This window comes from Hordeum vulgare, chromosome 7H (genome assembly GCF_904849725.1).
Source record: "Hordeum vulgare subsp. vulgare chromosome 7H, MorexV3_pseudomolecules_assembly, whole genome shotgun sequence".
NCBI lineage: Eukaryota > Viridiplantae > Streptophyta > Magnoliopsida > Poales > Poaceae > Hordeum > Hordeum vulgare.
The window spans coordinates 239,475,042-239,547,130 of record NC_058524.1 but is presented as its reverse complement, the minus strand read 5'-3'; the positions used below and the strand labels follow the sequence as shown (position 1 = coordinate 239,547,130).

The 72,089-nt window shown below is 44.8% G+C and overlaps 2 protein-coding genes across 2 annotated transcripts; both read left to right on the top strand.

Moving 5' to 3' along the window:
- The first annotated feature begins 61,683 nt into the window (after positions 1–61,683).
- On the top strand, positions 61,684–64,177 carry LOC123410384 (protein DETOXIFICATION 33-like). Its single transcript, XM_045103324.1, has 6 exons — positions 61,684–62,694; positions 62,819–62,905; positions 63,020–63,076; positions 63,164–63,521; positions 63,629–63,715; positions 63,837–64,177. Exons 1-6 carry the CDS (start codon positions 61,850–61,852, stop codon positions 63,918–63,920), a joined length of 1,518 nt encoding a protein of 505 aa, XP_044959259.1. The 5' UTR covers positions 61,684–61,849; the 3' UTR covers positions 63,921–64,177.
- A 276-nt stretch (positions 64,178–64,453) lies between these two features.
- On the top strand, positions 64,454–66,712 carry LOC123412323. The gene has a single exon (XM_045105278.1). The coding sequence runs from the start codon at positions 65,174–65,176 to the stop codon at positions 66,422–66,424; it is 1,251 nt and encodes a 416-aa protein (XP_044961213.1). The 5' UTR covers positions 64,454–65,173; the 3' UTR covers positions 66,425–66,712.
- The last annotated feature ends 5,377 nt before the right edge of the window (positions 66,713–72,089 follow it).

The window sequence follows — 72,089 nt, the reverse complement described above, 5'->3', positions numbered from 1 at the left end:
TATAACTCAAATACGCATAAAACAACGTCGAACCTTAAGTGTGCAGACCCTGCGGGTTCGAGAACTATGTAGACATCACCCGAGGGACTCCTCGGTCAATATCCAATAGCGGGACCTGGATTCCCATATTGGATCCTACATATTCTACAAAGATCTTATCGTTTGAACCTGAGTGCCAAGGATTCATATAATCCCGTATGTCATTCCCTTTGTCCTTCGGTATGGTACTTGCCCGAGATTCGATCGTCAGTATCCGCATACCTATTTCAATCTCGTTTACCGGCAAGTCTCTTTACTCGTTCCGTAATACAAGATCCCGCAACTTACACTAAGTCACATTGCTTGCAAGGCTTCTGTGTGATGTTGTATTACCGAGTGGGCCCCGAGATACCTCTCCGTCACACGGAGTGACAAATCCCAGTCTCGATCCATACTAACTCAACAGACACCTTCGGAGATACATGTAGAGCATCTTTATAGCCACCCAGTTACGTTGTGACGTTTGATACACACAAAGTATTCCTCCGGTGTTAGTGAGTTATATGATCTCATGGTGATAGGAATAAATACTTGACACGCAGAAAACGGTAGCAACAAAATGACACGATCAACATGCTACGTCTATTAGTTTGGGCCTAGTCTATCACATGATTCTCCCAATGATGTGATCCAGTTATCAAGCAACAACACCTTGTACATAGTCAGAAGACCCTGACTATCCTTGATCAACTTGCTAGCCAACTAGAGGCTAGCTAGGGACAGTGTTTTGTCTATGTATCCACACATGTATCTAAGTCTTCATTCAATACAATTATAGCATGGATAATAAACGATTATCTTGATATAGGAATCATAATAATAACTTATTTATCATTGCCTCTAGGGCATAATTCCAACACGGCCAACTCACACTCATCATAGGTTCCAAGAATTGGGGCAATGAGGGAATAAGCAAGACTTGTCCTGTATGTCAAGAAAGATTCATGTGTCATCCATAACCGTGGACACGGCTATTCGAATAGTTTTATACTCTACAGAGGTTGCACACTTTACCCACACGACACAATCCTGACTTGTTGCCACTAGTCGTCGCTAGCATAGTACACCATTCGGTATACCAACATGGAGATTGTAACGAGGTCTTTGGACTAGATCCCCCAAAGATGTGACTTGCCCACCGGGTCTGGCGCACAGAACCGAGAGTTCGTCCTCAAATCGGTCCCCCTTCTGTGCCGAGGATACTCCTTGTAAGGCATCTATCCCATTTGCGGTACGGCGATATCGACACCTAAGGCTAACTAGTTTACTTGACCAAGCCAGTGCCCATATACCATGTGGTTGTATTGTTTACACAACCTTCAAATCCATGACTTATTAGGCCTCATGCGGCCCGGACGACTGATTGCTCCCTTCACCTTGGGCAGCCAATCGCTCCTTCAATCCTTGATTCAGCTGTCGCCCGCGCCAGTATTCAGATGGTAATTTTCACCCAGAGTAGAAGAGGATAGAGAAGGTCAACAAGGTCAACTGGCTAACTCAACTATAAGTTTCAAATGTCAATGACTCAAAGGTCATTCAACAACCACCTATAGGGTAATAAGCCTGGCTAAGCATTTCTACTCTACTGGATTACTATATGCTTCTACTCATGTGTCAAATGGATAGGCCACAAGCGAATCAAAGTAATGTGTCAATCGACACGCTAGCTACGAGATTAAAAACATGCATGTTGCAACCATAAAATTCAATGCAATGTATAAAATATAGGATAAGCATGATCAAAGAAGGAGGCATGCCTTTGTTGTCGAGTTCCCTATTTCCTTCTTCCTCGTAGTGCTCCTCTCCCGTACCGTCACCTCCTACTCGTAGTAACGGCGAAGCAATAATAAAAAATCAATATAAAAAAATCAATAAAATCCAATCATATGATTTACAATACACTCATAACATATATGTACTTGCTAAGTGAACACATAATGTAATCAATCATAATCAAACGAAAATGAAAAAAAAACTCACTCCTAGCATCGTTGAATATTCGCTCTATGGTGTAGATTTGGATTTGGGTCACCAATGATAGTCGGAGGTGAAAACGTTGATGCACCGAGTGCCGGTGTGCGTCGTTGTCGACGATCTCCGGTGATGAAAAGATAGTGCGTGATGCTTTTGGTGATAAGAGAGCACTGTGACACAGATGGATTCGATGAACGGTCAACAAATGACAGTGGCGTCGGTCCCGAACTGTGGCAGCAACATGGCGCAATTGCACTCGCGGAGAACGATGATAATCCGATAGGAAAAGGTGTCTAGGAGGTAGCCTGATATGAGAGGAGTCCAATAGTGGAAGGAATTTGGCTTGAGGTCTAACCCGAAGCGACGGCATGCGAAGAATAGTGCAGACGGTGCTATCTTGCGGGGTGGATTAGGGGAGCTACGAAATTAATTGAAGGGTGAGATGATAGGGCTTTAATAGAGGAGCTCCTGGCGCACACCTTGACGCGAACTTTGTGGAGAATGGTAGCCGGAAGAGGGAGATCAATGGACGAATGCTAATGGTCGGCCTTTAAGTTCGTCAGTTTTTTGTGCTCGATTAAGACCATCAAACAAGGAGCTATTAGCCTGAATGGATGTGTCGTGGGATGGCCTATAACTCTCATGTAAATGGCAAATGAAAACTGCGAACGAATTGATGAGAAATTTGCTGGGAAGGTGACGGTCCTGGCAGTTTTATTCTGTGCGTGTACGTGCTAGAAGAAGATGACCTCTTAGTTGACTGGCTCCGTGGGCCGTTTGCTGCTCCTCATGCTGGCTGGGCTTTGGACCAGGTTCAGTTTGGTGGCTGATTAGAGAATAGAAGGGGAAAAAAGAGAGGAGGAGATGCTACGTACATGTGTAGAGGTGAGACGAGGCTATAAATGGAAAAAACGTATTCATTGGTTCAAGGACCGATGCAAAGAGAAAATGAAAAGAAAAACAAGAAATGGAAAATCTATATAATATGATATTGTTTTTTATTAAGATTTTGCTATAATAAAATCAAAACAAAAGACTCAAAAGTCTTCAAAAATAATTAAAGAAATACCTGTGCGAAAATAAATAAGAACTTAAATGGATAAACAAAACTACGAGCAAGTAATTCAACTCGGAATATTACGGATTTTATTCATCCTGCATATGCTAAATTAATTCTAATGACTTGAAAATAATTTGAACAACTTCAAATAAAACACAAAATAATATAGTATTATGTTGCAACATTTTTTGCTTTTAAAAAAAACTTGGAAAAAAACAGGATGTTACAACATGGGATTTGGTCAGAGGTGGCGAAACTTGATTTCTCTGATTTTGTCGTCCTCCTCTTCAGGAGTGCTGCTCAATGGCTCGTCAGGGTCCCCGGTCTTGCATAAAACTGGGTCGCGGCAGGGGATCCCTTGGCGCCCTTGTTGTTTATCATCGCTATGGAGCCGCTCTAGCGTATGTTCTCCTTGGCCACTCAAATTGGAACAGTAGAAGAGGATGTTGCAACATAATAGTAATACTATATTATTTTGTGTTTTTCGGTCCAGTTTTTACGCCGATGACGCGGCCCTGTTCGTCAACCCCAAGCATTCTGACTTTGTTGCAGTTCAGGCGATTCTGAAGTTGTTTGCCGATGCATCGGTGATGCTAGCTTCTGGATAGACCGATGGCTGAACGGTGAGGCGCCAATGGTGGTGGCACCAGCCTTGTTCAAGCTGGCACGGTTCAAAAAGATCTAGGTGCGAGAGGGCTTGCATAATTGGAGGTGGATGAACGGGCTACACACAATGAACAATGAGGAGCAAATGAATCAACTTGTCAAGCTTTGGAATGGGTTGCAATTGACGAACTTGTCGTCACAAAAGGACACAATTGCTGGGAGGGTTAGGACAACTGCAACGGACTGTCCCAAACGGACGGCGATTTTGTTTATTTTTATCCGTTTAGATCGGCCTAACGAAAACGTATGTCCGCTTCGGCGTTTGGGTCGACGCATGCGCGCAACGCTGATCCGATCCATTTTTACCGTCACATGAAAAAAAAAATCAAGCATAATTAAACATTAAAAACCGACCACCAAAGCCGGTTACATTATAAATGAAAAAGAAAAAAACCCTTGGTGTCCTTGTCGTCGGCGAAAAGGTTGGGCTGCGTCGGAGCAGGGGCGGGCTGTGCCGGCGCGGGCAGTGCGGGTGTTGGCGATGGCGTAGCACGGGCGCGCTTGTTCGCCAGGCGCAGCGTCATCTTAGCATGGAGGTAGGCGGTCTCCTCCGGAAGCAGCGCGCGACGGTAGAGGACGGGGGTGTTGTGGGCGAAGTCGAGCGTAGCACAGGCGCGCTCGTGCGCCTCGCGCATCGCCCTCTTAGCCTACAGGTAGGCGACCTTCTCTGGGAGCATCGCACGGGCATAGACGACGAGGTTGTCGTCATTGTCCATGGCTGCTGGGTCGTCGACGATGAAACAGAGAGGTGGCGAGATGGGGACGAGGGAAGGGTTTTGAAAGCAGATGGCCAAACCCCACCGCACGCTCGGATTAAAAAAGACTGACCACGGTCGCTGACGCGTGGGCCCGAGGAAGGCGGCCGTCATAAATTATGTTGACTGCAATAGTCGGGGTGGATACCAAGGAGGCGCGTGCGCATCCGTGTTGACGCATTTGATCTTAAATTTGGGTCGAAAATGAATCGACGAGGACGCGGAGCGGACGCATTTTGAAAATGAATCGACGCGTTGGGACATCACTTTTGTTCGCACGTATTTAAACAAACGTCTAGAAATGAACGAAATAGATCGCCCCATTGCCTACTCTGACTCCCTGGGCATATGATGCCCAGTTTATCGCTCGGCTGGAAAGGCTGCAGCTGCCCGAGTGTGGACTATCAAGGTGGAAGGGAAGGTGAGGTTCTACATGTGGCTACTGCTACAGAACAGAAATTGTACTGTCGATAGATTACAGGCAAGAGGATGGCCTCACAATCTGCTCTGCAAGTTATGTGACCAAGAACCGGAAAGTGCCAAGCATATCGCGCTGCTCTGCTCATTTGCCAAGGAGGTTTTGTTTCAGTTCCGGCAGAATTACCCCGCCTTGTGTGATGTGGCCGACGAGGCTCAATCCGTTGATGAGTGGTGGATGAGATGTGCTCTGCCCGTGAACCGAAAGAAATGACCCTGGCTGTTTATATTGTCTGGCATTTATGAAAGGAGAGAAATCAGAGAGTATTCGGGCACAAAGAATTGACGGTCCATGCCGTTGCAGGGGTAATCATTATTCTCACCTTTGTGAGCAATCTTTATCACAAAATAAACTCCACATGAACTTATTTAACGATATGATCCTTTTTAGCAACGTCACAGCCTGTGGCATTTCTGTCCAACTTAGAAATGCCGGTCTAGACAGCGTTGTTGCTCCACTTGGAAACGCCGGTCTAGACAGCGTTGCTGCTCTATACAGAAACACCAAGAGCTTTGACGTTTCTACTCCATATAGTAACGACATTGAAGATGGCGTTTCTGTCCTATACGTGTTCTTCACCGCGGAGCAAATCGGATATGTTGACCACGTCTGGGTTCGCTTTGACAGGAGAGGAGAGCTACACGCGAGCGCACACATCTATAGCAAAGGATTTCATCAACTACATGCTCTTACACAATTTTTTTTGAAATGCAGCCTTGTACAATCACTAGTAGAAAAGAGGGGTTTGGTCCATTTGATGAAATCTCATTAGTCTCGGTTCACTCAAGAACCGGGACTTATGTGGGCATAGGTCCCGGTTTGTGAGGCCAGGGCGTCGGCCAGGTCTCGTGGGCCATTTGTCCCGGTTCGTTTGTCAACTTCGGTCCCAGTTCCAGACACGAACCGGGACCAATGTGCCTCGCTCCTGGCCCACAACCAGTAGTCCCGGTTTGTGGCTGGAACCAGGACCTCAGGTTGTCCTTTGGTCTCGGTTCCAGCCACAAACCGGGACCAAAAGTTGGCCTATATATACCCTCGCGAGCAGAGCAGTGCACTACTCTGTTTTTTTGGCCGGCCGTGGGAGAGCTTTGTGGTGCTCTAGCTCACCTCCTATGCACATGAGGTGTTCGATGAAATGTCCGAGCCACACTTAAGCTTTCTCTTTTAGAAGCTCTTTGTCCAAACCCATTTTCATCAAGATTTGTGTAGTTTTTAATACACTTTATTATATAACGCACGCAGATGAACCGTCAATGGATGTACGGTGACCGACGCACCTCTGAGTATAATAATGGCCTGCATAATTTTCTCGAAGCAGCTAAGGCAAACAAGCGTAATGGTTTTATGCATTGTCCATGTACTGTCTGTGGGAATACGAAGGAATTCTCCGACTATAAAACCCTTCACTTCCACCTGCTTCTGAAGGGTTTTATGCCACACTATAATGTTTGGACCAAGCACAAAGAAAGGGGTGTTATGATGGAAGACAACGTAGAAGAAGAGGATGATGACAACTACCCGCCCCTGAATACGGTGATGCTGCAATGGGGGAAGCTGAAGATCAAGAGGAACTAGACGATGGGCCCGATGATGATCTTCGTCGGGTCATTGTTGACGCACATAGAGAATGCGAAAGTGAAAGGGGGAAGTTGATGTTCGATCACATGTTAGAGGATCACAAAAAAGGGTTTATCCAAATTGCGAAGATGACAACACAAAGCTCGGTACCACACTGGAATTGCTGCAATGGAAGGCACATAATGGTGTATCTGACAAGGCATTTAGTTCGCTACTGAAATTAATGAAGAAGAAGCTCCCAAAGGATAATGAATTTCCCGGCAGTACGTACGAAGCGAAGAAGGTTCTATGCCCTCTAGGATTGGAGATGCAGAAGATACATGCATGCCCTAATGACTACATCCTCTACCGCGGTGCGTACGAGGATTTGAACCCATGCCCGGTATGCGGCACATTGCAGTATAAGGTCAGAAGAGATGACCCTGGTGATGTTGAGAGCCAGCGCACCGGGAAGATGGTTCCTGCCAAGGTGATGTGGTATGCTCCTATAATACCACGGTTGAAACGTCTGTTCAGAAACAAAAAGCATGCCGAGTTGATGCAATGTCACATAAAAGACCGTAAGAAAGACGGGAAGTTGAGAGCACCCGCTGACGGGTAGCAGTGAAGAAAGATCAAGAGAAAGTGGAGCGACTTTACACGTGACCCAAGGAACGTATGGTTTGGTTTCAGTGCAGATGGCGTTAATCCTTTTGGGGAGCAGAGCAGCAAGCATAGCACATGGCTTGTGACTCTATGTATGTATAACCTTCCTCCTTGGTTGTGCATGAAGCGGAAGTTCATTATGATGCCAGGGCTCATCCAAGGCCCTAGGCAACCCGGCAATGACATTGATGTGTACCTAAGGCCATTAGTTGATGAACTTTTACAGCTATGGAATGGAAATGGTTTACGTGTGTGGGATGAGAACGAACAGGAGGAATTTGAACTACATGCGTTGTTGTTTGTAACCATCAACGATTGGCCTGCTCTCAGTAACCTTTGAGGATAGACAAACAAGGGATACAACGCATACACACACTGTTTAGATGACACCGACAATATATATTTGGACAAATGCACGAAGAATGTGTACATGGGGCATCGTCGATTTCTTTCGACCAACCATCAATGTCGAAAGAAAGGAAAGCATTTCAAAGGTGAGGGAGATCATCGGAAGAAGCCCGACCTTCGTACTAGTGATCACATACTTGATACGGTCAATGAATTACAAGTAATTTTTGGAAAGGGTCCTGGCGGACTATCTGTTCCGAATGACGATGCGGGACACGCACCCATGTGGAAGAAGTAATCTATATTTTGGGACCTACCCTATTGGAAAGACCCCGAGGTCCGCTCCGCAATCGATGTGATGCACGTGACGAAGAATCTTTGCGTGAACCTGCTAGGCTTCTTGGGAGTGTATGGGAAGATGCTACAGCAACAGAAATCCTTCTGTCGTCTCTTGAGCTTGTGTTGGTTTTTCCCTTGAAGAGGAAAGGGCGATGCAGCACAGGAGCAGTAAGTATTTCCCTCAGTTTGAGAACTAAGGTATCAATCTAGTAGGAGAATCGCGTCAAGTCCAGAGTACCCGCGCAAACACAAAAAAGCTTGCACCCAACGTTATCAAGGGGTTGTCAATCCCTTCAAGATTGATTGCAAAGTGAGATCTGAAGGCGGAAAGTACAACGAAGTAAAATTGTAAGGCTGAAAATATGGTGTGAAGTAGAGCCGGGGGCCATAGTGTTCACTAGAGGCTTCTCTCAAAATAGCAAATAATACGGTGGGTGAACAAATTACTGTCGAGCAATTGATAGAACCGCGCAAAGTCATGACGATATCTCACGCAATGACCATACATATAGGCATCACGTCCGAGACAAGTAGACCGATACTTTCTGCATCTACTACTATTAATCCACACATCGACCGCTATCCAGCATGCATCTAGTGTATTGAGTTCATGACGAATAGAGTAGCGCTTTAAGCAAGATGACATGATGTAGAGGGATAAACTCAAACTAATGATGAAAACCCCATCTTTTTACCCTTGATGGCAGCAACACGATGCGTGCCCCGCTACCCCTTCTGTCACTGGGTGAGGTCACCGCATGGTATGAACCCAAAACCAAGCACTTCTCTCATTACAAGAATCATTGATCAAGTTGGCCAAACAAGACCCACAACTCGAAGAGAATTACAAGGATATGAAATCATGCATAAGAGAGATCAGAAGAAACTCAAATAAGATTCGTAGATAATCTGATCATAAATCCACAATTCATCGGATCTCGACAAACACACCGCAAAAGAAGATTACATCGGATAGATCTCAATCAAGATCATGGAGAACTTTGTATTGAAGATCCAAGAGAGAGAAGAAGCTATCTAGCTACTAGCTATGGACCGAAGGTCTATGGTGAACTACTCACGCATCATCGGGAGAGGTCATGGTGTTGATGAAGAAGCCCTCCGTATCCGAATCCCCCCTCCAGCAGGGCACCAGAACGTGCCCCGGATGGGATCTTGTGGATACAGAAGCTTGCGGCGGCGGAAAAGTATTTTCTTGGTTCTCTCGCGCAGTTTTTGATTTTTTGTGAATTTATAAGCGGAAGAGGCAGGGCAGACGAGCCACAAGGGGCCCACAAGCCGGCTAGGCGTGGCCCCCCTGGCCACGCCTAGGAGGCTTGTGGGGTCCCATGCTGGCCCCTGCCTTGGTTCTCAAGTCTGGCGCGTATCTTCTATTCCGGAAAAATCTTTTCGAAAGTTTTATTCCGCTTGGACACCGTCTAAAATCCTCCTCTGAAAAGGGTCAAAAACACGGAAAAAACAGGAACTATCACTTGGCACTGAGTTAATAAGTTAGACCCAGAAAAGATATAAAAAGCATACAAAACATACAAAGTTTGACAAGATAATAGCATGGAACCATAAAAAATTATAGATACGTTGGAGACGTATTAGAAGACAAAAGATACACCGGAGGCACGGGAGGAACATCAACATGTGCATGAAAAAGACGACATGCATCCAGAGTAGTATGAAGGTCGTGCCAGCTACGCTCTTACCAAAGAAGAGAAGGAAATCTTCTTTGAATGCCTGCTCGGTATGAAGGTCCCGTCTGGCTTCTCCTCGAATATAAAGGGAATAATAAATATGGCGGAGAAAAAGTTCCAGAACCTAAAGTCTCATGACTGCCACGTGATTATGACACAACTGCTTCCGGTTGCATTGAGGGGGCTTCTACCGAAAAATGTTCGAATAGCCATTGTGAAGCTATGTGCATTCCTCAATGCAATCTCTCATAAGGTGATCGATCCAGAAATCCTGCCAAGGTTAAGGAGTAATTTGGTGCAATGTCTTGTTAGTTTCGAGTTGGTGTTCCCACCATCCTTTTTCAATATCATGACGCACGTCCTAGTTCATCTAGTCGACGAGATTGTCATTCTGGGCCTTGAATTTCTACACAGTATGTTCCCCTTTGAGAGGTTCATGGAGTCTTAAAGAAATATATTCGTAACCGCACTAAGCCAGAAGGAAGCATCTCCATGGGTCATCAAACAGAGGATGTCATTGGATTTTTTGTTGACTTCATTCCTGACCTTAAGAAGATTGGTCTCCCTCAATCGCGGAATGAGGAGAGACTGACTGGAAAAGGCACACTAGGAGCGGAGTCAATAATGTGTACGGATGGGCATTCTTGGTCTCAAGCACACTACACAGTTCTACAAAATTCTACCTTGGTGACCCCGTATGTCGATGAACACAAGAATATTCTAAGCTCCATACACCCGGAGCAGTGTGATGACTGGATTACATTTGAACACATCAGAACTTTCACGAGTTGGTTGCAAAAACGTCTTATGTGTGACAACACTGTTTCTGATGAGTTGTACTCGTTGCCCAAGGGACCATCTTCGACTGTATTGACTTACCAAGGGTACGAGATAAATGGGAATACATTTTACACGATCACACAAGATCAAAAGAGCACCAACGAAAACAGCGGTGTCCGCTTTGATGCAGCAACCGAGAGGGGAAAGGACACATATTATGGTTACATAGTCGACATATGGGAACTTGACTATGGACATGATTTGAAGGTCCCTTTGTTTTATTGCAAATGGGTCAATCTGTCAGGAGGCGGGGTACAGATAGACCCACAGTACGAAATGACAACAATGGATCTGAACAATCTTGCGCACACAGAGGAACCATTCATCCTATCCAATGATGTGGCGCATGTTTTCTATATGAAGGACATATCTACCAAACCGAGTAAAAGAAAATATAAGGAAGCGAATACATCATACGATGAGCCAAAGCGCCACATAGTTCTTTCAGGAAAAAGAGACATCGTGGGATTGGAGGGCAAAAAAGACATGTCTGAAGATTATGAAAAGTTTCATGAAATTCCCTTCAAAGTCAAGGCTGACCCAAGCACCCTGTAAAACAATGAAGATTATCCATGGTTACGGTGCAATAAGCAAGGAACACAAGCGAATAAAAAGTGAAGAAATGAAATGCCCTTTGTAATAGATGAATTTTCGTATGAAATCCTCATACTTCTAAAGAGATTGTCCGTTTTGTACACGAAGTGCATCCAGTTTTTGCCGCAACCCTCTCAACTTTTTAGCACATGTTATATGGGTGAAATGATGATGCCATGCCAACTTTCAACCTTTTCAGAGTTCATTTGTAGTGCTTTTCAATTTAAGGGTCATTTAGCTAAAAAATAATCACTAAATACATGAAAAAATACGAAATGAAGTCAGAAATAGTTAAAAATTGATGATTTGTCTTTGAATGGTGCATTTTGAACACACAAAAAGTCTGGAGTTCAAATAAGTTTATTAAATCCCTTTGTAACAGATGAGTAGTCGTATGAAACCGTGATACTTCGAAAGAGAATGTCCGTTTTGTACACGAAGTGCATCCAGTTTTTGCCGCAACCCTCTCAACTTTTTAGCACATGCTATGTGGGTGAAATGATGATACCATGCCAACTTTCAACATTTTCAGAGTTCATTTGTAGTGCTTTTCAATTTAAGGGTCATTTAGCTCAAAACAAATCTGTAAATGCATGAAAAATACCAAATGAAGTAAGAAATAGTTGAAAATTGATGATGTGTCTTTGAATGGTGCATTTTGAACACACAAAAGTCTGGAGTTCAAATAAGTTCAAAAAAATGAAATCCCTCTGTAACACATGAGTTTTCGTATGAAACTCTAATACTTCTAAAGAGATTGTCTGTTTTCTAAACGATGTGCATCCAGTTTTTGCCACAACTCTCTCAACTTTTTAGCACATGTTATGTGCGTGAAATGATTATACCAAGCCAACTTTCAACATTTTTAGGGTTCATTTGTAGTTCTTTTGAATTTAAGGGTCATTTAGCTCAAAACAAAAATCAGTAAGTGTATGAAAAATAGCAAATGGGCCGACGGACCTTTTGTCCCGGTTTTAGCCACCAACCGGTACAAAAGTACTCTTCTTCCCGCCCTTTTGGGCCACCGGAAGTGTGGCTTTGGTCCCGGTTGGTGCCACAAACCGAAACAAAAGGTTTCACATATAGTGCGGGAGTTGTCGAAATTGACCTTGAGTCCCGGTTGGTGTAACAACCGAGGACTAAAGGTGTGCTTTGGTCCCGGTTTGGGCCACCAATCAGAACAAAGGTGTTCGTATATTGCGGGAGTTGTCGAAATTTCCACCAACTTCCATTTGCCCCCCCCCGGTTCTCTCTTCATCGCCATCGCACCTGAGCCCGTCGCCGCTGGCCCGTGCGTCCTCTACCAGCCCATCGTCACCGTCGCTCACGAGCCCGTCGTCGCACCGAGCCCATCGCCGTCGTCGTCGCTCCTGAGCCCGTCATCGTCGCCGTCGTCCCCGAGCCTATCGTCGTCGCCGTCGTCCCCGAGCCATCACCGGCGCCGTCGCGCCCGATCCCATCGCCGTCATCGTCGTCGCCCGTCGCCACCCGTCGTCGCCATCGCTCATCGCCTCCCATCGTTGCCATCACCCCCGAGCCCATCGCTGTTGCCGTCGCCCCCGAGCCCATCGCCGTCGTTGTCGTCGCCCGTCGCCCGTCGTCGTTCCGAAGCCCGCCGTCGTCGCCCGTCAACGCACTGGTAGCACGTCCATCGATCTCTCCATCTCCCTATTTGCGAATCCATGTGTGTGAGAAGACATAGTCTAATTGCGAATCCATGTGTGTGTATTACAGTCATATTAGAATATGTTGGGTACATTTTTGAACTCCCCAATGTGACATAAGTTATAAAAATTATAAAAATATTTAGATTAGATTCAGTTTCAATAGAAAATAAAGTTATAAAAAATATAAAAATATTTAGATTAGACTAAGTTACAAATTAAGTTTTTATGTTAATATTTGGGATTATGTATAAAGGGTTTCCCCCACTTTGAAATATTTGCAGAAACAATGGATATTTCAAGAGACATGGAAAAAGAAGAAATTTTGGGGGATATAATCCACGGCGACGGTAGTAATGTCGATTTTTTGCTCAGCGAACTCGGTGACTACCGAATCCCGAAGGAAGGACATTATCATGATGTCTTCGGTGATCGAACAATGGAGGAGGAAGGACATTGTCATGATGGCTTCGGTGACTATCGAATCCCGGAGGAAGGAGACCACGATGACGGCTCCGGTGATCGAACGGAGGAGGGAGCTATTGAAAAGTCCAAATCGAGCCAAACTTTGGTAACGAGACGTGGCCCGACGAGAAGGTTGTGCAAGGATCAAAAGTTCACGATCACACAACTGTCGGACGATGGCCAACCGATTGAACCCAAGTGGACCAGGGACGCATTTTCTGCTCAGTGCGGAGCTATTGTCAGGGACAACATCACGATCAGCATCAAGAAATGGAATAAGGCTAAGGGTGACAACGTCCCTGAAGGTGATTATGTCACCTATAGGCTGAAAGATGATCTTTGGACCGCGTTGAAGGAAAATTTCACCCTACCGCAAGAGGAGGATCCGAATAAGCCATTTATAGAGCCACTGGTCAAGGCATGTGCTCTTGAGAAGATGGTAGAACTATTGAGGAGGTGGAAGAAAGAGTTGAAATCAAAGTATGTCGACAAAGGGAAGACTCCAGAATTCGTCGGCCGATTTGAAAAGATTAGAGATCACTGGCCCGCATTTGTGGCCTACAAGTCATCTTACATGAGTAAGGAAATGTCGGAGAGAAACAAGAACAATGCTGCAAAGAAGCAGTATCACCATCACACGGGGTTAGGTGGCTACCTCAAAGGTCGTCTGTTGTGGGACAAAGCTGAGAAAGACCTGATTGCTAAAGGGGTCCAACCACAGACATGGAACTAGCCCGACCGTTCAAGGAATTGGTTCTTCGGAGTTGGGGGAACTGTGACATCCTCGACTTTTTGCTACAGTAAATATTGTAATTAAGCTACAGTGATCACCCGCAAATGATGCCACATCATCGAGAATTACCGTCGTTGACCCACATTGAATTTCTATCTGGATTCAGAAATTGAAAACAAAAGATAATTATAATTATAAATTCATATTAACTATTAAAGAAAGAAAGTATTAAAAATAATAATGATAAAAGAAAGAAAAGAAATTAAAAATAAATTAGAAAGAATAAATAATAGAAAAGGAAAACAAAGCAAAACAAAACAAAACAAAACAAAAAAGAAAAAGAGGAAACCCCCCCACCCCCTGGCCGACTCGGCCAAAGTGGCCCAGCCAAGCCAGCCCACCCCGCATCCCCCCCTCAAACCCTAGGGCGAGGGAGCCCCTCCCCTGCCTCGCTCCCTCCCTCCCACTTGCGCCGCCGCCAGGGCAGCAACCCCCCCCCACATCGCCACCAGACCCCCCTGACGATCTCCCCTCCCCCAGCGCTCCCCCCACGTGCCATCATCCCCTCGGGGGGGGGGGGCCTCCCCACCGACACCCCATGTCCCCCCCCCCCCGCTCGCTCCTCTACCGAGAGCCCCCAGAAATCCCTCCCCACGATCTCTCCCTCCCCACGCACCAGACCCCCATGCGAGAGCCTCCCATCGAGCCCCTCTCCTGCCTCCTCCCGCCGGCGAGCTCCCCCCACCGCCGGCCTCCTCCTCCCCTCGGCCTCACCTCTCCTCGCCTACCCCCGTTCACCAAACCCCGTCGGCCCCCAGACCCGTCCTCTCCCTCGGCTCCTCCTCCCACCTGAGGGACCGAGCCCCACCTCGCCTCCTAGTCCCCGAGGAGCCCCGCCGGCCGAGCTCTGCTGGTTCACCCCCGTCGGCCGACCGCCTCGACCCCCACCGCCCCTTCCTCCCGCTCGGTCCAAGAGGGACCGGGCAGGGAGACTCCTCCTCCTCGTCACGCCGGTTGGCCACCTCCGGGAGGCTTCTCCGGCGACCGTCCTCACCGGCATCACCACCACCGCGTCATCACCGCCGTCACCTCCGCCTTCCCGCGAACTCCGGCTTCTCCGGGCCGTCTCATCAACGTTGGTGAGCCCCTCCTCGGGCTCCTCCCACCATCGCGTTCCCCTCACCGTCCCGGTTCCGTTTCGGCAAACGGGGCTCCGATCCGTCGACGTTTGACTCCGGTAGGAGGAGTTGAAGTTGGCTCTCTCCTATGTTGAGTTAGCACAGAGAACTCTATGTTGTGTTCTCTGTTGTCTGTTAACACAGAGAGATGAGAGTGTGAGAGTTAAATAAAATAAAAACAAATGATGTATTCCGTATATATGAATGTATGTATGTATGAGATGCGATGTATGTATTGCGTATATAGGTATTTGGAGGAATACGATATTTGCATGTTTATACCTATGAATAAAATCGAGTATTTGGCCTAAGGTCACTTACCGGTGGGGCCAACCCACCCGCTGTCTATGACACGGAGGCCCCACGCGATAGTTAAAATATTTAATCTTAATTAAAACTGTCTATATCTGATTAATTAATATTTAATCTTAATTAAAATTGTGCCCATGACGCTCGGGACCCGCTGGTCAGTTGACCAGTCAACTGTTGATGTGAGCATGCCATCATGCTGATGTCATAATAGCTTTTTATTAAATTATTCAAATCTGTTTTTAATTCCTAATTATTGAATAAAACTTTAAAAAATAATATTAAATAATTCGTAAGTCAGATCGAAATATTTTCAACATGAAAGTTGATCAGCAGAACGAGACGAACCCGGATAGATGGCCCGTTCGTGTGTCACGCGTCCCTAGAATAGCAAACATGGAACATTTCCATCGTTTCCAGTATAACCGCTAGTAGCCCGAGACCCGGAAAATATCGTGAGATATTCTTCCGACCCGTCTATGACGGATGTAGCTGCGTTAGCTCATGTCTAGCCTGCATCTTGCCATGTCATACTTTGTGTTGCATCGGTGCTATTATTTATTGTTTCTTCCCCCTCTTCTTACCGGTAGACCCCGAGACTGATGCTGCTGCCGGGTACATCTACGACCCTGCCGATCAGTCCTTTGCCGCAGAGCAGCAAGGCAAGCAAACCCCCCTTGATCATTCCTATATCGCCTATGTCTTTCTTTCTACTGCTTGCATTAGTATTTTGCTACTGTTGTAGTTAGCTCCTATATCTGATGCATAGCCTATTTTTGATGAACTGCTACTTTCAGTCCTGTACCTTTAATATGCTTAGTATAGGTGGAGCAGTCATCCCCTCTGACCCCGTAGTCCAGTTGCCCCGCTTGTTTTCAAATCTCGATCCCTGATCGACGAGCCAGACCTGACACAGCACATACACCCCCCTTCGTTGTACGACGCTACAGAGATACTATCGGGTACCGAGGGTGACACCTCACTAAGTACTCCTGATGATATCTCTGTAGTATAGCTAGCCGGTCGTGGTTATCGAGGGTGATTCCTCTTTCACCATTCCCGATGACGCCTCTGTCGTGCAACCCCTCAAGTGTGGGACCCCCGAGGGTGATTCCTCTAAGCCCACCTTTCGCAACGAGGGTACATCGTTCGGAATCCAACGAGGGTGATACCTCGGATTCCCCCCGATGTTACAACCACACAGTTACTCGACCTTGTTACTGGGATCTTTGGTGATTAGTTGTAAGACGGGTGGATTCCCGTGAGACTGTGTTGATTGGCCTAATTAAAATGTTAATGGATTTGTGTATTTGATCTGGGTTGGTCGGAGACCTTTCCGCACTAACCGGCTACGCGGGAAGAATTATGGGTACTCGGCGTCGCGGTATCAGCCGAAGCTTTTCAGATGTCAGCAATCGTAGTGGCGCGCGCCTGAGTGGTCCCGAGATGCATTGCGCTTGTGATTAAGGGATGCTAGGACTGACGTCGGCCGCCCTCGCATCGTGTAGGAGCGCGGAGGGGAACCGGGCCCATGAACCCTTTGCGCTTAGGATTTAGACCGGCGGGCTGACCTCTCTGATTAGTCTTAGGTGGGGATGCGACGTGTCGATATTCCAAGGCCGGTCAGGACCCAGAAAAGTATGTCCGGCCAGAGTGTTATCGAGCGTGACGAGACATGTGGTGCACCCCTGCAGGGATGAAAATTAACTATTCGGATAGCCGTGTCCACGGTTATAGGACGACTTGGAGTTGTGCCCCGATCTTATACAACTACAATTGTTACTTAACTGGAATTAGTTTGCCTCGGGATTGCTTCCTTGCAGGGAGTCCAGGGAGGATCTTTAGGCGTGACCTCACTTGATTATTCCTACAACAATATGACTATTAATGTTTTACCCGTGTTCTACTCTCGTCTATTGCTGCAAGACCCTGAAGATGCTAGTCTTCGATAGGACTAGGCCTTCTCTCTCTATTCTTGCATTGCTGCAGTCAGTCCACATATAACCCCCCCCCTTCTTTGATACTGATGCATAATTAGAATAGTTCTGATGTAAGACTTGCGAGTACTTTGGATGAGTACTCACCGCTGCTTTGCTCCCCCTTGTCCCCTTGATCCGTTTGCTGTGACCAGATGATGGAGCCCAGGAGATGGAGGTCCCCGCCACCGACGACCGCTACCCCGACGGTGCCTACTACTATGTGGAGGCCGCTGATGATCAGGAGTAGTTAGGAGGTTCCCAGGCAGGAGGCCTCGCCTCGTTCGATCGTTGTATCTTTTGTGCTAGCCTTCTCTAAGGCACCCCATGTTTTAGGTCTGTACTCAGATATTTGTTGCTGCCGCTGACTCGTGTGTTTATCGAGATTTCGTATTCTAACCCTCGAGGCCCCTCGCTTGTAATATGAAGCTGATGTTATTTTATTTGTGTCTAGAGTTGTGTTGTGATATCTTCCCGTGAGTCCTTGGGTTTGATCGTACGCATTTGCGTGTATGATTAGCGACTAAACCGAGGGCGTCACAGGAACTTTGGACCCTGTAACAGGGGATTGTCGTTGGACGGATGAGCAACCTGCAACACCCATCAACAAGCTTCAGTAGTGCATCACCGCAGCTCGGGAAGGGGCGTTCTTTCCTGAAAGAGAGAATGACGAGCTGACTGAGGCCCTAGGGAATGCTGAGCACCCTGGACGAACACGAGGCACACCAGGCTCCGTTCTGTGGAAGGTTGGGTTCCCAGCGCAGCCGGTTACAGAAGCCAAGCGATAAAGAGGAAAGAAGAGCTGAGATACATGCAGAAGATCAATGGAAGACTACAAATTCTAGAGGAACTTTAGAACGAGCGAGCTGTCGACCAACCATCTAGCGACACTAAACTACCCCAGAATTTACCCCGCCATCTCAGCGTAGAAGCAGTGTGGCTTCCATGGAGCTCGTTCAGCCTGACTTCACGGCTCCTAGCTACCCCGTGGATACTATCACGGAGTCTCAACCTTCCGATCTTTTGACAAAATGCCGAAACCTCACTTTCAAGGCTGCTATCGGCATTGGTGCACCTCCTCAATCCAACGGAACTTTTCACTACCGTCCGATTCCACGTGGTTATGCTCTTGTGATGGTGGACGAAGTAAATAAGGATTTTGAGCAGCTCGAGCTTGACCACCCTACAAGTGAAGATGAGAATAATATGTTGGTTCATGCTTTGAGGAGTTCATGTCTATAGCCAAAGGAGTAAATCAATCTTCCAAACTGGACGCCTCCTCCTCCTCCTCCGGCGAGTGATCAGGGAACTCCTCATCCTCCTCCAGCAATTGATCAGGGCACTCCTCATCCTCCTTTGGCGAAATATCAGGGCACTCCGGCTCCTCCAAAGCGTGAGGGCACTCCACCTTCTTCTTCGGCTCCTCCTCCGGCGCGTGAGGGCACTCCGCCTCCTTCTTCGACTCCTCCTCCGGCACGTTGGAGCAGTCCGCCTCCTTCTTCGGCTACTCCTCCAGCGCGGCATAGCAGTCCTCCTCCTTCGGCTCCTCCTCCGTCATGTCGGAGCACTCCGCCTCCTTCTTCGGCTCCTCCTCCAGTGCGTCGAAGCAGTCCGCCTCCTTCATCGGCTCCTCATGGGGCGCGTCGGAGCACTCCGCCTCCTTCTTCGGCTCCTCCTCTAGCGCGTCAGAGCAGTCCTCCTCCTTCGGCTCCTCCTCAGGCGCATTGGAGAAGTCCGCCTCCTCTGCAACGGTGGAAGACAGACGTCGTCGCCGCTCCGCCGAAAATTACACAAGTAAGAAAGATGCCGCCTCCTCCTCCTTCTCTCAAGCGGAAGATAGACTCCGTCGCCGCTCTGGCGGCTAGCAGTGATGCAATGTTAGCAAAACGAAGAAGTGGGAAAACAATTCCCCAGCTCGGCCAACAAAAGAAGCAATCGTGCCCCCCGCTCAAGGTGTCTAGCGATATCGTCGTCGCTAATGATTCGGGGTTGCTGCCCGGTACCAATCCTAGTGATTACGTGAGAGATTCACTAATTTTTAAGATGGCTGGGGTAGCAAATGAAGAAAAATATAAATTCATGATCGGGAAGCCTCTCGTCAAACCTGGTCATCCTCCTCTAATACCGAGGATGCACGAATTGCATGAGTGGTACATGAACATCTTCGGGGAGAAAACGGTTGTGTATATGAGAGTGAAAAAAGATCACGAATTCATTGGAGCTTCAGTTGTTCTTGTTGAATTTGAGGAGTTATTTCAGTTATACAATGACCTGGACCTCAACAAACAACTCCCGACTTCCTACTATTTGTAAGTATTACTTCTATAGTTAAGTCTCTAGCTCAGCTCGTTCGTTGCATGTATCTATAATTATGCTCACTATATATATATTATGAAGATTGAAGATTTTCGAATTAAAAAAGCAGAAATCTTCGACGTTGGGTTCATTAGCCCAGAATCGGTAAATGTATTGTCAATACAAAATGAAACCAAAGAGACTGAGGTTAAGTTGCTAAATTCGTTGCTTGTAAATCAAAACAAAATGGAAATACTTGTAACACCCTGGTTTTCGCTCCCTGGTTTTTTTTCATTTGCGGGATTTGAACCTCGTCTTTTTCTCGGTGTTATCGGATTTCATTCACCCTGGGAATGTGAAGATGGTCATCTAGCCTTGCCTTCCCAAAAATTCTCCCTAGTCTATCCTTTCCACCCAAGATATCTTCTCGGGGTTTTGACTACCTTCCGAATTGCCGGAAGGGAAACCCTGATCTCTCCTGTTTCAAAGGAACCCCAATTTTTTTGCCCTATTGCCTCCTAAGACTTTTCCCAATGATAATCCCCTATCTTTAAACCCTGGATATGCAAAAATATTGCCAAGTTATTTGCAATATTTTTGATTTATAATTAATTCCTTTTTCTGCTAGTAGAAGGAATTAAATCCAGGAAAATAGCTATCCATCTCCAAAGCTTATAAAAACTTGTAGAGATATTCTTGGTGATCATATTGAGCTCCCATAAAATATTGGCCATCATAGAATAAAGGAAAATTGCCTTTTCCTATTTAATGCCAATATTGCATTTTGGGCACTTTCTAAAGGAACTACCATTTTGGTAGCCAGGAAAAATCCCAAATAATTTGTGGAGCTTCTCCTATCCATATCTTCCCCAATTCCATCAAAATCCCAAGTTCCCTAATTTAACTTTTGAGCACAACATCAAATTGCAAATTCTGTCCACTTGGGAAATTTGCAAAGGAAGTGCTCTATTCCTTGATCTCCTTGAGCTGAAACTTTTCCTGGTGGTTTACATTGCTAAATCATTAGTGAATACCAAAAAATCAGCTCCATCTCTTTCTTCAATGTTGTCCAAGAAATTCTCCTAAGTTTCTGCCTATTTGGAAGCTTTGTGAAGGAAGTACCATGTAGGCATTCTCAAATGAGCTGAATTTTTTCCAACATCTCCACATATTCACATTAACCCTCTCCACCAAATTGGAGCCAAATCCATGTAGCCATTTGAGCCCAGCTTCAAATTCTAGTTTCTGGACCAGTTTGTGGTTGGTGAAGGAAGTGTATGCAAATTGGGTCTAAATGACTTCAAATTTGGCAAGCCTATTATCCTTACTATCTTATTCCATTGTGACAAAGATTCAGCTCCTTTCCTACATCCATCTCTCGAGAAACAACTACAAACAGTTGCTGCCAGAAACTGTTTTGGTAGTTTTCTTCTTCCCTAGAGCCACCTGGCCGGTTCAAGTCACCGTTACTATCTCCTGGAGCAGTAAAAGACATGTTGGAGATGGTGTGAAAAGAGGAGGCGGGTCAGAGCGTGTTTTGTCCATGGTGACCTGATACGTCTCCAACGTATCTATAATTTTTGATGGTTTCATGCTATTATCTTGTCAAACCTTGCATGTTTTTTATGCCTTTTATATATTTTTTGGGACTAACTTATTAACTCAGTGCCAAGTGCCAGTTCCTATTTTTTCCATGTTTTTGACCCCTTTCAGAGGAGGATTTTAAATGGAGTCCAAACGGAACGAACCTCCCAAAAAGATTTTTTCCGAAACAGAAGAAGATCGGGAAGCCTGAGAATCAGGACAGGGGGCCAGCAGGGACCCCACAAGCCCCCTAGCCGCGGCCAGGGGGCCCGCGCCTCCAAGGCTTGTGGACTCCCTGGGCCACCTCTGCCCTAGGTCTTTCGCCAATAAATTCCCAAAAATCCCAGAAAAAATCAGGAGATCATCGAAAGTACTTTTCCACCGCCGCAAGATTCTGTCTCCGCAAGATCCCATCTGGGGCACGTTCTGGTGCCCTGACGGAGGGGGAATTCGGATACGCAGGGCTTCTTCATCAACACCATGACCTCTCCGATGATGCGCGAGTAGTTCACCACATACCTACGGGTCCATAGCTAGTAGCTAGATGGCTTCTTCTATCTCTTGGATCTTCAATACAAAGTTCTCCATGATCTTCATGGAGATCTATCCGATGTAATCTTCTTTTGCGATGTGTTTGTCGAGATCCGATGAATTGTGGATTTATGATCAGATTATCTATGAATCTTATTTGAGTTTCTTCTGATCTCTCTTATGCATGATTTCATATCCTTGTAATTCTCTTCGAGTTGTGGGTTTTGTTTGGCCAGCTTGATCTATGATTCTTGCAATGGGAGAAGTGCTTGGTTTTGGGTTCATACCGTGCGATGACCTCACCCAGTGCCAGAAGGGGTAGCGAGGCACGCATCGTGTTGTTGCCATCAAGGGTAAATAGATGGGGTTTTCATCATTGGTTTGAGTTTATCCCTCTACATCATGTCATCTTGCTTAAGGCGTTACTCTGTTCATCATGAACTCAATACACTAGATGCATGCTGGATAGCGGTCGATGTGTGGAGTAATGGTAGTAGACGCAGAAAGTATCGGTCTACTTGTCTCGGACGTGATGCCTATATGTATGATCATTGCCTTAGATATCGTCATGACTTTGCGCGGTTCTATCAATTGCTCGACAGTAATTTGTTCACCCACCGTGATATTTGCTATTTTGAGAGAAGCCTCTAGTGAACACTATGGCCCGCGGGTATACTTCACATCATATTTTCAGCCTTACACTTTTACTTCGTTGCACGTTCCTCTTCAAGGGAAAAACCAATGCAAGCTCAAGAGACGACAGAAGATCTCTGTCGCCGTAGCAGAAGAATTTCTGGCACCGTTGCCGGGGAGGATCAAAGTAAGAACTCATCCAAGTAAGCGTCGCAAACTCATCTCTTGCATTTACTTTTTTTCCTCTCGTTTTTCTCTCCCCCACTTACGAAAAAACAAATTACAAAAAAATCTTTGAAGTTTTCTTCGTTTGTCTTTTTCGTCTGCCTTTTCGTTCGCCGTTTTCTCTCGCTTGCTTTCTGTCCGCTTGTCTGCCTGCTAAAACCCGCGTGGCCCAACCAAGGGATTTTGATGCTCACTATGCAAGGTTGGAAGAGATTCAAAGTAGTGTTAAAGGCTTCATGTCTACACAGTTTGAATACAATAGTTACTTTCATAGAGAACTGAAGGAGCAAAATTATTTTCTGGCTTTTATGAGTAGAGAAGTTGATGATATGGCCAAAGAATTCCTTGCGCTAAATTCACAGTTTGCTTGTCTTGAAAAGTTGGTAGGACAGATTTGTGATAAGCAGGCTACCTTAGTCAATAAAATGGCTACTAAACCTGAAACTCGTGATGAGAACCACAAAGATCTTAAAGTGCTTAATGTGACTCCCATTGAATCTTTGTTTTCTTGTGTCAAACCTAATAATGATGGGGCTGGATATGAATCCACCTTGGTTGAAAAACGCACCAATGATTCGGAGTCCACCTATCTTGATGCTAAAAGCATTGAAAGTGGAGTAGAGGATATTAAAACTTTTGGTAGTAATGAAATTACTACTTTCGATTTCAAGGAATTCAATTATGATAGTTGCTCCTTGATTGAATGCATTTCCTTGATGCAATCCATGCTAAACTCTTCACACGCTTATAGCCAAAACAAGGCCTTTACCGATCATATCATCGAAGTTATGATAAAATATCTTGAAGAGAAACTTGAATTAGAAGTCTCTATCCCTAGAAAGCTTCATGATGAGTGGGAACCTACTATAAAAATCAAAATCAAAAACTATGAATGCAATGCTTTGTGTGATTTGGGTGCTAGTGTTTCCGCGATTCCAAAGTCTTTATGTGATGTTCTGGGTTTTAATGAGATTGAAGAGTGTTCTCTTAATTTGCATGTTGCAGATTCTACTGTCAAGAAACCCATGGGAAGTATCAATGATGTTATTATTATTGCAAATAGGAACTATGTACCCGTGGATTTCATTGTGCTTGACATTGATTGCAATCCTACATGGCCTATTATTCTTGGTAGACCTTTCCTAAGGACTATCGGTGCTATCATCAATATGAAGGAAGGGAATATTATATTTGAATTTCCTTTAAAGAAGGGCATGGAGAACTTTCCTAGAAAGAAAATAAGATTGCCTTATGAATCCATGATGAGGGCAACTTATGGTTTGAGCACCAAAGACGACGATACGTGATTCTATCGCCTTATGCCTAGCTAAGGGCGTTAAACAATAGCGCTTGTTGGGAGGCAACCCAATGAATTTATCTTTTTATTTTCTGTTTTGTTGCATCCACACCATCATAATTCTGTTTTGTTTGTGTTTTTTGTGTTCCTTTTTGTGTTTGAGCCAAGAAAAACCTTTATGACTAGTCTTGGTGATGGTTGTTTGATCCTGCTGGAAAAAGACAGAAACTTTTGGCTCACGAGATGATTTTTCATTTTTATTAAGAAAGAGCTTTTGAGTTGATTCTTTTTTCTGCTGGTTGATATGCCTTTTTACGAGGCATTCGTAATTTGTCAGAATTTTTGAGGTACCCGAAGTATACAAAGTATACAGATTGCTACAGATTGGTCTGTTTTTGACAGATTCTGTTTTTGTTGAGTTGGTTGCTTGTTTTGATGAAACTATGGATAGTATCGGGGGGTACTAGCCATGGAAGAGTGATAATACAGTATACCAACACCAATATAAATAGAAATCAAGATTTCTACAGTACCTAAATTGGTGGTAGTTTGTTTTCTTGTGCTAATGTTATCACGAGTGTCTGTTTAAGTTTTGTGTTGTGAAGTTTTCAAGTTTTGGGTGATGTTCTCATGGACAAAGAGATAAGGAGTGGAAAGAGCTCAAGCTTGGGGATGCCCAAGGCACCCCAAGCCAAATTCAAGGACACCAAAAAGCTCAAGCTTGGGGATGCCCCGGGAAGGCATCCCCTCTTCCGTCTTCATTCCATCGGTAACATTACTTGGAGCTATTATTTTTATTCACCACATGATATTTGTTTTGCTTGGAGCGTCTTGTATCGTAGGAGTCTTTTTTTGTTGTTGTGTCACAATCATCCTTGCTGCACACCTTTTGAGAGACATGCACTCATCGTGATTTTGCTAGAATGCTCATCGTGCTTCACTTATATCTTTTGAGCTAGATAATTTTGCTCTATGTGCTTCACTTAGATCTTTTAGAGCACGGCGGTGCGTGACTTGCTAGTTGGTTTGTGCTATGAAAGTAGTCCCAAAGGTGATAGGTACTCAAAGGGGATACAAAAACCTCAATCTTCATGTGCATTGAGTAGAAAGAGAAGTTTTGGTTCCTCTCAATTAGTTTTGAGACATGGATTTGGTAATATTAAGAGTTATGTTAGTAGGGTGTTGTGAATCTAGAAATACTTGTGTTGAAGTTAGTGATTCCCGTAGCATGCACGTATGGTGAACCGCTATGTTAGGAAGTCGGAGCATAATTGATCTATTGATTGTCATCCTTTGTGTTGCGGTCGGGATCGCGTGATGGTTAACACCTACCAACCCTTCCTCTAGGAGTATGCGTTTAGCACTTTGTTTCGATTACTAATAAAAACTTTCGCAACAAGTATGTGAGTTCTTCATGACGAATGTGAGCCCATGGTATAGATGCACTTTCACCTTCCACCATTGCTAGCCTCTCTAGTGTCGCGCAATTCTCGCCGGTGCACAAACCCACCATATGCCTTCCTCAAAACAGCCACCATACCTACCTACTATGGCATTTTCATAGCCATTCCGAGATATATTGCCATGCAACTCCCACCGTTCTGTCTCATGACTTGTGCCGTCACTCTCATGTTGCCATTGCATAATCGTAAGATAGCTAGCGAGATGTTTCAATGTCATACGCCAAGCTAGATCGTTGCACATCCCGGTACACTGCCGGAGGCATTTCCTATAGAGTCATTTCTAAGCTTTGAGCTCTGAGTAAATAAAAGTGTGATGATCATCATTCTTAGAGCATTGTCCCATGCTAGGAAATAAAAAAGAAGAGGCCAAAGAGCCCAAATAAAAGAGAAAAAAAGAGGCCCAAGAGCCCAAATAAAAAAAAGAGAGAAAAAGAGAGAACGGACAATGCTACTATCTTTTTCCACACTTGTGCTTCATAATAGCACCATGTTCTTCATGATTGAGAGCCTCTCGTTTCGTCACCACCATATACTAGTGGGAATCTTTATTATATAACTTGGCTCGTATATTCCAATGATGGGCTTCCTCAAATTGCCCTAGGTCTTCGTGAGCAAGCAAGTTGGATGCACACCCACTATTCTCCTTTTGAGCTTTCACATACTTATAGCTCTAGTGCATACCTTGTATGCCAATCCCTACTCATTCACATTGATATCTATTAATGGGCATCTCCATAGCCTTTTGATATGCCGAGTCAATGTGACCATCTCCTTCTTTTTTTGTCTCACAACCACCACCACACTCTATTCCACCTATAGTGCTATATCCATGGCCCACGCTCATGTATTGCGTGATACTTATAAAAAGTTTGAGAAAGTAAGAGTGCGAAAACAATTACTTGGCCAATACCGGGGTTGTGCATGATTTACATTAGTTGTGTGAGGATGATGGAGCATAGCCAGACTATATAATTTTGTAGGGATAACTTTCTTTGGCCTTGTTATTTTCAAAGTTCATGATTACCTTGCTAGTTTGCTTGAAGTATTACTGTTTTCATGTCAATAGCAAACTATTGTTTTGAATCTTACGGATCTGAACATTCATGTCACATGAAAGAAGTTGCAAAGGACAACTATGCTAGGTAGCATTCCACATCAAAAATTCATTCCTTATCACTTCCCTACTCGAGGACGAGCAGGAGTTAAGATTGGGGATGCTTGATACGTCTCCAACGTATCTATAATTTTTGATAGTTTCATGTTATTATCTTGTCAAACTTTGGATGTTTTGTATGCCTTTTATATATTTTTTGGGACTAACTTATTAACTCAGTGCCAAGTGCCAATTCCTGTTTTTTCCATGTTTTTACCCCTTTCAAAGGAGGATTTTAAACGGAGTCCAAACGGAACGAAACTGCCAAAAAGATTTTTTCCAAAATAGAAGAAGATCGGGAAGCGTGAGAATCAGGGCAGGGGGCCAGCAGGGACCCCACAAGCCCCCTAGCCACGGCCAGGGGGGCCCCGCGCCTCCCAGGATTGTGGGCTCCCTGGGCCACCTATGCCCTAGGTCTTTCGCCTATAAATTCCCTAAAATCCCAGAAAAAATCAGGAGATCATCGAAAGTACTTCTCCGCCGCCGCAAGCTTCTGTCTTCGTAAGATCCCATCTGGGGCACGTTCTCGTGCTCTGCCGGAGGGGGGGATTCGGATACATAGCGCTTCTTCATCAACACCATGACCTCTCCGATGATGCGTGAGTAGTTCACCACAGACCTACGGGTCCATAGCTAGTAGCTAGATGGCTTCCTCTCTCTCTTGGATCTTCAATACAAAGTTCTCCATGATCTTCATGGAGATCTATCCGATGTAATCTTCTTTTGTGATATGTTTGTCGAGATCCAATGAATTGTGGATTTATGATCAGATTATCTATGAATCTTATTTGAGTTTCTTCTGATCTCTCTTATGCATGATTTCATATCCTTGTAATTCTCTTCGAGTTGTGGGTTTTGTTTGGCCAGCTTGATCTATGATTCTTGCAATGGGAGAAGTGCTTGGTTTTGGGTTCATACCGTGCGATGACCTCACCCAGTGACAGAAGGGGTAGCGAGGCACGCATCGTGTTGTTGCCATCAAGGGTAAATAGATGGGGTTTTCATTATTGGTTTGAGTTTATCCCTCTACATCATGTCATCTTGCTTAAGGCGTTACTCTGTTCATCATGAACTCAATACACTAGATGCATGCTGGATAGCGGTCGATGTGTGGAGTAATAGTAGTAGACGCAGAAAGTATCGGTCTACTTGTCTCGGACGTGATGCCTATATGTATGATCATTGCCTTAGATATCGTCATGACTTTGCGCGGTTCTATCAATTGCTCGACAGTAATTTGTTCACCCACCGTGATATTTGCTATTTTGAGAGAAGCCTCTAGTGAACACTATGGCCCGCGGGTATACTTCACATCATATTTTCAGCCTTACACTTTTACTTCGTTGCACTTTCCGCCTTCAGATCTCACTTTGCAATCAATCTTGAAGGGATTGACAACCCCTTTATAGAGTTGGGTGCAAGCTCTTTTGTGTTTGTGCAGGTACTCCGGACTTGACGAGATTCTCCTACTGGATTGATACCTTGGTTCTCAAACTGAGGGAAATACTTACTGCTCCTGTGCTGCATCGCCCTTTCCTCTTCAAGGGAAAAACCAACGCAAGCTCAAGAGACGACAGAAGATCTCTGTCGTCGTAGCATGACCATGTGCAGAGCATGCCAAAACCACGCCATGTGCCTCGAGTGGACAGGAGGGCGTCTCAAGTGAGCTCCAGCTGGCATAGGGACGTTGGGGAGGTTCCCTTCGCGAGCGCGAACCCTCTGGAGCTCTCTCCGCCATGAATTTGCCGCTGAGATCCCTCCACGGTGATGGTGAGCTCTCGGAGCTTCGGCCAGCATCGGGCAGCTTCCCCCGCGGCTATATAAGCTCGCCTCCGAGCTCGCCCTCCTCTCCAGGATCCTCCTTGCCTCCACCCACAAACCCCTGAGCCCCTCTTCACTACCCTGCACCGCCAGGGCCGTCGCCTTCTGCCTCCTCCTCAACCGGCCGCCTCCGAGCACCCCCGCCTCCACCTCGACATCCCACGGGCGCGGGAAGGGGCTGCGAGCCCATCCCCATAGCCGGCCTCACCTCGCCTCGCGGACATCGGCTGCCGCCGGCCGCCCGTGTGTCCCTCGCGGGAGGTAGGAAAAGATGGCTAGGAGAGAGAGAGAGAAATGAGGCGGGACCCGCGCGTCAGCCAGATAGAGAGAGAGGAGGCCCGCCAGCTGGATAAGTGGATGCGTAAATCCCGTAATACGCTTTATTTTTCGGAAAGCGTATTTCTAGAGAAGGCGCCACTAGATTTCCAGTCAAGGACCCTTAAGTACATACTTTATTTACAGAAAGGTCCCTCTGCTTCAATCACTTATCTTTTTGCCCGGGACTCCGATTGAGGTGATTCCAAAGCCCTCGTCTTCGTCTCGTCGAGCCCGTCATGATGGTGACATTTTCACAAGGTGGTGACAGAGTGAAAATGGCCCTTTTGCCCTTGTCTCCAATCAGCCCCCTTCGACAAAGAGCGGTATCCGGCGATCCTTTCTGCAGGCTCTCCGCACCTCTTCCGGGAGTATTCTTCGACCCCAGGCAAGCCGACCATCTGATATATGCCCTAAAGCATTGCTCTGTGTTGTTCGTGCATGATTAAATGAATATGCTTGTGATTGCATGCGTAGTAGTGGATTGTACGTGACTCTAACGAACCCTTGCTTGCATTTCCTTCAATGATGGCACCACGCCCGAGTCTGAGCTGCTTTCGGCCGTCCGGGGTGGATGTCGACTCTATAACTCTCTCGTCGACAGCTAGCCTGTGTTCTGAGCTTCTTTTCGGCCATCGTGGGCATATGTTGAATTTCTTTCCGCGGCACTGACCCTATGCTCTGAGCTGTTCTTCGGTCGTCTTAGGGAACTGCTACATTCTTCTTATCAACACCGCCTCATGCTCTGAGCTGCTTTCTAGCCATCTTGAGCCGGGGTTGAGTTATTCTGGTAAGGTCCCAGATCTGTGTTGTCATAACCGTTCTGGTGGCTACCGATATATTTGCTGGTTTTATGCGAGGGTTCCGAGGGTCTAATTTACAGTTAGAAATCGTCAAGTAATAATTTGTCATTTACATACTGTCTTATTAATGACTCGTAACAAAGAGAACGGTTGTGATGTTTCTACCATTGTTATTTCATGCATAATCATCATCATGTTAAGTCCTTGTTGAAAACAACCATGCTTGATAAATATGTTGTTAAAACCAACCTAGTGGTTGATCATGAGTCACCTGTCCGGGCACAATCGTACAACCACATCTTGCCGATATGGGACGACCGTGACTTGAGTTGTTCGCGTGATCGCTCTCACCGGTACCTCCAAAGAGGGGGGGTTATGCACGCGTGCTACCCTGATCAGGTAGGCGGTGATAACCCTGTGAGCCCGGTTAAGTTGAGTTGGGCCCGTCCCCGGTTGGGACAGTTTTGTTTGGCCACGATGGTGGAAGGTGTCATGAGGACACAGGGCCACCCATGGCAAGACTCCGGAAGGGAGTGGTTGCCGGGGATACGATGAGAGGGTCACGGTTCAGGCAAGTTTCGTTGGAGTAATGTTGGTCCACCCAAATGGGATCACGAGGACAGTACTCCATAGTGTGGGTAAAGTGTGCAACCTCTGCAGAGTGTCAAATATATTCGAATAGCCGAGTCCACGGTATTGGACCGCCCGACCAGACCTCAGTAGGTGATCAACCGTAAGAGTGATGATAATGATGGAAGAACTCGTCTGGTATAGACATCGGAAGATGTCCGGTATATAACATATTAGCCATGGGATGGCTATGAGATGAGTGGACGGATGACCACATGAGTTGGATTGGATTTTGATCAAATTCAAACTGGATCATGAGAATAGTCGGAGTATAAATCATTTATCTAATGTGCTTTACTTTATCGCATTAACTTTAGAAATTATCTTGCTAGATAACCCTGTTATACCTTGATAATTAACATTGCTAGATAGGTATGCTATGTCATGATGATTAATATTGTTCTAATAACAAATACATGCTTGAATGCCATGGATTTCTTTGCTTAGTGTGTATGTTAGTTTGGTTTGCTTGCGAGTACATTCAAAAGTACTCAACGGCTTTTAACGTGGCCAGGTTCACATAAGGATCCCTCGTTCGTCGCCAAGGAGACAGAGCGTTCGCAGACTAGCAGCGTAACCGAGTCGGATCCCTGTGGATTGGAGCTGCATCAAGACCTTGCTGCCTTAGATAGAGCTTTTCCGCTGCCATCACCCTTGTAGCTCATCCTGTAAAACTATTATATTCATTAATAGAAATGCCTATGTTCATGATACTTGTTGTAAACGTGCATGCCAAAGTGATTTCCTCGACTGGCATGTGCCGCGACCGTCTGACTACAGTGGTAATCAGGCGGAGCGCCACAATACTCTTTCCTTACAACTTTAGGTGAGTGTTGTTGTCTTCTCTATATACTCGGTTTCGCTTACTCGAGGTTAATTAGTAAATGTAATTAATGATTTATATATGTGTGCGCAGTTACCACTGGATTCTGCTATCCATTAAGCTTGACGCGGCAAAAGTAAGTGTCTTAGACTCGAGACGTAAAGATCCCGAGGATTATGCGGCCATGACTGCAATGCTCAAGAAGTAAGTTCACTCAATACCGGGACCATACCGGCATGCAATTTTCGTTAATTTCCTGATATCAATTAATCATTTTCTTTGCCTGGCAGATTTGGAAGAAGTTCATGAATAAGGTTCACGGTATACCCAAAGAGTTGCAATTTACGCACCCCCCCTAGTAAGTAGTACTAGCTAGCTAGGTCCACACATCTCTAATTGATTCAAATTTTCATCAATATATCATTACCATGTTTGCTTATCAGTTTGATTGAACTCTATATATTCTCGTAAAGTGCTTGTACCACGTAGGTGGGACTGAAAAATGCGCATTCTACGTATGCGAGTTCATTCGCCTCTCGACTTCTGGGCGGGGCATCTCTGACGAACAATTTGAAATACGTAAATAATATTCACAATTTTATTTTATATATTACCATCAATTGAGTTGAGTTTTATTCATATATATGCATGTATTGACCCCCTTCTTTAAATTAGATCTGGAAGAAGCGGGATGAACCCCTATCAGATGATGGCATACGAGCAATTAAAGAGGAACTGGCGGGATTCCTTCTTGACCACGTCATATCTAGTGACGGAGAATACCGTGTGAGCTATTTGTTATTGGATCTTAGGTAGATGATGTTAGGCATTGTAAAAGATGTTACATTGTAAAAGATGTTAAGCATTGTAAATGGTTTCCTTCATTTTCTTATTAGCTAGCGTCATGCTCTCTGTGCATGTATAGTAGCTAGCGTCGACCAAGCACGGAGAAAGAGATGACACTTCTCTCTATTAGCTAGCTAACACAATATGAAACCACTAAATTAACCCTCCAAACCCCCCTCCCCGATCAAAACAAAAACAAAAATCCCAGCTCTGGTCAGATGCCGACGCGTGGATGCCATGTTGTCCCGGTTGGTGTGACCAACCGGGACTAAAGAACCTCCTGCCCGGGCTCGCCGCAGCGGCCACGTGGAGACCATTAGGTCCTGGTTCGTAAGCGAACCGGGACTAAAGGTTTTGGGCTTTAGTCCCGACCATTTAGTCCCGGTTCAAGAACCGGGGCTAATGGGCCTCTGGAACCGGGAAAAATGGGCCATTTTCTACTAGTGAATAATGAGGAAGAAAGAGGGGAAGATCTATGTTCTTCGGTAACACAAGGGATAGGGACGAAAATGATGGTGGGGAGTGAGCCAGATCTCACCTTTTCCCTCTTGCTTCTTCTGTCCTTCTTCCTTGCACAAATTGAAGCTTGGGAGAGAAGATGGGGCTAGAGAAGAAACCCTAAACTAGACGCCATTGGAGGGTGTAGAGGTTTTTGGATCTAGGAGTTGTGGGGGAAAGGAGTGATCTCCTTTTTTGTAGCGTCGGAGAGAATATGGGGCGCCCAGGCATGGGAGGGGCAGGGGAGGGAATCGCGCGGGCAGGCTGAGCAGGCAGCAACACCAACTTCATGGTGTTTGCAGCCTGCACTATAACGCCAAGGCCCATGGCGTTCTCGGGTGCTCTGCAACGCTAATGTGGACTTGCGTTTGAATTTGGAGAAGAAACGTCAAGGTGGACTAGCGTTTCTATGTGCAGGAGCAATGCCACGGGTTGTGGCGTTTTTAAAAGGGTTAGATCGTGAAATACTTTCAGACGGAGTTCATTTTGTGCTATACTTTCCTAATAAGGTCAAAACAGTGATTTCGGCCAATGCCATAAGAGGGGTAGGCGCTTTAGGCATGTAATGTAACACGTCTATTCGATGTTACCATGTGATATGTGTTGGGAGGCGACTTGCTTTTGAGTGGGTGGTCAAACCATGCTTGTATGCCTTCTTTCTTCTATAATGCATTGGTAGAGCTCCTGTTGTTCGCGTCAAAAAATTTATAATGAAATGTGTTAAAGGTTTTATATTTACAACGGTTTGGCTGAAACTCAGCTAGCTGAGTGTTAAGTTTAGCATCATTCACCATCCCAGTTATTGGATGTTTCTTCGTGTCGCAATTCGTGCAGCTACTGTAGCGCTTCGATAGCTTGTGTAGCCATCACTCGTTCTGTCGTTCAGGCCATTTCTTTTTTTCCTTTTCAGATTGTGCAGTTGTGGGTTTGTATCACGCATTAGGAAGCTTTTCTAATCTGGTTTTGAGAAGCTTCTAGAATCTTCCTACTAGTTTGGGAAGCTTTGACAAGCTTTTTTATTTTTCCCTTTCCTGTTTTTCATCATGTTTTATAGTTTTCTTTTGTGTTTTTAAATCGGTTATGCTAGTTCTCAACTAGCTAAATTTTTCTTTTGGTCACACTCAATTTTGTCAGCCGTCGAATGTTGCCGAGTCGCGATTAGCGTTATTCTTTCAGGCGACGAGCGTCGCATCGGTTTGGTGGTTGTATGATTTACTGTTTTTGCTCACAACGCTTATGTGTAAGTTTGTTTTTCTCGCAGCCGTACATTTTGTATATGACAAGACTATACCAGCCCAAAATTATGTCATGTAGACTCATATTTTGTAGCATGCTTTTGTTGTGTGTCATATTTTTGAGTGTTTTTTTACCTTTTAGTCCGTGTTTTTAATGTTTCTGGTCTCTTCTTTTTATTTTCCTTTTTGTATTATTGACATTAATATTTAAAATCGGGTCGCAACTGCAAGATTTGAAATATGATTGCAACTGTAAATATTCAAAGACGGGTCGCAACTGCAAGTATTTAAAGTCGGGTGACAAGTGCAGTGTATTCGAAGTCGGGCCGCAACTACAACTATTCAAATTTGGGTCGCAACTTCAAGATTTAAAATATGGTCGCAACTGCAAGTATTCAAAGTCGGGTCGCAACTGCAAGTATTGAAAGTCGGCTCGCAAATGCATGTATTCAAAGTAGGGCCGCAACTACAACTATTCAAAGTTAGGTCGTAATTACAAGTATTCAAAGTCTAATCGCAACTGCAAATATTCAAAGTCAGGTCGCAATTGCAAGTATTCGTAGTCGGGGCGCAATTTGCAAGTATTCATAGTCGGATCGCAACTATAAATATTTACACGCGGGTTGCAACAGCAAGTCATATTTGTGCGGCAACTACATGAAAAAGCTAGAATCAAGTTGTTTTTTACTAAGAAAAAACAAATTATACATCACAATTCATATAATAAGGACACACTAGTTCTTTATACAAGAATGTTTAGTGGTCAAAGTAGTTGAAGCTAACAAGTTATTACGTAACTTTTTTCCCTACCAACGATTTCTTTTTTAAAAGATGCAATGTGTAGCACTAAGAACCGAACGAATAGTTATTGGGCTAGCTAGATGAGGCATATAGCAACAACAACCAAAAATATGACATGACAGTCTAAAAGAATAAAATGATGGGCTAAAGTAAATAAAAAAGATAAATGCAAAATACAATGATATTATGTGAATGAGACCACAGCAAATCTCAGCTAGCTGAATTCTAGGCACTCCCTATTTAGAAAGAGGAAGTACTAATAATCTACAACTAGCTGAATTCTAGGCACTCTTTATTTAGAAAGAGGAAGTACTAATAATCTACTAAGTGCTGAAGTGATTACTGAAGAGGCCTCATCCATCCAACTGCAACATCAATGGAAAGAAAAGGCGTATGTCCACAAAGCGCGCTTGTGCATCACAACTGTTCGGCCATGCTGCTACTGCTCAGCTCAAACTCTAGTATACACAACTGTAGTAGTATCTCCAGCCTTTAAAGATTCCATAGGCGTGTCATTGGTACAATGTGTTTGTTGAGTATGTCATGTATACGCGTATATGTCAGTTTGTTGTGACGCTGCGTTCTCCATCGCTTTGGCGCGCGGTGGTCCAGATCCAGTAAGCCTAAAGAAGGTAGCAGCTTGCACATGGAATGCAACATCCATTGGACACGCCACGCAAAGTCTCATGATATGTGTTCTTAATGCCTAATTGGTTAGGTGCAGTGCTTATTGACTGTCGTTGACGTGCTGGGGTGCCAGCCTTTGCAACTAGGCTCAACGTCCCACGTGTTGTGTTGAGTTCTGTTCATAATTAAGTGAAGTGCACTGTAGGTCCTTAAACTATTGCAGGTGTATCAACTAGGTCCTGGAACTATGAAAATCAGCACATGGGTCCCTAAACTGCAGTAAGTCTTCCATCCACGTCCAAAACCTGTCTGACCCCACGGATTTGGGCAAAAAACACTCCGAACCTTTGCATATCGCCATTCCCCACTCCTCTCCCTGTTTCTCTCGTGCGAGGCGATCTGGAGGCACCGCCCCGACGATTTGGAGGCGCCGCCCGGGCAATTTGGAGTCGACGACGACCGAGTTGGCGTCGATGGCTCCGGTACGGCGGCTCCCGGAGATCCTCCTCCAAAGTACGGTGAGTTCCTTCCCTCTACCACAATCGATTTGTGCTTAGGGTTAGGATTTGATCCGAATTAGTTACGGTTAGGTTTTTGTAGCATGTTTGGGTATGATTTCTGAATTTGGTTTGTTTTGTCCGCGGCTTTTTAATGCCAATTTCTTGTCATTGCACGTAGGACCGAACACCGACCTCTTTTCCATAGAGATTCATCACAGTGGGTTCTTTTGTGGTTACGGCACAAACAAGACATATGTGGATGAACGCATTGACACATTTGAGTGCTATGAAGTGGACACATGGTCTCTGCTTTGGATAGAAGATTTTGTTAGGCAATGCGTCTATGCAGATGTCACAAGGTTGGAAGTGTATTGGTTGCGGATAGCATTGAGGCATATAGATTGGCATATGGACATGTGATACGTCCATTTTGCATCATGCTTTTATGTTGATATTGATCGCTTTATGGGCTGTTATTACACTTCACCGTACAATACTTATGCCTTTTCTCTCTTATTTTGCAAGGTTTACATGAAGATGGAGAATGCCGGCAGCTGGAATTCTGGCCTGAAAAAGGAGCAAGCTTGAGATACCTATTCTGCGCAACTCCAAAAGCCGTGAAAATCAACGAGGAATTATTTTGGAATTTAAAAAAATACTGGGCGAAAGAAGTACCAAAGGGTAGCCACCAGGAGCCCACAAGCCTGCTAGGCGTGGCCTACCCCCCTGGCCGCGCCTAGGAGGCTTGTGGGCTCCCAGTTGGCCCTCTGGCCCCCCTCTTTTGCTATAAGGAGGGTTTCGTCCGAGAAAAAATTAGGAGGAGGCTTTCGGGAGGAATCGCCGCCGCAACGAGGCGGAACTTGAGCAGAACCAATCTAGAGCTCCGGCAGGGTCGTCCTGCCGGTGAAACTTCCCTCCCGGAGGGGGAAATCATCGCCATCGTCATCACCAACACTCCTCTCATCGGAGGGGGCTCGTCAACATCAACATCTTCATTAGCACCATCTCATCTCCAAACACTAGTTCATCTCTTGTAACCAATCTCCGTCTCGCGACTCCGATTGGTACTTGTGAGGTTGTTAGTAGTGTTAATTACTCTTTGTAGTTGATCCTAGTTGGATTACTCGGTGGAAGATTATATGTTCAGATCCTTGATGCTATTCATAACCTCTCTCGTCATGAATATTATTATGCTTTGTGAGTAGTCACTTTTGTTCCCGAGGAAATGGGATAAGTCATGCTATAAGTAGTCATGTGAATTTAGTATTCGTTCGATATTGTTGTATGTTGTTTTTCCTCTAGTGGTGTTATGTGAACGTCGACTACATAACACTTCACCATTATTTGGGCCTAGAGGAAGGCATTGGGAAGTAGTAAGTAGATGATGGGTTGCTAGAGTGACAGAACCTTAAACCCTAGTTTATGCGTTGCTTCGTAAAGGGCTGATTTGGATCCACTAGTTTAATGCTATGGGTAGACTTTGTCTTAATTCTTCTTTCGTAGTTGTGGATGCTTGCGAGAGGGGTTAATCATAAGTGGGATGTTTGTCCAAGTAAGGGCAACACCCAAGCACCGGTGCACCGACATATCAAACTATCAAAGTAGCGAACGCGAATCATATGAACATGATGAAAACTAGCTTGACAGAAATTCCCGTGTGTCCTCAGGAGCGCTTTACCTCCTATAAGAGTTTGTCCAGGCTTGTCCCTTTCTACAAAAGGGATTGGTCCATCTTGCTGCACCTTTGTTACTATTTTTACTCGCTACTTGCTACGAATCATCTTACCACACAACTTTCTGTTACCGATAATTTTAGTGCTTGCAGAGAATACCTTGCTGAAAACCACTTGTCAGATCCTTCTGCTCCTCGTTGGGTTTGATACTCTTAGTTATCGAAAGGACTATGATAGATCCCCTACACTTGTGGGTCATCAAGACTCTTTTTTGGCGCCGTTGCCGGGGAGTGAAGCGCCTTTGGTAAGTGGAATTTGGTAAGGAAACATCTATATAGTGTGATGAAATTTATTGTCACTTGTCACTATGGAAACTAATCCTTTGAGGAGCTTGTTCGGGGTATCTTCACCTCGAACGGAAGCACAAGGAGTTGCTCCTCAACCTGCTGCACCTACTGAAAATATTTGCTATGAATTTCCTTCGGGTATGCTTGAGAAACTGCTGGCTAATCCTTTCACAGGAGATGGAACATCACATACCAACTTGCATCTAATCTATGTAGATGAAGTTTGTGGTTTATTTAAGCTTGTAGGTTTGCCCGAGGATGAGGTCAAGAAGAAGGTCTTTCCCTTATCTTTTAGGGATAGAGCATTGACAGGGTATAGGCTATGTGATGATACTGGATCGTGGAACTACAACCGCTTGAAATTGGAATTTCATCAAAGGTTTTACCCTATGCATTTGGTACATCGTGATCGGAATTATATTTATAATTTTTGGCCTCGTGACAGAGAAAGTATAGCTCAAGCTTGGGGGAGGCTTAAATCAATATTATATTCATGCCCCAACCATGAGCTCTTGAGAGAAATTATCATTCAAAACTTCTATGCTCGGCTTTCTCATGATAATCGCACCATGCTTGACACTTCTTGTATCGGTTCTTTTATGAAGAGAGATATTGACTTCAGATGGAATTTGTTGGAAAGAATTAAACACAACTCTTAAGATTGGGAGTTTGATGAAGGTAAGGAGTCAGGTATGAATTTCAAGTTTGATTGCGTTAAATCCTTTGTCGAAACAAATACTTTTTGTGATTTTAGCGCTAAATATGGACTTGACTCTTAGATAGTAGCCTCATTGTGTGAATCTTTTGCTGCTCATATTGACCTCCCTAAAGAGAATTGGTTTAAATATCATCCTCCCTTAGAAGTCAATGTAGTTAAACCCAATCCAGTTGAAGAGAAAGTCATTGCTTATAATGATCCTATTGTTCCTAGTGCTTACATTGAGAAACCACCTTTCCCTGTTAGGATAAAGGATCATTCTAAAGTTTCAACTGTGATACGTAGGGGCTACATTAGAACACCTACACCCCCTGAGCAAATTATAGTTAAAGCTAGCATTGATATTATCAAAGATCTCCTGTCCGACAATGTTGATGGCCATGATATTCACTTCTGTGAAGATGTTGTTCGAATTGCTAAACCACATGCTAGAGACAAACATAGGCCTGTTGTTGGCACGCCTGTTGTTTCTGTTAAGATAGGATATCATTGTGATCATGGTTTATGTGACGTGGGTGCTAGTGTTAGTGCAATACCTCAATCTTTATATGATGAAATTAAAGACGAGATTGCACCTGTTGAGATGGAACCTATTGATGTCACTATTCAGCTTGCCAATAGAGATACTATCTGCCCTTTGGGAATTGTTAGAGATGTTGAAGTCTTGTGTGGTAAAACGAAGTATCCTGCTCATTTTCTCGTTCTTGCTACCACACAAGATAGCTTTTCTCCCGTCATATTTGGCAGACCTTTCCTCAATACTGTAAACGCTCATATCGACTATGAGAAGCAAACTGTCACTATTGGCTTTGAAGGTGTGTCACATGAGTTCAATTTCTCCAAGTTTGGTAGACAACCTCATGAAAAAGTATTGCCTAGTAAGGATGAAATTATTGCCCTAGCTTCTATTGATGTGCCTCCTACTGATCCTTTAGAGCAATACTTGTTTGAGCATGAAAATGATATGCATATGGATGAAAGGAATGAGATACATAGAGTTATCTTTGAACAACATCATATCCTTAAGAATAATTTGCATGTTGAACTGCTTGGAGATCCACCCCCACCAAAGGGTGATCCTGTGTTTGAGCTTAAGCAGTTACCTGATACTCTTAAGTATGCTTATCTCGATGAAAAAGAGATATATCCTATTATTATTAGTGCTAGCCTCTCAGAACTTGAAGAAAAGAAGTTACTGAAAACTCTGAGGAAGCACCGTGTTGCTATTGGATATACTCTTGATGATCTTAAGGGCATTAGTCCCATTCTATGCCAGCACAAGATTAAAACTAATCCTGATTCCAAACCAGTTGCCGATCATCAACAATATTAAATCCTAAGATGAAAGAGGTAGTAAGAAAAGAAATACTAAAGCTCCTGGAAGCAGGTATTATCTATCATGTTGCTCATAGTGATTGGGTAAGTCCGGTGCATTGCATCCCTAAGAAGGGAGGTATTACCGTTGTCCCTAATGATAAGGATGAATTGATCCCTCAGAGGATTATTACTGGCTATAGGATGGTGATTGATTTTAGGAAATTGAATAAAGCCACTAGGAAAGATCATTACCCTTTGCGTTTTATCGATCAAATGCTAGAAAGACTGTCTAAACACACACACTTCTGCTTTCTAGATGGTTATTCTGGTTTCTACCAAATACATGTTGCACAATCTAATCAGGAGAAAACCACTTTCACGTGCCCTTTTGGTACCTTTGCTTACAGACGTATGCCTTTTGGCTTATGTAATGCACCTGCTACCTTTCAAAGATGTATGATGGCTATATTCTCTGACTTTTGTGAAAAGATTGTTGAGGTTTTCATGGATGACTTCTCCGTTTACGGGTCTTATTTTAATGATTGCCTCAGCAACCTTGATCGAGTCTTGCAGAGATGTAAAGACACCAACCTTGTCTTGAATTGGGAGAAGTGCCACTTTATGGTTAATGAAGGCATCGTCTTAGGACATAAAATTTCTGAAAGAGGTATTGAAGTTGATAAGGCTAAGGTTGATGCGATCGAGAAAATGCCATGCCCTACAGATATCAAAGGTATAAGAAGTTTCCTTGGTCATGTTGGTTTCTATAGAAGGTTCATTAAGGACTTTTCTAAGATTTCTAGGCCTCTTACCAATCTCTTGCAAAAGGATATTCCTTTTGTTTTTGACAATGATTGTGAGGAAGCCTTCGAAATACTTAAAAAGGCCTTGATAACTGCACCTATTGTTCAACCACCTGATTGGAACTTACCTTTTGAAATCATGTGTGATGCTAGTGATTATGCTGTTGGTGTTGTCCTAGGACAAAGAGTTGATAAGAAGTTGAATGTTATTCACTATGCTAGTAAAACTCTAGACAGTTCCCAAAGAAATTATGCTACTACGGAAAAGGAATTTTTAGCAGTCGTGTTTGCATGTGAAAACTTCAGATCTTACATTGTAGATTCCAAGGTTACTATTCACACTGATCATGCTGCTATTAGGTACCTCATGGAAAAGAAAGACACTAAACTAGACTTATCAGATGGGTTCTCTTGCTACAAGAATTTGATTTGCATGTTGTTGATAGGAAGGGTGCTGAAAACCCCGTAGCAGATAACTTGTCTAGGTTGGAGAATGTTCTTGATGACCCACAACCTATTGATGATAGCTTTCCTTATGAGCAATTGAATGTCATCAACTCTTCACGTAGTACACCGTGGTATGCTGATTATGCAAACTATCTCGTTGCCAAATATATACCACCTAGTTTCACATACCAGCAAAAGAAGAAATTCTACTTTGATTTGAGACATTACTTTTGGGATGATCCTCACCTTTATAAGGAAGGAGTAGATGGTGTTATGAGACGTTGTGTACCTGAACATGAACAGGGACAGATCCTACAGAAGTGTCACTCCGAGGCTTACAGAGGACACCATGCGGGAGATAGAACTGCACACAAGGTATTGCAATCAGGTTTCTATTGGCCCACTCTCTTCAAGGATGCCCGTAAGTTTGTCTTGTCTTGTGACGAATGTCAAAGAATAGGTAATATCAGTAAATGTCAGGAAATGCCTATGAATTATTCACTTGTCATTGAACCATTTGATGTTTGGGGCTTTGATTATATGGGACCTTTTCCAAAATCCAACGGGTATACTCATATCCTAGTTGTTGTTGATTACGTTACTAAGTGGGTAGAAGTTATCCCAACTAGTAGTGCTTATCAAAACACCTCTATCAGGATGCTTAAAGAAGTTATTTTCCCTAGATTTGGAGTCCCTAGATATCTAATGACTGATGGTGGTTCACACTTCATTCATGGTGCTTTTCGTAAAACGCTTGCGAAGTATGATGTCAACCATAGAGTTGTATCTCCCTATCATCCTGAGTCCAGTGGTCAAGTAGAGCTAAGTAATAGAGAGATTAAACTAATTCTGCAAAAGACTATCAATAGGCCTAGAAAGAATTGGTCTAAGAAGCTCGATGATACACTGTGGGCTTATAAAACTACTTATAATAATCCCATGGGCATGTCTCCGTACAAAATGGTTTACGATAAAGCATGTCATTTACCTCTTGAGCTAGAGCATAAGGCTTATTTGGCAATCAAAGAGCTCAACTTTGATTTCAAACTTTCTGGTGAGAAGAGGTTATTTGATATTAGCTCGGTTGATGAATGGAGAGCTCAGGCATATGAAAATGCCAAGTTGTTTAAAGAAAAGGTTAAGAGGTGGCATGATAAAAGTATACAAAAATGTGAGTTCAATGTAGGTGATTATGTCTTGCTATATAATTCGCGTTTAATATTTTTTGCAGGCAAGCTTCTCTCTGAATGGGAAGGTCCTTACATTGTTGAGGAAGTATATCGTTCCGGTGCCATCAAGATCAACAACACGGAAGGTAATTTTCCGAGAGTGGTAAATGGGCAAACAATCAAGCATTATATCTCAGGTACTCCCATAAATGTTGAAAGCAATATTATCAATACCATAACTCCGGAGGAGTACATAATGGATATTTATCAGCCTGTTTCAGACTCCGAAAACGAAGAGGTATGTGATTCGGTAAGTAAACCGGCTCCAAAACTTTTCTAGTAGGAACTTTTCTCCATTTTGGAATTTTTAGAAAAATAGAAAATTTTAAAGTAGTCCGGAAAGCGCACGAGGAGGCGATAAGCCTGCCATGCGTGGGCCACCCCCTGGCCGCGCCTGGGGGGCTTGTGACCACCTCGTGTGCCTCCCGGACTCCGTTTTCTTGCAGAATACTCCTTCTGGTCGGAAAAAATCATTATATATTGTCCCGAAAGGTCTGACCCTCGTATCACGCAGATTTCCTCTGTTTTCGTTTCCAGCTGTTGTGCAGACAGATCTAAATCGCTATGGCATCCCCAAAAGCTCCGAAGGACAAGTTCTTCGAGAAGGTCATCAATCCCTACCTCGCGGGAGTGCTGCAACACCCTCAATCTATAGAGATGCGTGAGGGGGTGCTGCACATCCGTAATGTTGAGGGGGCGAAGAAGACCGGAAGCATGGAGGCGAGACTCGAAGCAATGGAGCAACAAGTCTTCTAGTGCCAAGGGATGGTGGAACGCAGACTCAACGCCAACCACATGATGATCACGGAGTTGACCAACAAGCACAAGATCGATGCCAATGATATCGGGAAACACCTCTCCAGGATCTATGACATAATTGATCACCTCCAAGCCCAGATCTATGACCTGCATAACCAAAACTATGAGTATGAGTATAGATTTAAATCAATACGGTTGGCTGCAGATTTGAGGATTCCGGAGACTCGATCATCTTTCCATGATGGAGCACCTATGCCTTGGAAGACGAAGGATCAATCCCAGGTTGCAACAACTCCACCACCATCACCTCTGAAGGAAGACAATTAAGCACGGGTATGGGTAATCCCCTTGGCTTGTGCCAAGCTTGGGGGAGTTGCCCCGGTATCGTATCACCATCACATCTTTTATATTTACCTTTTCTTAGTTCGATACTTTTTGGTTTTGTCTTTCTCTAGTAGAATAAAGTTCTTAGTGTTCTAGGCTTGAGTTTTGCTTTGTGTCACCCCCGATGCATTCGAGTTCGTGAGTCATATAATAAAGAGTGTTTTAGTTAAGGGCCTTGCTTCATGCCATGATATGAAAGAAAAGAATGATAAAAGAACAAAAGCATGAAAGATCATGTAATGATCTTATGGGAAGTGATGGCTCCACATATAAAAAGAATGTTGATTGAAACTTGTTGTGGGTGGACAAACGTAGACCTTGGTCATTGCTGCAATTAATAGGAAATGATAAAGAAGGAGAGGTTCACATATAAATATATCATCTTGGACACCATCTATGATTGTGAACACTCACTAAACTATTGCATGCTTAGAAGTAGATGTTGGACAAGGAAGACAACATAATGAATTATGTTTGCTTGGTTCCGAACAATGATTATATGACTAGAGATCCCTTAGCATGTGGCGATTGCTTCCACCTCATATCAGCCAAAACTTCCGCACTAAGTAGAGATACTACTTGTGCATCCATAAACCTTCAACCCAGTTTTGCCATGAGAGTCCACCATACCTACCTATGGATTGAATAAGATCCCTCAAGTAAGTTTTCATCGGTGCAGGCAATAAAAATTGCTCCCTAAATATGTATGATCTATTAGTGTGTGGAAAATAAGCTTTGTACGAACCTGTGATGAGGAAGACATAAAAGCAACAGACTGCATTATAAAGTTCTTTATCACACGAGGCAATATAAAGTGATGTTCCTTCACACTAAGAGGACACACATCCAAACCTCAAAAGCGCATGACAACCTCTGCTTCTCTCTGCGAAGGGCCTATCTTTTACCTTTACTTTTTGCCCTTGGAAGAGTCATGGTGATCTACACCAATTCCTTATTTCGCCTTTATCTTGGCTAACGTCATATGCTAGGGAAAGATCTATATTCATATGTCAACTTGGAAGTAAGTATGCATGAATTATTATTGTTGACATTACCCCTGAGGTAAATAGTTGGGAGGCGAAACAATAAGCCCTTATCTTTCTCTGTGTTCGACTAAAACTTTGATCTCATGAGTACCACGTGAGTTGTAGAAATTGTAGAAGACGAAAGGATGTTTGAGTATGTGGATTTTCTTTACAAGCTCTTATTTGACTCTTTCCGATGTTATGATAAATTGCAATTGCTTCAATGACTTAGGGCTATTGGTTGTTAATTCTCAATGAGGTTCTTGATCCATACTTTACTTTGTGAAGGAATTATCACTTTAGCATAAGAGATTATATGATGATATTGCTGTTCTGATTATGATCATGATGCCTGCATGTCCGTATCTTGTTTTGTCGACACCTCTCTCTCTAAACATGTGGGCATATTTATTGATCTCGGTTTCCGCTTGAGGACAAGCGAAGTCTAAGCTTGGGGGAGTTGATACGTCCATTTTGCATCATGCTTTTATGTTGATATTGATCTCTTTATGGGCTGTTATTACACTTCACGGTACAATACTTATGCCTTTTCTCTCTTATTTTGCAAGGTTTACATGAAGATGGAGAATGCCGAGCATATATCTCCATATGTGGTTTTGGTACTTGATGACAATTCCTATGGACTAATGGTTGCCTTAAGTTACATTTATAGGATTTGTCCATAGGCACTTCTTGAAGTCCATCTGTTGGGTTCAAGGAGTTTATATGATGACCAAGATGGTATTCAAGGTATTATCCAAAGAATGGTCATAGAGACACATGGTTGATCAAGATCTCAGACAAAGAGTAAATCAAGATGATCAACACACAAAGCGTACAAGATGTACCGAGAGGGATCAAGTGATCCCATGGTATGGATTTGTCCATAGGCACTTCGTGAAGTCCATCTGTTGGGTTCAAGGAGTTTATATGATGACCAAGATGGTATTCAAGGTATTATCCAAAGAATGGTCATAGAGACACATGGTTGATCAAGATCTGAGACAAAGAGTAAATCAAGATGATCAACGCACAAAGCGTACAAGATGTACCGAGAGGGATCAAGTGATCCCATGATATGGTAAGCATTGTCCATTACGTGTTTGTGTACTAACCCATGGTCTTCGTGAGATTTCTATGTGGGGGTTAGGTGTGTTTACATGGGCTTGCGTCAAAGGGAAGATCTCATACAACCCATGGAGTATGACGTCAAGTTGTGATCATCATCAATGGTTGATCAAGATCTCAGAGTAAATCAAGATGATCAACACACAAAGCGTACAAGATGTACCGAGAGAGATCAAGTGATCCCATGGTAAGGTAAGCATTGTCCATTACGTGTTTGTGTACTAACCGATGGTCTTCGTGAGAGTTCTATGTGGGGGTTAGGTGTGTTTCCATGGGCTTGCGTCAAAGGGAAGATCTCATACAACCCATGGAGTATGACGTCAAGTTGTGATCGTCATCAAGATTGTGATGTGCAAGTTCAAGTGGATCAGCACGAAGATAGCATGCTTGAAGCTTGTCGTCCATTGTGGTGGCAATGGACTTGTGAAGATATGCTGAAGAGTGGCTCACCCATAGTGAGTATGGGGAGCAATCAACTAGTCTTCATCAAGCCAACACAATAAAGAAAGGTGGTCCATCTTGAGGAAGCCAAGATCATCATCATCTAGCTCAAGAGGACGAGGTGCAAGGTATAGATTTGCCCTTGATAGGTTTTCTGGTTAGGATAGATTGCTGTTCTATCAAGGGGGGCTCTCAAGTGAGTAGCTTGATCGTATCGTTCGTTGAGAGCTCAAACCATTTGCATCCATGCATCATACTTCTTGGTTCTTGTTTGGTGTTTCTCTTTGTGAGTTTTAGAGCTTATGGTCATCTTCGTGACAAGCTCGAGTTCATCGAAAACGGAGTCCATATGCATCTACTATGATGTTTTCGATGTTGGAGTTTTTGTCGGTTCTTCATTCATAGAAATCTCACATATCTATATCTTTGGCATATTCATAACCGCATGGTCGCTGTTTGGATAGCCCTTGTCGTCCTGAATCCAACAAGCTTGGGTTTGCTCGATTCGGAGCTCGTATGCGAAAGTTATGGTTGTTTCATTGGCGAGCGGTAGTACCGCTGGACCTAGCGGTAGTACCGCTGGAGTTGGCGGTAGTACCGCTGGCCCTGGCGGTAGTACCGCTGGCTCGCGGTAGTACCACCCCTGGTCAGCGGTAGTACCGCTCCAGGAGCTTAGTACCGCCTGCCTAGCGGTTGTTCGTGGACGGACCTTTTTGCGAAGACTTTCTTGGCGGTGGTAGTGCCGTTGCACTACCAGGGGCCCAGTGGTAGTACCGCTGGGGCCAGCGGTAGTACCACTGGAGTGCCAGCGGTAGTACCGCTGGAGTGCCAGCGGTAGTACCGCTGGAGCTCGGGCAGAAAGTGGGGGTAACGGTCTGATTCCTTCCCCCACTATATAAAGGGGGTCTTCTTCCCCCTTGGTCTTATCCATCCGTTGAGCTCTTGTTCTATCTCCATTGTTGACATTCTTAGAGCTTGATTACTCTCTATCCCTCCAATGATTCTTGCTTGTTCTTGAGGGAAAAGAGAGAGGAGATCTAGATCCACATCTCCACCAATCACTTTCTCCTCTATGTGAGGGGAACCCCTTGGATCTTGATCTTGGAGTTCTTTGTGAGCTCCTTGTTCTTCTGACATATTTCTCCATAGCTTTTGTTGTTGTGGAGGGATTTGAGTGTGAGGGACTTGACCACTTCGTGTGTTCTTGCCATTGCATTAGTTGCATCGGTTTGAGTTCTCCACGGTGATACGTGGAAGTGAGAAGTTGAGAAGCTTACTACCTTTGGTACTTAGTACCCTTGATATTGTTCTTCGTGGATGCTTTGGCGTCCTAGAAGCTTGGTGGTGTCTCGGAGCTCAATCAGTGTGGTGTGAAGCTCCGGGAAGCGTCGGGGTCTCCAATTAGGTTGTGGAGATTGCCCCGAGCAATTTGTACGGGTACCGGTAACCGCCCCCAAGGGTTGCCACGTGTACGGGTTCGGTGACCGCCCCCAAGGGTTGCCATTTGTACGGGTTCGGTGACCGCCCTCAAGGGTCCCTTAGTGGAATCACGGCATCTTGCATTGTGCGAGGGCGTGAGGAGATTACGGTGGCCTTAGTGGCATCTTGGGGAGCATTGTGCCTCCACACCGCTCTAACGGAGATTAGCATCCGCAAGGGTGTGAACTTCGGGATACATCATCGTCTCCCCGTGCCTCGGTTATCTCTTACCCGAACCCTTTACTTATGCACTTTACTTTGTGATAGACATACTCTTTATTGTAATATATCTTGCTATCACTTAGTTGTTTATCTTTCTTAGCATAAGTTGTTGGTGCACATAGGTGAGCCTAGTTGTTTGTAGGTTTTGTGCTTGACATATTAAACGATTAGTTTTATTCCGCTTTTGTTCAAGCCTAAACCTTAACTATTTTAAAGCGCCTATTCACCCCCCCTCTAGGCGACATCCACGTCCTTTTCAGCCGGCAGCTGGAATTCTGGCCTGAAAAAGGAGCAAGTTTGAGATACCTATTCTGCGCAACTCCAAAATCCGTGAAAATCAACGAGGAATTATTTTGGAATTTATAAAAAATACTGGGCGGAAGAAGTACCACAGGGGAGCCACCAGGAGGCCACAAGCCTGCTAGGCGCGGCCTACCCCCTGGCCGCGCCTAGGGGACTTTTGGGCTCCCACTGGGCTCTCTGGCCCACCTCTTTTGCTATAAGGAGGGTTTCATCCCAGAAAAAATCAAGAGGAGGCTTCCGGGAGGAATCGCCGCCGCCACGAGGCGGAACTTGAGCAGAACCAATCTAGAGCTCCGGCAGGGTCGTCCTGCCGGGGAAACTTCCCTTCCGGAGGGGGAAATCATCGCCATCGTATCACCAACACTCCTCTCATCGGTGGGGAATCGTCACCATCAACATCTTCATCAGCACCATCTCATCTCCAAACCCTAGTTCATCTCTTGTAACCAATCTCCGTCTCGCGACTCCGATTAGTACTTGTAAGGTTGCTAGTAGTGTTAATTACTCTTTGTAGTTGATGCTAGTTGGATTACTCAGTGGAAGATTATATGTTCAGATCCTTGATGCTATTCAAAACCTCTATGGTCATGAATATTATTATGCTTTGTGAGTAGTCACTTTTGTTCCTGAGGACATGGGATAAGTCATGCTATAAGTAGTCATGTGAATTTGGTATTCGTTCGATATTTTGATGCGTTGTATGTTGCTTTTCCTCTAGTGGTGTTATGTGAACGTCGACTACATAACACTTAACCATTATTTGGGCCTAGAGGAAGGCATTGGGAAGTAGTAAGTAGATGATGGCTTGCTAGAGTGACAGAAGCTTAAACCCTAGTTTATGCGTTGCTTCGTAAGGGGCTGATTTGGATCCACTAGTTTAATGCTATGGTTAGACTTTGTCTTAATTCTTCTTTCATAGTTGCGGATGCTTGCGAGAGGGGTTAATCATAAGTGGGATGTTTTTCCAAGTAAGGGCAGCACCCAAGCACCGGTCCACCCACATATCAAACTATCAAAGTAGCGAACGCGAATCATATGAACATGATGAAAACTAGCTTGACAGAAATTCCCGTGTGTCCTCGGGTGCGCTTTACCTCCTATAAGAGTTTGTCCAGGCTTGTCCCTTGCTACAAAAGGGATTGGGCCATCTTGCTGCACCTTTGTTACTATTGTTACTCGCTACTTGCTACGAATCATCTTACCACACAACTTTCTATTACCGATAATTTCACTGCTTGCAGAGAATACCTTGCTGAAAAACACTTGTCAGATCCTTCTGCTCCTCGTTGGGTTCGACACTCTTACTTATAGAGAGTATTATGATAGATCCCATATACTTGTGGGTCATCAACATGTCATCATGCCTTGCAGAGATCCAGCTGACTGGGGGAAAACAAATGGTCTTGTAGTAGAGCCTCCGAAATATGAGAAGAAGGCAGGCATGAAGAAGAAGAAGAGAATAGTTCACCCTTCAGAGAAGGATGAAGGCACTAGGTTTAGCAAGCATGGAGTAATAATACATTGTAGTGTCTGCAACTCCACCGAACACAATAGAAGAAAAGGCACTGTTCTATATCCATCTCAAAAACTGCCTATGAGTAGAAATTTGCTTGAAACACCTATTGCACATGACTCCCAATGCACTGAGGTAACCATCACACGGGTACTAAATTGACCATGCTTGAATTCCTATTTGTAATATGCTCAAATACAATTAACTCATGCTTTTACATTTGAAATTAGATACCCGATGAGACTAGTTCACAAACATACTCTCTGATGTCAACATTATTGCAAGAGGTTAGCTTTTGTTCCAAAGCAATGTTGTTTACATATACTACCTTCGTCTGTGGCGACCTTGAGTGTGAAACATGTATGCCTTTGTGGTGTCAATTGTGTAGGTTGAAGCATCTCAAGTAACACCAGATGAACCACCAGGACCACTTCCTGCGTGCTCTTTCATTGCATTGAGAAGAGATGAGCTGCCAGTGCCAACGAATACAACATGTGCACAGTTTTTGCACAAAAAATTGCAAACTAAGAAGAAAAAGACAACTCGTAAAGCAGTTTTTAGGCAAGGCTTTGTGCCTCCTAGAGCAGTCGTTCAAGACTCCCAAGCAATACATGTGCAAACAGATGCTATTGTTGGTGCAATTAAAGCTACCAAACAGGCTAGAAGAACAAAGGCAAAGAAAGTGCGTACAGATTAATGCATAGAGAAAAAAGCTCCTTCAGGTGTTGAAGGAAACCCGAGCTCATTCCAATGTCTTGGCTGTAGGTTTTGATCCACACCTTGTAATGGGTTATGTAGAGTGATTATGTATATCTTTTGTGAACAACCTGCCCCTTTTTCTTTTGGATGCACTCCTCGTTTGTGACAAGTCGTGTTATGTATTCAGCTAAGCGATGATGACTGATCAGTGCTTGTTAAATTTGTGATGAAATACTTGCCAAATTTGTCATGCTTGCACATTCTGGAAACATTTTGCCATTTGTCTTTGCAACTCATATTCTGGAAATGTTTATATTAGACTGATATGATATGTTATATGAGACAGATTGGGAGAGAATGAGAAGAAATAGGGCAAGGAGTGGGGAATGGCGGGTCTGCAAAGGTTCGGGGTATTTTTTGCCAAAATCCATGGGGCTGGGCAGGTTTGGGACGTGGATGAAACACCTACTGCAGTTTGGGGACCCATGTGCCAATTTTCACAGTTCGAGGACCTAGTTGACACACCTGCAATAGTTTAAGGACCTAGAGTGCACTTCACTCATCCAGTTTTAATTGGAGTCTTGAAGACCTCAATTGAATCTGAATTCTTTAAAACTAAAGAGTATATTGTTACAGAGGTATAAATAAAATAATTACTCCTTCCGTTACATTTTACAAGGCATGTACGTGTGCCTAAATCATTAATTTGACTTATATAAAATATATTATTTAACATAAAATTATATCATTAGAAAATGTAACATCTAAAGTTTTCAATGATATATTTTTTGTTATAGATGCTTTTCATTACGTTTGTCAAATTAACGACCTAGATACATGTGTTAGACTTGTAAACTGAGACAGAGATAGTAGATAAAAGAGTTTTGAGAAATTATTGACCGGATCAAAATTAAATGTCATAATATCGAATGAAGACTTCAATTAGATATGAGCTCTTCAATTCTAAAAAACGATTAGTGTTTTTTTCGAGAGTACGCCAATGGCGTACCATATTTTTATAGAAGGCAGAGGTTTAATATGTAGAAAGAAACATCATCAGGTGCCAACATCTGAGATGAAACCGCCAAACCAAATAGAAAAGCAAAGGTCACTGATGTCACCTGTGTATCCCTGGCAACGGCGCCAGAAACAGGTGTGTCGACGGCACCAGGAATCCTTCAGCTGCGGCTACGCCTTAAGGGACTTCCTAGGCAAGTATGCAAAGGATTTCCCCCGTGGCCTTGGAGCCTTGTGTTGGTGTTCCCTTGAAGCGGAAAGGGTGATGTAGCACAGTGGCGATAAGTATTTTCCTCAGTTTGAGAACCAAGGTATCAATCCGGTGGAGGAGTATCTCAAGATCCTGCACAAACACAAAAGCTTGCTTCCAACGCTATGAAGGGGTTGTCAATCCCTTATAGATTGTTTGCCAAGTGAGAACTGAAAGCAACAAAGTAACAAAGCAAAGTAAAAGCGGAGGTGCAAACGATGGATGTGAATAGACTCGGGGGGCCGTAGTGTATACTAGTGGCTTATCTCATGAAAGCAAGTAGACGGTGGGTGAACAAATTACTGTCGAGCGATTGATAGAACCGCGCAAAGTCGTGATGATATCTATGCAATGATTATATCTATAGGCATCACGTCCAAAACAAGTAGACCAATACTTTCTGCATCTACTACTATTACTCCACACGTCGACCGCTATCCAGCATGCATCTAGTGTATTAAGTCCATAAGAACAGATTAACGCCTTAAGCAAGATGACATGATGTAGAGGGATAATCTCAAACCAATGATAAAAACCCCATCTTTTTACCCTTGATGGCAACTACTTGATGTGTACCTTGATGCCCCTACTGTCACTGGAAAAGGTCACCACATGGTAGAACCCAAAACCAAGCACTTCTCCCATTGCAAGAATCATAGATCTAGTTCGCCAAACAAAACTCAAGACTCGGAGAGACTTACAAGGATATCAAATCATGCATATAAGAAATCAGCAAAGACTCAAATATATCATAGATAATTTGATCACAAATCCACAATTCATCGGATCTCGACAAACACACCGCCAAAGAAGATTACATCAGATATATCTCCATGAAGATCATGGAGAACTTTGTATTGAAGATCCAAGAGAGAGAAGAAGCCATCTAGCTAGTAACTACGGACCCGTAGGTCTGAAGTGAACTACCCACGAGTCATTGGAGGGGCGATGATGATGATGAAGCAGCCCTCCAACTGCAAAGTCCCCTCCGGCGGGGCACCGGGAAGGGTCTCCAGATGAGATCCCGCGGAAACGGAAGCTTGCGGCGGCGGAAAAGTATTTTCGAGGCTTCCCTGATTTTTTGCGGAATATTTGGGATTTTATAGGCCAAAGACCTAGGTCAGGGGACGGCCAGGGAGGCCACAAGCCTGCCCACTGCCGCCTCCCCCCTGGTCGCGGAGTGGGGGTTTGTGGGCTCCCTGGAGCCCACCTGGCTTGGCCCAAAAGCCCCGTGGTCTTCTTCCGTTCGGGAAAAAATCATTTCGGGGTTTTTCTTCCGTTTGGACTCCGTTCCAAAATCAGATCTGAAAAGAGTCAAAAACACGGAAAAAACAGGAACTGGCATTTGGCTCTAAATTAATAAGTTAGTCCCAAAAAAGATATAAAAGGTACATAAAACAACCAAAGAAGACAAGATAACAGCGTGAAACCATCAAAAATATAGATATGTTTGAGACGCATCAAGCATCCCCAACCTTAACTCCTGCTCGTCCTCGAGTAGGGAAGTAAAAAGAATGAATTTTTGATGCTTTCATGCTACCTAGCATAGGTGTCCTTTGTAATTCCTCTTATGTGACGTGAATGTTCAGATCCATTAGATTCAAAAGAATAGTTTGCTATTGACGTGGAAACAATAATAATTCAAGCAAACTATAAAAGTAATCATGAACTTTTAAAATAACAAGGCCAAAAGAAAGTTATCCCTACAAAAGCATATAGTCTGGCTATGCTCTATCATCATTGCACAACGAATTTAAATGGTGCACAACCCCGGTATTGGCCAAGTAATTGTTTCACGCTTTTACTTTCTCAAACCTTTTCAACTCTCACGCAATACATGAGCGTGAGCCATGGTTATAGCACTATAGATCGTGTGGAATGTAGTGGAGGTTGCAAGACAAAAAAGGAGAAGATAGTCACATTAACTAGGCATACCAATAAGCTATGGAGATGCTCATCAATAGATATCAATGTGAATGAGTATGGATTTCCATACAAATGATGCACTAGAGCTATGAGTATGTGAAAGTTCTTAAAGAAAACTAGTGGGTGTGCATCCAACTTCCTTGCTCACGAAGACCTAAGGCAATTTTGAGGAAGCCTATCATTGGAATATACAAGCCAAGTTATATAATAAAAATTTCCCACTAGCTATATGGTGGTGGCAAAATGAGAGACTCTCAATCATGAAGATCATGGTGCTTAATATGCACAAGTGTGGAAAAAGTGGTAGCATTGTCCCTTCTCTCTTTTTTCTCATTTTTTTTATTTGGTAGGCTCTTTGGCCTCTTTTTTTGGTGGGCTCTTTGGCCTCTTTTATTTCCTCACATGGGACAATGCTCCATTAATTATGATCATCACACTTTCAACTCAAAACTTAGAGCAACTATGACTCTATATGGAATACCTTCGGTAGTGTACCGTGGCAATGATCTAGCATGGCATAGACATCAATGGAAACATCATGCTAGCTATCTTACGATCATGCAATGGAAATGTAGACGTGGTGGCACATTTTATGGTGGTAGTTGCAGGGCAATATATCTCGGAATGACTTTGAAAAAGCCATAGTAGGTAGGTATGGTGGCAGTTTTGAGGGAGGCTAATGGTGGGTTTTGTGCACCGGCGAAAATTGCACGGCACTAAGAAGATACTGATGGTGGAAGGTGAAAGTGCATCTAAACCATGGACTCAACATTAGTCATGAAGAACTCATATACTTGTTGCAAAAGTTTTATTAGTAAGCGAAACAAAGCATTCAACGCATACTCCTAGGAAAAGGGTTGGTAGGTACAAACCATCGCGTGATCCCGACCGCCACGCAAAGGATGACAATCAATATACTAATCATGCTCAGATTTCATCACATAGCGGTTCACCATACGTGCATGCTACAGGAATTACTAACTTCAACACAAGTATTTCTAGATCCACAACACCTTACTAGCATGACTTCAAAATTACCATAACCACAACTCAAAACTAATTGAGATGAATCAAACTTCTCTAACTATTCAATGCACATGAAGGTGGAAGTTTTCGTATCCCTTTGGATAACTACCCCTTTTGAGACTACTTTCAAAGCATAGATCAACTACCAAGCCACGCACCGCTGTGCTCTAAAAGATATAAGTGAAGCACATAGAGCAAAAGGTATCTAGCTCAAAAGATATAAGTGACACACATGTGAGCTGAATTGTCTACCAAAAGATATAAGTGAAGCTCGACAAAATCACGGTGTGTGCATGTCTCTCTCTATCTAGGTGTGCAGCAAGGATGATTGTGACACAACAAAAATAAAAGACTCCTACGATACAAGACGCTCCAATCAAAAACACATAACATGTGGTGAATAAAAATATAGCCCCAAGTAACGTTACCGATGGATTGAAGACGAGAGAGGGGATGCCTTCCCGGGGCATCCCCAAGCTTAGGCTTTTACGGCATCCTTGAATATCTTGGGGTGCCTTGGGCATCCCGAATCTTGAGATCTTGCCACTCTTTATCTCTTTGCCCATAAGAACTTCACCCAAAACTTGAAAACTTCACAACACGAAACTTAAACAGAAACTCGTGATGACATTAGTACAAGAAAGCAAACCACCACTTCCTTAGGTACTGTAGCAAACTTAAATTCTACTTGTGCTGATGTTGGGTTACTGTACTTTCAATCTTCCATGGCTAATACCCCCCGATACTATCCATAGTTTCATCAAAATAAGCAACCAACACAACCTAAACAGAATCTGTTAACAGCAGACCAGTCTGTAGCAATATGTATATTTTGTATACCTCTGTTACTTCAAAAATTCTGCAAAATTACGTCAGTCTGAAGAATTTGCGTAGCAATCAGCAACAAAAAGAATCAACTCAAAATCTCTTACAGAAAAAAGAATCAACTCAAAATCTCTTACAGAAAAAAGAATGAAAATTCGTTTCGTGAGCAGAAAGTTTATGTCTTTTCCAGCATGACCAAACGATCATCCCCAAGACTAATCATAATGGTTTTGCTTGGCACAAACGCAAAAAGAAACACAAAAAACACAATCATAACAGAATTATGAAAGTGTGGAAAACACAAAACAGAAAGAAAAATGATAGATTCATTGGGTTGCCTCCCAACAAGCGCTTTTGTTTAACGCCCTTAGCTAGGCGAAAGGTGATGAAATCACGTATAGTCATCTTTGGTGCTCAAACCATAGGTAGCCCTCATCATAGATTCATAAGGCAATCTTATTTTCTTTCTAGGAAAGTGCTCCATGCCCTTCCTGAAAGGAAATTGAAATCTAATATTCCCTTCCTTCATATCGATGATAGCACCAATAGTCCTTAGAAAAGGTCTACCAAGAATAATGAGACATGAAGGATTGCAATCTATGTCAAGTACAATGAAATCCACGGCTACATAGTTCTTATTTGCAACAATAAGAACATCATCGATCCTTCCCATGGGTTTCTTGACAGTAGAATCCTCAAGATGCAAATTAAGAGAACACTCTTCAATCTCATGAAAACCAAGAATATCACATAAAGACTTTGGAATCGCGGAAACACTAGCACCCAAATCACACAAAGCATTGCACTCATAGTTTTTGATCTTGATTTTGATAGTAGGTTCCCACTCATCATGAAGTTTTCTAGGTATAGAGACTTCTAGTTCGAGCTTCTCTTCAAGAGATTTCATCATAGCATCTACGATATGCGCGGTAAAGGCTTTGCTTTGGCTATAAGCATGTGGAGAGTTTGCAATGGATTGCATCAAAGAAATGCATTCAAACAATGAGCAATTATCATAATTGAATTCCTTGAAATCCAAAGTGGGAGTTTCATTACTACCCAAAATTTTGACTTCTTCTACTCCACTCTCCACACCTTTATCATTAAGATAGGTGGACTCTGAATCATTGGGGCGTTTTTCAACCAAAGTGGATTCATATCCAGCCCCTCCATAAGTAGGTTTGACACACGAAAACAAAGATTCAAGAGGAGACACACCAAGCACTTTAAGATCTTGGTGATTTGCATCACAAATTTCAGGTTTAGCTGCCATCTTATTGACTAAGGTAGCCTGCTTGTCAGAAATTTGGCCCACCAATTTTTCAAGGTGAACAAACTGAGAACTAAGTGCAAGGAAATCATTGGCCATATCATCAACCTCTTTATTCAAACATACCAAAAAGGAATTTTGCTCTTTTAATTCCCTACGGAAGTAACTATTTTGGTCAAACTGAGAAGACATAAAACTTTTGACATTAGTTTCAATCTCTTCCAATTTTCTGAAATAGTTTAGTTTGGCCATGAGGAAAGGTCTCTCACGAACAAACCTAAGAGCGGATGGAGGAAAGGGAACGGCAAAGGCAAAAGAAAACGGCGAAGGAGAAAGTCAAACAAAAACGGCAAATGTGAAGTGGGGGAGAGGAAAACGAGAGGCAACTGGCAACAAAAGTAAATGCAAGAGAAGAGTTTGTGAGACCTACTTGGATAGATCTTGATTTCTCCTCCCCGGCAACGGCACCAGAAATACTTCTGATGTCTGCTGTGTATCCCTGGCAACGGCGGCAGAAACAGGTGTGTCGACGGCACCAGGAATCCTTCAGCTGCGGCTACGCCTTAAGGGACTTCCTAGGCAAGTATGCAAAGGATTTCCCCCGTGGCCTTGGAGCCTTGCGTTGGTGTTCCCTTGAAGCGGAAAGGGTGATGTAGCACAGTGACGGTAAGTATTTTCCTTAGTTTGAGAACCAAGGTATCAATCCGGTGGAGGAGTATCTCAAGATCCTGCACAAACACAAAAGCTTGCTCCCAACGCTATGAAGGGGTTGTCAATCCCTTATAGATTGTTTGCCAAGTGAGAACTGAAAGCAACAAAGTAACAAAGCAAAGTAAAAGCGGAGGTGCAAACGATGGATGTGAATAGACTCGGGGGGCCGTAGTGTTTACTAGTGGCTTATCTCATGAAAGCAAGTAGACGGTGGGTGAACAAATTAATGTCGAGCGATTGATAGAACCGCGCAAAGTCGTGATGATATCTATGCAATGATTATATCTATAGGCATCACGTCCGAAACAAGTAGACCGATACTTTCTGCATCTACTACTATTACTCCACACGTCGACAGCTATCCAGCATGCATCTAGTGTATTAAGTCCATAAGAACAGAGTAACGCCTTAAGCAAGATGACATGATGTAGAGGGATAATCTCAAACCAATGATAAAAACCCCATCTTTTTACCCTTGATGGCAACTAATTGATGTGTGCCTTGCTTCCCCTACTGTCATTGGGAAAGGTCACCATATGGTAGAACCCAAAACCAAGCACTTCTCCCATTGCAAGAATCATAGATCTAGTTGGCCAAACAAAACCCAAGACTCGGAGAGACTTACAAGGATATCAAATCATGCATATAAGAAATCAGAAAAGACTCAAATATATATCATAGATAATTTGATCACAAATCCACAATTCATCGGATCTCGACAAACACACCGCCAAAGAAGATTACATCGGATAGATCTCCATGAAGATCATGGAGAACTTTCTATTGAAGATCCAAGAGAGAGAAGAAGCCATCTAGCTACTAACTACGGACCCGTAGGTCTGAAGTGAACTACTCATGAGTCATTGGAGGGGCGATGATGATGATGAAGAAGCCCTCCAACTCCAAAGTCCCCTCCGGCAGGGCGCCGGGAAGGGTCTCCAGATGAGATCTCGTGGAAACGGAAGCTTGCGGCGGCGGAAAAGTATTTTCGAGGCTCCCGTGATTTTTTGCGGAATATTTGGGATTTTATAGGCCAAAGACCTAGGTCAGGGGGCGGCCAGAGAGGCCACAAGCCTGCCCACCGCCGCCTCCCCCCTAGTGGCGGAGTGGGGGCTTGTGGGCTCCCTGGAGCCCACCTGGCTTGGCCCAAAAGCCCCATGGTTTTCTTCCGTTCGGGAAAAAATCATTTCGGAGTTTTTTTTCCGTTTGGACTCTGTTCCAAAATCAGATCTGAAAAGAGTCAAAAACACGGAAAAAACAGGAACTGGCACTGAATTAATAAGTTAGTCCCAAAAAAGATATAAAAGGTAAATAAAACAACCAAAGAAGACAAGATAACAGCACGAAACCATAAAAAATTATAGATACGTTTGAGATGTATCAGTCACTCTCTCACAAAAGGATCTATACCTCCCACTCCCCAACCAGCTGCCTTCCACTCTGTGATGCCTTGCAACACCTAAGAAACAAGTTGCTCCGGTGTCGCTTGTTGAACAATATTGTTGAAGGCTCGAGCGTTCCGCTCCTTCCAAATGGCCCAAGCCGCTCCCAAGATGAAGGAGTAAAAACCCCTCCTTATCCTGCCCGAGAATCTCGCCCTACTAGTGAGCCATCAATCTTTGAATCTGACGCTGGTCCATGGAATGACAATGTTAATCTGGAGCATCTCAAAGCATCTATGCCACACTTCCCTTGCCTAGACACAATGTGCAAGGATGTGGTCCACATTATCTTCCTCCTGTAAGCACGAGAAGCAAGGCGAGGGCTCCTGTTGCAAGCCATGTCTCGCCCTCCGATCACTGGTCCATAAGCGATACTGCACCATAAGCCATGCAAAAATCTTGCAACATAGCGGAGCCCAACACCTCCAGATGGCAGAGGCAAACGGGGATTCAGTCATCCCCGAACAAAGACGCTGGTGCACCCATCTGGCAGTGTAAATCCCCGACTTGTCCGCAGGACAATCGAACTGATCCGGGTCATCCTCGCTCGTGGGGACGGAGGACATAGCTTGGCAGAGATATGCAACTTGTATGTGTGCCATGAAAGAGAGGTTCCCATGCACATCCTGGGTCCAACAGTTGTCGGTAAGGGCCTGTTGAACCGATCTGATGTTCCTAGCCCTCGTCGGGACGAGCTGTAAGATGAGTGGTGCGATTTCTCCGATAGCGAACCCATGGATCCACCGGTCTTTCCAGAACGAGACCTTGGCTCCGTTGCCAACGTTGATATTCACGAGACTGTTAAACACCAAACTAGCAGCATTATCATCCATCAGTTTCAGTCCATGCCATGGCCGGTTGAGATCAGCTCGCTTAAGCCATTCCCAACGCACTCTCAACGCAAGCGTGTGCAAACGCAAGTCCTTGATCCGAAACGCGTGGGCCGGCACACCTGACTCCAAACTACCAGACACTGACCGTCATTGACTTTGTCCTTCCCTGCTCAGAAGAAGGAACGCATCCACTTCTCGATGTCTTCGAAGACCCACTCGAGGGCATTGAGAACCATAAGCTGGTGGAGGGGCCTAGCCGCGGTCACTGAGTTCACTAGGATTAATCGCCCCGGGCGCTGAATTAAGCCTCTCTGCCACGACGGTATGAACTTTCTCACTTGATCAAAGAGGGGCTGCCAGTCCGCTCGAGTCAAGGCTTTGATGGCCAACTGAATCCCAAGGTATTTGCAGGGGAAATTTCCCAACCCACATTGCAGAATTTGCTCAACCCTATGCCTGTCCTCCTCCGTGCCGCGAATCAGAACAGTCATTGTCTTCTGGTACACTAGTAGAAAAAGGGTCTTTGGCCTGGACCCTTTAGTCCCGTCCTGCCTCTGGGCCGGGACTAAAGGCCCGGCCACGTCGCCCCAAATCGCACGAGGCTTTGGTCCCGGCCCGTAAAGAGCCTTTAGTCCCGGTTTGTGTCTCGAACCGGGACTAAAGGGTTTGGAGGATTTAGTCCCGGTTCGTGTCTTGGACCTTTAGTCCCGGTTCGTGTCTCGAACCGAGACTAAAGGGTTTGGAGGATTTAGTCCCGGTTGGTTTCTTGAACCGGGACTTAAGGGTAGACCTCAAGTCCCGGTTCGTGACACGAACCGGGTCTAAAGGTGTTCAGATTTTTTTTTCTGTTTTTAAATTCTTGTTTGTAGTTTCTGTTTTAAATTCCTTATATGTTTTAGGATATTGGATGTTTTTGATTGATTCTTTTTGCATTAGATTCAAAATTTTGTCTAGTTTCTGTTTGTGCCATTAGTTTCCAAATTTGAATGGTTTAAATTTGAATTTGTTTAAATTTGCTTCAAACCCAGTTTTTGAATAACTTGAGTTTACAAATAGTTTTTAATTTAATTCTTTTTGCTTCCACTCATGTGTTAGATTGTTGCCACACTAAGATTTATTTGGTTATTTTTAGAATAATTTAAATTAGGATTTTAATTAAAGAAATATTGTTTTGCTTATATAGTTGTTTTAGTCATTTAATTTTTGTTTTTTATTATTGTTAGTTAGTTCTTTCTGTAGATTTTAACATGTTGTAGTATGGTGCATATTTAATGCACAAAAAAAATCTACAGTTCAATTAATTTTAAAAAAATGCCTTTGAAGCAGATGAGTTTTCATCTGAAACCTTGATACTTTGAGTTTTGTAGAAAATAAACAAAAATGATAAAATCTTCAAAAAATAAACAAAAATGATAAAATCTTCAAAAAATAAAATCCTTTGAGATGTCGTTAGGTTTTAGTGTCTAGTCGGTATAGAAATTTTGAGATATGAATTTTGACCGTTTTTGCAAAAAAAAGGAAAAAAAAAATAAACGGTCATAACTTTTGCATACGACGTTCGAAAAAAATTAATATATAAAAAAAAACTAGAAAAAATTGGTACTCGATTTCACCCAGGCTTGCCCGGTGAAGTTTTCTCACATGCTCAAAATTCCAAATGGAAAAAAAGTTATTTCAAAAAGAAGTTTTTTCCAAAAAAAAGAAAAATATTTTTATTTAAAAATATTAGGCTGTTTTCATTGAAATTCACTATTATTGTTACTTATTAAGTTTATTTTAATAATTGTTTGTAATTCAAAAAATTAAATCATGTGACATGACATCAAGACCCAAGTTGTTTAGGATTGATAGCTTACTATTGTCAGGAAAACAACAAGTGCACACTTGGCAACTAGGGGCGATAGAACCAGAAAGCTAAGCGTGCTCGGGCTGAAGTAGTGAAAGGATGGGTGATCGGCCGGGAAGTTAGACGATTTGAAATGAGTGATCCACGCTAGAGCAGTGAGGATGGGTGATTAGAGATTAAATTGTCAAATAATTCAAAGATTAAAAAATTGAAATAAAACATAAAAAAATTCAAAAATAAAATTTGATTTTTTTAAAAAAAAATCTACCTTTTCGGGTAAAAAAAAAACTGACGGATCCTTCAGTCACGTGGAGCACCTTTGGTCCCGGCTTGAAACAGGGCCGGGACTAAAGGTTAGGCCTTTAGTCCAGCACCTTTAGTCCCGGTTGGTGAACCGAGACTAAAGCCCCTTACGGACCGGGACTAAAGGCCGTGTCCCCACTAGTGGTGGTTAATCTTCAATCCCGAAGCCTCTCCAAAAATCTCCATGGCCTGTCCGACAAAGGAAAGATCTTGCACCGAGGGCTTAATGATACTCGCAAGGATAGTACTACCATAGTCATCAGCAAGTACCAAAAACGATTAGTGTTACAGTATATATACTCGCAAGGATTGCTGGATCGGGCAGTTGATCCCCCAGTGGAGTGGACTGGTAGCTGCCGCATTGCATTTGTCGTACTGATACCGCACCGTACAAGCTAGCCTAGCAGGTCCATATATATACTCCAGTCCGGTCCAGTGTCGACTGTCTTGGGAGTTGGGATACAGGAAGAAAGGAGTGGTCATCGAAGGATGGCTTCGTATGCTGGCGGCGGTGATGAGCCGCTGACGGAGGCGCTGCTGGGGAGGGCGGGCAGCGGCGACGAGGATGACCTGGAGGAGATCCACAGCGTGTCGGCGTTCCTACGGTGCGCGGCGGAGGAGAACCGGCGGCTGTGGAGCCTGGCGGGGCCTGCCATCTTCACGTCGCTGGCGCAGTACTCGCTCGGCGCCGTCACGCAGGTCGCCGCCGGCCACCTCACCACGCTCGAGCTGGACGCCGTCTCCACCGAGAACTCCGTCGTCGCCGGCCTCGCCTTCGGGATCATGTACGGCATGGGGAGCGCGCTGGAGACGCTGTGCGGGCAGGCCTACGGCGCCAAGAAGCTCCCTATGCTCGGCGTCTACCTGCAGCGCTCCTGGCTGCTGCTCACCGCCATGGCCGTCTGCATGCTCCCGCTTTACCTCTTCGCCACCCCGATCCTGAGGCTCTTCCACCAGGACGTCCAGATCGCCGTCATGGCCGGGAAGTTCTCGCTGTACATGATCCCGCAGCTCTTCGCCTACGCGCTCAACTTCCCCATCCAGAAGTTCCTGCAGGCGCAGAGCAAGCTGATGGCCATGGCGGCAGTGTCGGCGGCGGCGCTGCTGTTCCACGTCGCGCTCACCTGGTTCCTCGTGGTGCCCATGCAGATGGGCCTCGTCGGCCTCGCCGTCGCGCTTAACGCGTCGTGGTGGTTCGTCGTGCTCGGCCAGCTCGCCTACATCGGCATGGGTTACTGCCCCGGCGCCTGGAACGGCTTCGAGTTGGACTCCATCGCCTTCACAGAGCTCTTGAGCTTCGCCCGCCTCTCCATCGGCTCAGCAATCATGATCTGGTACGTACATTAATTTCCTACAGTTCGATGCTGTTACCTACTTATGGTCCAATTAACTGCCATCAACTGTTGTAATTAATCAAATCTGTATCTATGTTCCCGCTGTTTCTCCATGGAAATATAGCTTGGAGTTCTGGTTCTACATGTTCCTGATTGTGATCGTGGGCAACCTTCCCAACGCTCAGGTCGCCGTCGCCGCAGTCTCCATCTGGTGAGCTAGCTGTTATAATTGCCACTTGCCAAGCTGAGCCAAACGGTACCTAGCTTTAGTAATAAATAAATATACGTAGTACTACTGACATGTTGTGATTTCTGTATGTGGCAGCACTAACCTGTTCGGGTGGCAGATCATGGTGTTCTTCGGATTTAATGCAGCCATCAGGTAGGAGTAATGCCCATCAATCAATCAACCAATCAGATGGCTGTCAAATTAAATTTAAATGTGGTTCATCCATGGTTGGAGCTGCAGCGTGAGGGTGTCGAACGAGCTGGGCGCGGGCCGTCCTCGGGCGGCGAGGTTCGCCATCGCGGTGGTGCTCATGTCGTCCGTGGCCATCGGAGTGGCCTTCTTCGTGGCTGTGCTGCTCCTCCGCGACGTCTACGGCGCACCCTTCACGGAGAGCCCCGAGGTGGTGCACGCCGTGGCCAGCCTGGGCGTCGTCTTCGCCTTCACGCTCCTGCTCAACAGCGTCCAGCCCGTTCTGTCCGGCGTGGCCGTGGGCGCCGGCTGGCAGTGGCTGGTGGCCTACATCAACCTCGGATGCTACTACGGGGTCGGCATCCCGGTGGGGTACATGATCGCCTTCCGGATGCGCCGCGGGATTCAGGTACGCGTGCGCGCGTGCGTGCATGCATGTCTTTCAATTCCTTCGTTTGGTTGGAGAGCTTAAAAGTAACCGACCGTGCTTGTTTGGTTTTGGATGAGATGCAACAGGGGATGTGGGGTGGCATGCTCACCGGGGTAGGCCTGCAGACGGTGATCCTCATCGCGATCACGATGCGCACCAACTGGAACAAGGAGGTGGGTCATCATCCTAGTTTGACTGTTTGCTGCTTTCAGTCTCGGACAAAGCGAGACAGGTCCTTGATACGGCATGTTCACCCGGCTGTGCTGTTACTTGGGTTGTGTTGTTACTTGGCAGGCGAGCGAGGCGAGTTCCAGGATACGGCAGTGGGGTGGTGGTGGTGGTGGTGCATCGCCCAAGATCCCAGCAGACGGCATCTAGGAGGACGTGTGGTGACCAAACTACAGTACGTTTGTCCGTGTTTGGTTAGCTATAACTAGCGCCGCGCGCGGGCAGCTCCTCTTGCTCGGTTTTCTTGTCGACAACACGCAACACGGCAAGATCGGGAGGCAGGGCGATCGCGGTGATTGAGACTTGAGAGGTGTGCCTGGCTTGCCATTCTTTTCTGTAGTGCAGTGTAGTTTGGTTCGCCCTTATCCTTTTCTTTTTGGAAGCTCGATCGGGGTGGTTTGCAATCAGTTTGTTCTGGGCATGTAGTACGCCGTGTGACAGTGTGCCGAGCATCGAGCCGCCGCTGTCTTACCACCGAAAATGGAGCTCCCACCCTCCTCCCCCCTCCCCTCCGCTGCCCCCACGGCGGCCGGAGCCCAGATCCCCCCCCCCCCACGCCCAGCCCCTCCCACCAGTCCCCCGTCGCCCCAGCTTCGCCCTTACAGGTGCTGGCCTCCCCCCCCCCGGGCTGCCTCGCCTTGCCTGCGCGCAGAGGCCACTGCAGAGGTGCTGCGCGCCCCGATTGGATCTGGAGGTACGATTCAATGCCGGATCCCGCCGGCTGCAGATGTATCTTGCCATTCCAAGACCACGGCAGCGCTGCCCTCTGCCGCATGCTGCGCCCCACCCCCTCCCCGGCCCAGACTCTGTTCGTTGGTCGTGGTGCCCGAGGGCTGGACGGCGCAGGCCTTGTCCGGCGTGCCTCCACGTCGAAGACTCCAATCCATTATTGTGGCGCCAGGAGAGACCTCCTCTCAGGCTGCAACCTCCTTGCCGGCTGGCAAGAGCCTTAATGCAGCCGACCCCGAGCAGGATTGGAACCTGGTTCGCTCCAGAAAAGAGATTAGGAAGATGAAGACTACCACTTCGGAAGAGCTGCGTTCCCATCCGCGTGTCCCTCCTTTTGATCCCGCAGCTCTGCAGCAACACCTAGCTTTCAAGGCTCGCTTCAATGGCCGTTGTTTCCGCTGCCTGTCAACGCGCCACCGCCTGGCGTCCTGCAGAGACCCTATTCGCTGCATCCGTTGCAAAGGAACCGGCCACCTCGCTCGCTCCTGCTCAGCCTCACTTCCTCCTCGCAAACCGCCAGCTACCAGCAAGCAACCCATCCAGCCCCCGCCGCCGCAAGAAAGCCACCTCGCCTGGCCGGAGCTGCGTGCACGCCCAGGACTGATGGAGTTCACCCCTGGGCTTGCCTCCCGACGGCCGGAGCGCTCCTCCTGTGTCCTCGTCAGCACCCGGAGATGGAGGTCGACGCCTATCATTTGCGTCGCTCAGCTCTGACGGCCACTGCAGCTGATGAAAGGGTCGACTTCGCCACATCCCTCGTCGCCAAAGCGCTGGAGCAAGCGCTTGACATCCCTTGGGAATCCATCCAAGTGGCTTCAGCGCACCCGGAGGACTACCTCATCCGCTTCGCCGAGCCGTACCAGCGGGACCTGGCCCTCGAGCGGGGCTATGTCCGCGTTGGTGGTGTCCGTTTGCAGCTTGAGCAGTGGGATCCAGCACCGGCAGGCACCATCCGCCACTTACGTTTCTACTGTCGTCTTGCAATCTCTGGGATCAAGTTCCATGCGTGGAGGCTCGATGTGGTCAAAAAGCTGCTGGGAGGTTCCTACATTGTTGATCGGATGGAAAGGCAGACAGAGCGCCTTCAGAACGTGGCTGCTTTCTTCGTCTGGGTGTGGACGGAGAACCCAGACTCCATCCCAAGAGCAGTTGATCTTACAATCATCGAGCGTGCCGGAGACGGCCGCAACAGACATCAGCTTCCTGACGGCGTGCCGGCAGAAGAAGGGCGTCAAGGCCCGATGACTGGGGTGCTCATCCACCTGGTTTTGGCCAAAGAATACTCCCAGCGCGCCTCCGACTCCGCTGCAGAAGAATATCCATGCATCTACACCTACGATGTGCAGATTGGCACCATGGATGGGCGTGTAGTGCCGCCCCGTCGCATGTCCGAGGCTGGCTCCTCGAGACTTCCTCGACGTCGTGATGATGACGCGGATGATGAGGGGCAGGACCGACAACGTCATTGTCGTCCTGGGAAGCGCCGCTCCCTTTGGCAATCGGTTGTTGGGCAGGCTCAATGCCGCGACACAGCCCGCTTCGATCCGCTGCCGCGTCGGGAGGGGCGCAACGTAGAGCGCTGGGGCCGCTCCGATGCCCGTCGCAGGGCGCCGAGCCGCCTTGCCGACCAGGAGAGAAGGTGGCGTACTTCCACCAGCCCTCCACCGGCCCAACGTCGGGCGCCCTCTGCGACCTCGTCCACGGCAATCCCGGCTGGTTCGGTTCTCCGCCCTGTTTCCAACCGATCGGTGCAGGGCACTGGGGCTGCTTCTTCTGCCCCTGTCGAGGATGCAGACCACTACAGCGGCAGATCATCAAATGTTGTGGCTCAGAACGCGGGAAGACAGGCTGTCCCTGGCATGCTTGTTTTGCCACAGCAGGAAGAGATGGCTGAGCTGGGGACGACTGATCCCGATGCGCGCTAGAATGGCGGCCCGACTGCAATGTCGCCGCTGGACGAAGTGTTGGCTGCTGCCTCTCGCACTCAGCTGCAGCAACTATGCCTGATGGCGTCCCGGCCGTTGGAGATGAGGAATGCATGGTCATATGCTAAACTCTTTTGGAGAGCTCAAAATCTCCCATTCTTCAAACATGTCACAGCAGCACTCCTATCCGATCCGCACTGCTCCATCACCAGGGACGATATGTCCTACTGTAAGTGCATCTAGTGCCCCTTAGTGATTTTGGTGGTTTGAAGACTTATAGGTTAAGTATCTAATGTGTTTATAAGTGTACACAGGATCTATAAGTCATTGAGGAGTTTGAGATATTTGAAGAATATCGACCCCTAAAAATATATGTCTTCAGTTGAAGAAATTGGTCTAAAGCTAAAGAAATGAATCACGAAGAATTTGCGATGAAACTGATATTCCTCATGAAGATATTGATATTGAGAAGATCGGTGGTTCCTGAAGAAAATCGTTCTGAAGAAATTGAAGCGTGAAGATTTACGTTTTCTGTTTTACTTTCTTCGCATTTAATGAATAGGAACACCGTACTGTTAAAGGGGGTCAAAGTAACACTATGGAATGGATTTCCTCATGATGCTCAACCCAAGCCAAATCCTACCAAAAGCCTCAAGTGAGGAATATGAGTGACATGAGGACTCTCACAGTTGAGGGTCCCGACCGTTTCGATAAGCCGCGCCAAGTCACTGATCTTATCCACTCCAACAGTCATATTATTTAAGGGCATTAATGTCAAATCATGTCGGGATGCTCCCAGGCTATAAATAGCCGCCCCCCACAACCACTAGCTGGTTGGCTGCTCCGTTAGAAACTGACACTTGTCATAAGAGCAACCCAATTCCTCAGAGCTTTCGAGGGTAAATCATCAGTGAGGAAATACACCACCCACCGAAACCACAAACCAAACCTAGTGATTGAGCATCACTGAAGAAGTTGTTCCTGTGTGGGACTGAAGCCTTTTACCTTTGAGGACTGTGCATCCTCTAGACGGTTAGGCGTCATGGTCTAGAGCAATCCAGAAGTCAATTGTGGATCGTCGGGTGACCGAGTTTGTGAGGGTTTGGAAGTCTGCCCTGAAGACTTACCACGAGTGTTGGGCGAGGACTGTGTGTCCTTAGCTCAAGGAGAATACGGTAGGGACTGTGTGTCCCGGGACTGGGTGTCCTTTGGTTTAAATACCAAGCCGCTCCAAACCAGATGTACAACTGTCACAACAGTTGGAACTGGGTCATCAACAACAGTCTTCACCAAGAATCGGGTTCTAATTCCTCAACTCTTTACATTCTCTGTATTATGTGTTGATGACTTTCACTGTGACTGTTTGAAGAATTTGCTGAAGACTTTCTCTGAATTTCCTCAACCCCAAATTCTTCACTTGAGTAAATCATCATCTGTATTCTGCGTGCCTGCTTGCTGTGCAATCTGTTTTCATAATCTTCACTCTGTAATACTGCTATTGTGAACGATTGCACAACTGATCCTTAACTGTTTCCGCTGTAAGTTAGTCATCAGTGAGGAATTTCCTCAAAAGGAATTTCCTCAGTGATGAAATTCTAAAAATCTCCTATTCAACCCCCTCTAGTCGATATAACGCACTTTCAATTGGTATCAGAGCAAGGTACTCCCTTGTTCTGTGTGACTTTGGTTTAACCACCTGGAGTTTTAGTTATGTCGACTGCAGGCATGTTTAAGGTGACTGCAGCATGTCCTACCTACGAGGGAAAGAACTTTCCCTTCTGGAAGAACAAAATGCAAATGCATCTACAAGCTATAGACAATGATCTCTGGTATATTGTGGAAAATGGTGTCCCCATCATTTCTGCTAGTGTCACTGCAGCTGATGTGAAGAAATTCAAGCAACTCGATTCTCAAGCGAAGAACATCATCTGTGGTCTTCTGAGCCCTGGCCAGTTTGGAAGAGTAAATGCCTTAGGCTCTGCAACACTGATCTGGGAGAGACTGTGCAAGGTAAATGAAGGAGTATCAACCCAACGTGACTCTCGTGTTGATATTCTTCGCAATCTCTTTAATCGCTTCAAGAGACATGACAATGAAAGCTGCCAAGATACCTTTGATCGCCTCACTGACATATCAAATGAACTGCAAGCACTGGGAGCTCGAGACATCACTGATCACGAAGTTGTGAAGAAACTGCTGAGATCTTTGGATTCTTCATTTGACACTTTAGTTGTGATGATTCAAGAAAGACCAGACTACAAGATGTTAGATCCTGCTGATATCCTCGAGAGGCTAAATACTCATGAATTCCAGCTAGAAGAAAAGAGAGATCTATATGGACAAAGCTATTCCAGACCACGTGCACTGAAGGCAAGAGCAATTTCCTCATCTGAAGAAGAAGACATAGATGATAGCAGCTGTGACCCTGAAGAATTTGGTCAGGAACTTGCAATGCTAGTGAGGAAATTTCAGAGATTTACACGACGAGGCCAGTTCGGTAAATCATCAAGAAGAGACATGAGGAAATCAGAATCTGCATCTGAGGACTACAAGAAACGGACCTGTCACAAGTGCAAGAAATCAGGTCATTACATTGCTAATTGTCCTCGCTGGGGAAAGGAATCAAAGAAGAAGAAATACAAGGATGACAGTTCTGATGACTCAAAGAAGAAGAAGAAATCTTCAAAATCCTCATCTTCAAAGTCCTCCTCACACAAGAAGACTAGCTTCAGAAAGGCTCGGGCACTTATTGGCAAGGAAATGGATTCCGAGGCAGAATCAGAAGAATGTGATGATGAAGAAGGCTCTGGAGAAGATTCAGATTCCGGATAGGCTAGTCTTGCGCTAGCAACCAATTTCGTCAGCAAGTCAATCTTCAATCTTGAAGAAAATGAGTGCACCATCCATACCGATGATTATGCTGATGACTTCGCTCCAACCTATTGCTTCATGGCAAAAGGTTCAAAGGTATCACATAATGCCTCCTCATCTGATTCAAGTGACTGTGAACATGATGATTACAAAAAACCCAGTTATAGTAAACTTGCCATCATTGCCACTAAACAACAAAATGCTCTGGAAAAGCTTCACAAACTGCTAGACAAAAGTGATGATCTGTTGAATGATGAAATGAATCTTAATCAAATCCTTGCTGATGACATGAAAAATCTTCAGTCTAGATTTGATATTCTTCAGGATCGTTATGATACACTCCTCACTAATCATGAGAAGCTTTCCTACGAATTTCTTCAAAGGAAGCTTGATCTTGAGAAGCTGAGGATGTCTTATGATGATCTTCGTATGGAGAATGATTCATTACTAGCTCAGCAGATCAGCGCTAGTCAAGTTGAATTTATTCCTCCATGTCTTAAATGCATTGATCGTGAAACTGCTGATTCTTCACCAGAATCTTCAAATGCTACCACTGCTACAAATTCTTCAACTGCACCTGTTGTGTCTATTTCCTCACTTGAGGAAAACACAAATGTCACTGATGAAAATGCAGGGTTGAAGGAATTGTACTTGACACGCATGTACAAAAGCCTCAAAGGACATCAAATCCTTTGTGATGTGCTCAAAAAGCAGATCTTGAACAGGAACCCGAGGAAAGAAGGAATTGCCTTTGAGAGGAAATTGAATGCTGATGGATCTTATTGGAAACCTAATCAGTATCCCAAAACCTCATGGGTTGCTGCTACTGGGCCTCCTTTTGATCCATCTAATCTAACTGGCTTCTCATGTGAATTATCCTATTCCTCTGATGAGTCATTTGATTCCAACTATAAACTGTTCAAAGATCAATCTGGTAAAGTATTTGCTTGATATGTTGGAACTAACTGCAGGAATGACCCTCCTCTGAGGAAAATCTGGGTTCCCAAAAATTGTCTTGAAAATCTTCAAGTAAATGTCCTCATGACATCACCTCTGAAGAATCTGAACCCCAGATCAAATTCCTCAGGAGGACCAAAGTCTTCAAGAGGATCAAAATCCTCAACTGGTCAAAATTATGCTCATACCCGTGCTTATGCGTCTAACATGCAGGGAAACTACAAGGAATATGATTATGAGCGCTATTCTTCAAATCATTATGTTCATAAATCCTCAAACCAGTTCTCTGCATACTCATATGAGTACTTTAACCCCCCTACTGTTAAGAGAAATGCATTAGCTTCAATGCCACCTTTCTCATATGGTGCTCGCAGGATGATGAACGCTTTGCCACCCCTTCATATGTGGGTGGTGAAGAAATCAAACTAATCACTTCTGCAGGTCAGGTCTCCAGATGAAAATCATCATCTGAAGAATTTGCTGGAGACCCGAGGAAATGCTTCACAGGACACAAGCTAATGATTGATGAAATAGAAATATTTCACACGTCCTTACATTTCTGTTATAATGAAATTAGTATCATATTCTTTAAACTTGAAGCATATGAGATGGTAAGCTGTACTAATTCATCTGCAGGATGATAAACCCAAAAATACTGAGTGGGTTCTCGATAGTGGCTGCACACATCACATGACTGGTGATAAAAGCCTACTGATGAATATGCCACTAACTCCATCACCTCTGAAGCAAATCACATATGCTGATAAAGGTAAAAGCAAGGTATTGGGACTTGGCAAAGTAGCTATTTCCAAGGATAGGCATATGGACAAAGTGATGCTTGTTGAATCCCTTGGTTTTAACCTCATGTCAGTCTCGATGCTTTGTGATCTTGATATGATTGTTATCTTTGGTAGATATAGATGTGTAGTCATCATGGAATCTGATAGATCCAAAGTCTTCGAAGGTGTAAGAAGAGGGGATTTGTACATTGTTGACTTCTCTACAGGTCCTCAACCAGCCACTCGCTTACTAGCAAAAACCTTAGAAGGATGGCTGTGGCACAGAAGACTAGGTCATGCAGGCATGAGGAATTTGCATACACTTGCAAAGAAGAAGCATGTCATTGGCATTGAATCAGTCAAATTCCTCAAGGATCATCTCTGCGGTGCTTGTGAATCTGGGAAAATGACCAGATCCAAGCATCCCTCCAAAACCATCATGACCACTACACGTCCATTTGAATTGCTTCATATGGATTTATTTGGACCTACTCACTATGCAACACTAACCAATGCAGCATCTCTATATGGCTTTGTCATAGTTGATGATTATTCCAGATACACCTGGGTGCATATCATAGTGTATAAAACTGAAGTGCAGGAAATCTTCAAACGATTTTCTTGAAGGGCCTCGACGAACTTCGGCATCAAGATCAAACATATCAGGAGTGATAATGGAACCGAGTTCAAAAACACTGGTCTTGATGATTATCTTGATGAACTTGGTATTACTCACGAATTGTCTGCTCCTTATACTCCTCAGCAGAATGGTGTCGTCGAAAGAAAGAACAGGACTCTGGTTGAAATGGCAAGAACTATGCTTGAAGAATATCAGACTCCTCGACGCTTCTGGCCTGAAGCAATCAACACTGCATGTCATATCATCAACAGGGTATATCTTCACAAATTCCTCAAGAAAACCTCATATGAACTCCTCACAGACAAGGAACCCAATGTAAGTTATTTCAAAGTCTTCGGTGCAAAATTTTGGATTAGAGATCCTCATCATAGCTCGAAATTTGCACCTAAGGCACATGAAGGTTTTATGCTCGGTTATG

Excerpts from the sequence above, each read along its gene's own strand:
- LOC123412323 (XM_045105278.1), top strand. The coding sequence starts at position 65,174 with ATGGAGGTCGACGCCTATCATTTGCGTCGCTCAGCTCTGACGGCCACT.
- LOC123410384 (XM_045103324.1), top strand. The coding sequence starts at position 61,850 with ATGGCTTCGTATGCTGGCGGCGGTGATGAGCCGCTGACGGAGGCGCTG. Across the intron at positions 63,077-63,163 it reads GGATTTAATGCAGCCATCAG|CGTGAGGGTGTCGAACGAGC; the intron begins GTAGGAGTAATG and ends TTGGAGCTGCAG. Across the intron at positions 63,522-63,628 it reads GGATGCGCCGCGGGATTCAG|GGGATGTGGGGTGGCATGCT; the intron begins GTACGCGTGCGC and ends GAGATGCAACAG.